The sequence below is a fragment of the Pelodiscus sinensis genome, chromosome 2, assembly GCF_049634645.1.
Source record: "Pelodiscus sinensis isolate JC-2024 chromosome 2, ASM4963464v1, whole genome shotgun sequence".
NCBI lineage: Eukaryota > Metazoa > Chordata > Testudines > Trionychidae > Pelodiscus > Pelodiscus sinensis.
The window spans coordinates 142,866,570-142,938,658 of record NC_134712.1 but is presented as its reverse complement, the minus strand read 5'-3'; the positions used below and the strand labels follow the sequence as shown (position 1 = coordinate 142,938,658).

The 72,089-nt window shown below is 41.4% G+C and overlaps 1 protein-coding gene across 2 annotated transcripts; it reads left to right on the top strand.

Annotated features, from left to right (window-relative positions):
- The first annotated feature begins 15,081 nt into the window (after positions 1-15,081).
- ANKS6 (ankyrin repeat and sterile alpha motif domain containing 6) lies at positions 15,082-61,673 on the top strand. 2 transcript variants are annotated; one of them, XM_075921528.1, is made up of 17 exons: positions 15,082-15,536; positions 17,364-17,863; positions 20,766-20,810; positions 24,778-24,982; positions 27,338-27,444; positions 29,656-29,804; positions 33,535-33,745; positions 35,687-35,733; positions 37,254-37,457; positions 38,237-38,402; positions 39,839-40,011; positions 41,235-41,424; positions 43,296-43,412; positions 49,995-50,062; positions 54,916-55,032; positions 56,612-56,708; positions 60,877-61,673. In XM_075921528.1, the coding sequence occupies exons 1-17, from the start codon at positions 15,187-15,189 to the stop codon at positions 60,924-60,926; spliced, it is 2,796 nt and encodes a 931-aa protein (XP_075777643.1). In that variant the 5' UTR covers positions 15,082-15,186; the 3' UTR covers positions 60,927-61,673. The 2 variants fall into 2 exon arrangements, with proteins under 2 accessions (XP_075777643.1, XP_075777642.1); XM_075921527.1 differs by having other exon boundaries at positions 15,085-15,536; positions 41,232-41,424.
- The last annotated feature ends 10,416 nt before the right edge of the window (positions 61,674-72,089 follow it).

Below are 72,089 nucleotides of genomic sequence, written 5' to 3'. Positions count from 1 at the left end.
TAGTGCACCAAAGTGGACTCTACCACCTGCACACAAAGGTGAAGGTTGTGTGACAGGGCTTCTGTGAGAAGATTGTCTCCCTCAGTGGCTAAGTACCTAGTCACTGAAACTAGTTTCCAGGTCCTAAGGAGGTCCTGGTAAAAGACTGGCAGCTCAAAGAAGTCCCATGGGAGATTTCTTAGGTGATGATAAAAGAGCCGCAAGTCATACTGAGGGTGTCACAAGGAGAAACATACCAATATATGCTATGCTCGACTACGTGCGATGTAAAGGAGTCTCTGAAGGCAGAGGGTGTGGACCTGGTTGCAGATGCATGCCAGAAGATATGCTTTTTAACCCCTCCTCCCCTTTTCACCAAGGTGTAGAACAGTGGTCCCCAACCTTTAGAGGTTCCCGGGCGTCTGAGGGCGGAGCCACTCACGCGCCGGGCGCTGGGGAGCCACGGGTCCAGGGGCACGCCGGGGCGGGGATGCCCTTGCACCCGGCGCTGGCATGTGCCCCAGGGCCGGGGCCGGCGCCACCGCCCGAGCCGCGCGCCTGGGGCCGTCGCCTCCAGTGTGCTGCGCGCCAGGGGCGGGGCCGGCCCAGGTTGTCGGCGGGCACGCACAAATGCCCCGGCGGGCGCCATAGCGCCCGCGGGCACCGTGTTGGGGATCACTGGTGTAGAATAAACAGAAGCCACAGTCAGTCTTCCAAAGGAGTTGGCTATAAGATTGAACAGCAGACCAGGTCTAATGGTTGTCAAGGGCATAGAGCTCTTCCTGCTCCTCCTGACATTCTCTGAAGAGAGATGGATCCCTGGGTTGAACAACTGGGTGCCGCATTCACCAAACCTTTCACTGCAGGTGCCCTATCACTGTATGCCTCCTCTAGCTGGACCCCGAAGTGTAGTCACTGCAGAAGAGCTGAGATATGTAGATGTCTTCCCCACATCCCACTCCCACTGAGCCAAAGGAAAAGTATGTCTGTGTCTTTGCATGGCCAGCCAAAACACCTGGAAGGACTTTGCAAAGCCAACATCCTCCAACAAGCTGTTACTGAAATTCCAGTAGGCTAGCTCCAGTCACTGAGGTGTCAATGGGGTCCATCATGGCCACAAGATAGTGATCCAAGAATGGGGCTGGCCTGAAGTTGGAGAAGTGGTCCTTCAGATTGTTAAATCAAGAGAGATAAATGCAGTCCATCTGTGAATGGCATGGCTGAGCTCCTTCACCCAGACATAAGTACTTTTAAATGCAGTCTGTAGCTAAGAGTATGGTACATGCTACCGCTACTGGTGTCTAGTGTAGATATAGCCCCTGGCTGGATGAGTTAGATGAAATGGTGATATAAAATTGTGTATCAGCACTTTAGAGAAAATACTGCAGCCCATATCTTCTTACTAACGCTGCCAACAGCCCCCCCTCTGTAAACATTGATGAAGAAAGGTAATAAGACAAACCCTATGTAACTTCACAAACAAGTCCCCTCACAGAGCAGGAACAGTTTCTGACCACTACAGTTCGAAAAAGCTCCACACGAAAGAAATGAAGTTCCTCTAAGGCACTCTGTGGCTCACAGCAGTTGAAGTCAACATCAGAGGTGAAAGCAAGTGGGTGCATCATTATGCACAGTGCCAGCAAGAGCTGGCTGAGCTGTGGCAAAAGCTTGCAGGGACTTGTGTTACAATAGGACAGTACCTATAAATAATTTTAAGTTACTTTCACCTCTGGTCAACATCTTGTAATTAACAGACAATTAATATCAGCATGGACACCTGATCATCATCCATTTTCAGAAATGGATCATTTACCATTGCAAACAGCGGTGTCACTTTTTGCACCCATGTCAGTACCCCATTTTACAATGACCTAGATTTCGCACTAGATACTGAGAGAATTGTCTCGCTTCAGCATTTGCAGTAATCATAACCAAAAATGGAAGCTAGGACATGGTGATAATTAGCTAGAATGTCTGTGTCAACTAAAACAAAATGCAGGACTATGTAGCACTTTAAAGACTAACAAGATGGTTTATTAGATGATGAGCTTTCATGGGCCAGACCCACTTTCTCAGATCAAAGAGTGGAAGAAAATTGTCACAACCATATATACCAAAGGATACAGTTAAAAAAATGATGAACACATATGACAAGAACAAATCAAATTTCAGAGCAGAGGGGGAATGCGGGCGGGGGGAAGGTAGATGTCTGTGAGTTAATGGTATTAGAGGTGATAATTGGGGAAGCTATCTTTGTAATGGGTGAGATAGCCAGAGTCTTTGTTGAGACTAAAGCGTAGAGTGTCAAATTTTAGCATGAATGACAGTTCAGAGGATTCCCTTTCAAGTGCAGATTTAAAAGGCTTTTGAAGCAGGATGCACGTGATTACGTCTTTGAGACAGTGTCCTTTCTGGTTGAAATGGCAAGAAACTGTTTTTTCTTTGTGATCCTGTCTAATATCTGTTTTGTGGGCATTGATCCTTTGGCAAAGTGTCTGAGATGTTTGTCCAATGTACAAAGCAGATGGACACTTTCAGCACATGATAGCATAAATTATATTTCTGGATGCGCAGGAATATGTGTTCTTAATCTTGTAACTCACTTGGTTAGGTCCAATGATGGTATCAGCAGAGTGAATATGTGGACAAAGCTGGCACCGAGGTTTGTTACAAGGGAAGGTACCAGGGTTGGTGTTAGTGTGGTATGTCCTGTGGTTGTTGGTAAGAATCATCTTGAGGTTAGGTGGTTGTCTATAGGAGACTATAGGTCTGTCTCCCAGAGCCTCTTGAAGTTTAGTATCCTGTTCCAGTATGGGCTGTAGTTTATTGATAATGTGTTGGACAAGAACACCACTTGTCATCACCGATAGCCCCCAACTTAAACCTGTCCAACACATTATCAATAAACTACAGCCCATACTGGAACAGGATACTAACCTTCAAGAGGTCTGGGAGACAGACCCATAATTCTGTTCTGAAATTTGATTTGTTCTTGTCATATGTGTTCATCATTTTTTAACTGTATCCTTTGGTATATATGGTTGTGTCAATTTTCTTCCACTATTTGATCTGAGGAAGTGGGTCTGGCCCACGAAAGCTCATCATCTAATAAACCATCTTGTTAGTCTTTAAAGTGCTACATAGTCCTGTATTTTGTTTCAGCTACAACAGACTAACACGGCTACATCTCTATCACTGTGTCAACTAAAGATTTCTTAAGCATGCCACACAGCTGTCTCTTCAGGCAAAGCAGACTATCTGCTCTCTTTGGAAGGAGGCATTAACAATCTCCACTAACATTGGGCTCTGCATTTCCCCATGGGCCAGCCAGGAAGGATATGGATCCCAAGCACAAGTTACTGTACACAGTTCTCTCAGTACCTCCAGAGAGAGACACTGGCCATAACTTAAGCAGAGAAGACTGACATTTGTCCCCTTGAGAATTTGCTGTACTCCCTCCCATGGAGGTTTATAGCCCTGACTAAGTCTTTGCAGCTATCTTATTTGTTCACTACAGAGCCACAGCTAAAGACATTAAAAAATCCTTACAATGCAATTGGTCAGTTTAGCTGAGAGACTTTTTCTACGGGCATTCTGTGTTTTCTCTCATTTCATTTATTACAATTAATCTGTAAGCCAAGGTGACCTATGAAATAAAGCCAGGAAGTTGGCATTTGGAGCCCATCAGGAGAAATGACCCCTTATCTTAAACAGAAGGATGCAAAAATAAGGCCATGGCAAGTGTTTAATTTACAGCATCCCAGCCCTAAAATTAAAATTAATTCTGAAGTGTGCAGCAGGACTGAGATAGTCTTGCTTACTGTAGAGACCATGAAATCCTGTGCTGCTTCAGAAGTTGTATTCGACCTGGTTGTTGAAGGCACTTTAATGTCACTATACATAGAACTATATCTTGGTTTGCTGTGTCTGGGTGACTGTGCTTGGAAAGACCTGGCTGAACTCAAGAAAGGTTTGTATTTTGGATTTAATGAGCAGGCAGGGTTTTAAGGGACTGGGGAGGAGGAGGGAGGGTGAAATAGATCAGATTGGAGTAAATGCTGAAGAAGCTGGGTTGAGGAGGTTACTGTGTGGGGGTGAGGGTTGAAGGAAGAGTCTTGGATTGAGATAATTGCACTAGGGGAAAAAGAGGCTTGATTGGACCATGGGGCTACGTCTACACTGATATGATCTTGCGCAAGAACTCTTTTGCGGCAGAGTTCTTGTGCAAAAACTCGTCCAAAAGAGTGTGTCTACACTGGCATGTGAGTTTGCGCAAGAGATGTGCTTTTGCGCAAGAGCATCCATGCCACTGTAGATGCTCTCTTGCACAAGAAAGCTCTGCTGGCCATTTTAACCATAGGGCTTTCTTGCACAAGAAATTCATGTTGCCTGTCTACACTGGCCTCTTGCGCAAGAACAATTGTGCAAGAAGGCTTATTCCTGAGCGGGAGCATCAGAGTTCTTGCACAAGAAGCCCTGATTTTATACATTAGAACGTCAGTACTTAGACAAGAACTCGCGGCCAGTGTAGACAGGCAGCAAGTTTTTGCTCAAAAGCAAATGCTTTTGCGCAAGATCGCGCCAATGTAGACACAGCCTAGTTGTATTGGGTTGGAGAAGAGGCTATGGACAATGATACTGAAATTGGAGAAATACGGTGAATGAGTGTAGAGATTGGGGTGAAAGTGGGAATATAGTGTAGTGGGGAACTATATTTGGTACTGACAAGAGCATGAAATTGGGGGTATCTGGCTTGTGTTAGAGAAGGAAGTGGCTGGATAGGGATATATATATATAGGGAAGAGAGAAGTTGTTTGTGGAATTACTGTTTTTGGGTGAGAAGGGAGAGTACTGAGATGGGGACTGTAACAAGAACTACTCAGAGGTAAGAAGACAAAGTTATGTTGTGGGAGTAGAAATAATAACTGGTGAGAAAGGGACTGCTATAGGCAGTATGTTTTTTTTTTTTGTCAACTCAGTGTCCTCCTCGCACATTTTCAAATTCTGGTCACCTTAGATATTCTGAATGATGGAAAATGTTCACAGTCAGATGAAAGCAATTTAAGAAAACCAAGGAGTAGTCCTGTGGCACTTTAGAGACACATATATAGAGAGAGAGAAAAAAAAGGGTAGTCTAGATTACATGCCTCTGGTGACAGATTGGGGAAAGGGACTGTAGAGTGGTGTGACTGGGGGGAGGGGACATGGGGGTCGACATCAAAGGCATTTGTCGACCTCCCAGGTATGCCTCCTGGGATCAGGATTGAGGGGGGTCATAAACTGAGTGTTTTCAGACATTCCTATTCTGAGTTGGAGGAGGCCCCCTGCTGCTAGCAGACGTAGCAGCTGCACTCTCCCCTGCCCTTAGGAGCTGCTCTGTGGCAGCCCACAGGGCATATTACAAACTGCTGACCATCATAATTGGCTGTTTTGCTGTTACTGAGCATACACAGTGGCATTTGCTGAAGACTTAAGCCTTACCTGGCTCTAAGAGTCTGCTTCCTGATGCTCACAGAGCTTAAAGGGGACAGAGGAGGGGCAAATTAGAAGGGAGACATGAGCAGAGTCTGTGTAAGGAGCCAAAACCAAAATAAATGGTGCAGGTGAAACAGCTGGGGGAAGGAGAAGGGCTAGGGCATAATAGGGGATGGGATTAGGAGCTGGGGTTGAGATAGTGGCAGAGGGAAGCCCTGAGATATGGTGGGGCTGGGTGGATGAAATTTACCCCAGATGAGGTAAGCCATCAGCAGTGCTTGCAAAAATTAATGTTTGTTGGGGTCTTTTCCAACCCCACGTTCACAGGATGGTTCAGCTCAGCACCAGCTTCCCAGAGCTGAACTCTTTATAGGCACAGTGTGTACCAAGGCCTAGTCAAAGGTTATTCATCCCTATCTGATGTGAGGTATTGAACTGCTGAAGGAAACTGGATTCAGTTAAAATACCGAACCCCTTTACAAAGTCAAATTGGGGCATTTATAACAATCCTTTATCAGTGTATCTGTTTGTATAAAGCCTCATAGCAGCACTTCACACATTTTTCTTAAGCTGTGATTTGATTGCTTAAATTGAACCACCTTTTTCTTGTAACCTACTGTAAATAAAGTGTCACATCTACATTTACTTCTTAAAATGTTGTTTGTATTACCCTTAGCACATCATAATTTACCTTTGTTAACATTGTGTAGATGGATATCTCTTGTGCTATTCAATTGGTATTGTTAATAGCAAATAATCACTGAAAATATAAATAATTGCTAGTAGCTTCAGCAATCACATTTCACAGTATTTCTAGAAAAGCATTTCTTGTTTGTATTGGGATATTAGTTTTCAATTCTAAATGTTTGTTCTTTTTTCATTTTTATGTACAAGTTTATTCTTTGGGATCATGTGACATCAAGGCAGACTGATTTCAGATTTGGTGTCAAAATTTTTAAAGTTTCCTTTTATCAATCACAGTTGCCTTTGTAAACAGTTATTTTACTTCTCTATGCAGCACCCTATTGCTTTTTCACATGCTAATACTTGTGTGTAGAACATGATTCCCCACATGCCAGAATTGTAAAGGTTGAAAGCTACATAATTGATTATGATAGTTTCAGTGATGTTCTGAATTCTGATAAGTTTACTGTTCTGTATTGCTAAAATCTGTACTGCTATGAATTATTCTGTTACTCTTTTGCATGTGTTGGGTGGAAGGCATAGTGCTGACCTCACCTAGTTTGCTTTTGGAGAAACTAAAGTGCCTTGTTTCCACTGAGTACTCAGGTTTAGCACCCTTTCTCCTGATACTTTATGTATAGAGGTAGGCGGATGGGCGACAGAGCATCTTTCTCGCTCCCCCCCCCCCTTCCCTTCTATTTACAGGCAGTCCCTGACTTACGCGGATCCGCACTTACGGACGGGGCTTTCTCGCCCCGGAGCTCGCAGGCAGCGATCCGCCACCTCGACCTCCGGGGCGAGAAAAGCTGCTCCTGGTGCCCCTGGTCTGCTGGAGACCGTCTCCAGCAGATCAGGGGCACCAGGAGCGAAGCCGCAGCAGCAGCGGCTTTGCTCCCCGTGTCCCTGGTCTGCTGGGGGGGGGGTGCGCAGCTAGTGTGCCCCCCCCAGCAGCCCAGGCTTTTGTTGTGGACCCTGGGGCAGAGCAGCTAGGGCGCTGCCGGTTGGTCCCGCAGCACCGCTCTTTGGCGCTACTGGACCAACCCGGCAGCACCCCAGCTGCTCTGCCCCAGGTCCTGATTCAGCCGCTGCGGGTCACTTTCAGAAGCGGCTGAATCAGGACGCCTGGGGCAGAGCAGCTGGGGTGCTGCTGGGTTGGTCCAGTAGCGCTGAGGAGCAGTGCTACTGGAGCAACCCAGCAGCACCCCAGCTGCTCTGCCCCAGGCGTCCCCAAGTCAGCCGCTGCTGAAACTGACCAGCGCTGACTACAGGAAGCCCGAGGCAGAGTTGCTCTGCCCCAGGCTTCCTGGAATCAGCCCCTGATCAGTTTCAGCAGCAGCTGACTTGGGGACGCCTGGGGTTCTTAAGTTAAATCTGTATGTAAGTCAGAACTGGTGGTCAGTTTCAGCAGCAGCTGAATCTGGACGCCAGTTCCGACTTACATACAGATTCAACTTAAGAACAAACCTACAGTCCCTATCTTGTACGTAACCCGGGGACTGCCTGTATTTCGAGTTTTCTTATCCTCTAGTTATAACTTTGGTCATCTGAAGAAGTGGGCTGTGCCCACGAAAGCTCATGATACCATCTACATGTTTTCTTAGTCTATAAAGTGCTACCAGGCCATTTGCTTGCTGTTTTTTTTCTGTAACAGACTATCTTGGCTACCCCCTGAAGCTCCTAATGCATGTTAGTTACCCAAGAGTGAAAACACATTTTCTTAGTACTGAGGACTATACTGGTAATTCAAATGTTAAATAAACCATTATTATTCAGAGCTTGACATCTCTGATACTAATTATGTAGCTCCTTCCCCAGCAGAGGTATTTGCATTTGAATATGTGCTACCCTCCACCCCATTTGTACGGATGTCATGGAAAACAAGTTAAAACATTTTAAACTAAATGAATTAACAGCTACTTCTTTCCCCTCAATTTCCCTTATTCCCTTCCCTTATTAAAGACTTGTTTAAATGATGTGACACTACAAATGTGAAGTTAATGCACATAATTTACTGTATCTTAAACCCGATTGCAAGAGTTATTCCCCAAAACTCTATCACCATCAGGCCTTTGACCTGGGTTGAACATTTTAAAAATGTTGTATAGTCCAGATATATCCAAAGAGGAAGAGTGACTTAGAGGAGCACTCATCTTTATTTGGAGTTTGCCCTTATAGAAAGGCCTTTGCAATATTTCACAAGTATCAATTTTGGCCTGACAAAATTTCAGTAAATAGTTTAACGTTAAAATTAAGGGTGATCTTGCCCCTTCTTTCTGACCTGTGCTAGTCAGGAGAATTGCTTTTCATGAGTAGGAGAAAGAAGGCCTGAGAGTGTTATGGTTGATTCTGCTGTGTGCAGAGGGTGTTGGCTTAGCTATAGAGTGATCTCCTTTATAAACAATGCATATACGGTTTATAATCCTGAAAATAACAGGCACAATGGTATTGCGCAAGAGGGGTTTTCTTGCACAAGAAGGGGCAGTGTAGACAGCTCCTTCTGGCACAAGAGCTTCTTCTGCAAAAATAGCGGCTCATTAGGTATGCAATGAGACTCAGCAATATTCCACGCTTAGCCTCATTTGCATATTTCTGCCTCAAGAAGCTGGGAGTGTAGACATAGCCCCAGTGATGAGGATTTCACAGTGTCCCTTGGAAGCCTATTCCATAGCTTAACTACCCTTATATATTTAACTTAAATCTCTTTTGCTACAGAATAAGCACATTACTTGTCCTATCTTGAGTGGACATGGAGAACAATTGTTTCACAGTCATGTATTTGAAAAAAGCCCTTATATTTGTATAGACTGTTAACATAACCCCCCTCAATCTCCTTTTCTCAAGATGCATAGATTTTTTAAAATTTTTCTTCATAGATCAGGTTCTCTAAATCTTATCAATTTTGTTGCTCCCCTTTGGCCTCTCTCCAATATGTCTACATCTTTCCTAAAGTGTGGTATGCAGAATTGGACACACTCCTCCAGTTGAGGCTTACCAGTGCCAAATAAAGTAGGACAATCACTCCCTGTGTCTTACATACAACACTACTGGTAATATCTCATGGCATATTAGCCTTTTTCACAGCCACATTACATTGTCAATTCATAATAAATGTAAGATCCTCTATAATTACGTCAACTATACATCCCGAATTTTCTGGGACAGTCCTAAATGTCCTGGTGCTCCCATCAAGTAGTGAAATGTCCTGGAAAGCCTGGCCGGACATTTTACTACTCCATGGAGACACCGGCTTGCAGGGAAGAAGCGTCCAAGAAATGGCTCCATGCCACTGCTCCTTGCGTGGTGCAGCAGCCTCTTCCCCCCCTTCCTCCTCACAACCCAATAGAGTGTGTAGGAAGCCGGATTCTGGTGGCACGCAGTTTCTAGGTACCACGCCACATGCTACCCCACCACTGTGCGCCACGTGGCTCCCTCCCACGCCCCGTGGGAGTACCACTTCCTTGTGGGGCCCCAGTCTGGCCATGCCACTGCCTTCTCCTCTAGGCCACTTGCTCTTTGTTACAGCGGCTGCTGCTGCTGGGGGGCTAGGTGGGTCCATGGCAAAATCTGGTGGAGCTGCTCCTAGACCTCCATGCCTGGGAGCTGCCACCTCAGCCCCGGCAGGGGCCGCAGACGTAGCCAGTTGGAAATGCCCCCCAATTGGTGTCTTGTTGGCTGAACATACCCCAGTGCTTTTCCCTTTCCCTTGACCCTAGCACTCTTCATTTTTTATTATTCTCGGTATGTCAAGCAATGCAATTTATGGTTAGGTTTGTTGTTACGTCAAGGCCATAAGGCCAGACTTTGCCTAGAAATCATATTGCTTAATGTATACTTATGAATATGCAATGTAGCTTATGAATATGCATAGAGTGAGTGTGAAGTGCGAATGAGGAATACCCAGTCAAAGAAAGTTTAGGATCTGTAACCTTTTAAGGCAAACAAAGACCCCTGCAAAGTGTATAAATCAACTAACGAGTGGCCAGGAAAATCTCTCTTCCTCTCGGACACGCTATAACAACACATCAGAAACCTGGGATCGGCCCAGAGAAAGTAAAGCCTCCTGCAGATCCGAAGGGATCTTCCAAGGAAACTCATGGCCAAGTCTCTGGGAAGCTGCTGCCTGGCCAGTACTCCAGTCATCTGTGAAATCAAAAATAATCTACACCACTCTTGAAGCCTGCCTCCAAACTGCCAGCATGAATGTGATGTGTATGTATGCTGCAAGGGGGTGCAAAGCCCCCTGCCATGATTCCACACCTCCAGCTTGCTCCTGCACCCTCCGTCCTGGTCAGAAACCCTACCCCCAGCCTGCTTCTGCACCCTATCTCCCACCCAGACCTCGCAATGTCTTCCCCTTCTGCACCCCATCTCCTGCCCAGATCCTGTACCTCATCTCTATCCCACACACTGGCAGCCCTGTCCCGCACATGGAACCCCTCATTTTTGTCCCCACCCCAGAACATAAGGGAGTCCATAAAAATAAATCTGGCCTGTGGGAAGCCCTGAACCTCAGTCTTCCCTGTGTATTCCCCTCACCTCGTGAGGTTGGAGTGCTGGAGGAGTGAGGTGTCACAGTTGGGGGCCACATCAGTGAGAAGTGGGGGGTTTTGGAGAAGTTTTTTTGCTTCTCACTTGTGTGGTTCCCAACTGATTTTTCTGTGGGTCAGTGGCTCCCTACCCCTGTCATAAATAAAGAAAACATTGAAACCTTTCATGTTGGACATAAATTAATATTTAACTTTATTTAAAATGAAGTTTGATAAATTAATATGAGAAAGTTAAAATGCTTAATATGTTTAATAATTTAAATTAAAACGTTCTCTCTAGCTGTAGCCCTAGCAAAATGGCACAAGCATAATTATGTAATGAACAATGAGTTTCCATTAGCAACTGGTGATCCACAGATTGAGCCAGGTGGTTCCTGGGCAAAAAAAGTTTGAGAGCCACTGAAACAGAGGAATCCCAGGCCTCTCCCCCGAGTTAATGCAATGCAAGTTGGGTTAATGCAATTGCAACATAGTTACATGGTGGTGGTGGTGGAGGGGTCCTATGGGGCCCAAACCCATCCCTATTAGTAGAGAAGAGTAGGGGGAGATTTTAGAGGGAGTCATATGACACGCTTTACTTCCGGTCATGTGTCTATCTTGACTCTGGGAGTACTATCTCCAAGGGTGGCCAATGGAGGTCAGGGGGATGGCTAACAGGGGTCAGGGAGCATTGCTAACATGTCCCCAATTTTGGTTCAGAAAATACGGTCACCATAGCCATAATGCCCAGATCTCTTTTCAGCAGTACTATCACTTAGCTTTCTTCCCTGCCTTCCATTTTGTAATTGTGCATTTGATTTTTCTTTCCTAAGTTTTTTGTGCTTGTCTTTGAATTTCATCTTGTTGAATTCAGACCAGTTCTCCAATTTGTTAAGGTCATTTTGAATTCTAATCCTGTCCTCCAAAGTGCTTGAACCCCTCCCAGGATAGTGTCGTCTACATATTTTATAATCATGTTCTCCACTCTTATTATCCAAGAAGTAATTACTAAAAATAATATAATAGTATTGGGCACAGCATTGATCTCTGTTGGACCCTTCTAGATATGCCCTCCCAGTTTGACAGTGAGCCATTCATAATTACTATTTAAGTATATTTTTTCAACCAGTTTTGCAGCCACTTTATAGTAGTTTCCTCCAGACCACATTTCCCTAGTTTGCTTATGTCAAGAAGGATTATGTCAAAATCCTTAATAAAATCAAAATATATCATATCTACTGCTTCACCCCTATCCACTAAACAAGTAACTCTGTCTAATTTAATTTCTTTGGCAACACTTGTTCTTGAGAAATCCTTGCTGGCTATTTCTTATAACCCACTTATCCTCTAGATGCTTACAAATTGATGATTTATTAATTTGTTCCAGTATCTTTCCAGGTTTGGAAGTCAGACTGATCCTCTTTGTGCGTTTTTATAGAAACTTAGGGCTAGATTCACAAAGATTTAGGTACCTATGTCCAATTTTAGATTCCTCTACAATTCCCAAAACTCCTGTTAAAACATTTAGGCACCTTAACTCATTCAGTGCCTGCATATTCAGGGTAAAGTTTCTTTAAGTGTCTAAATGTCTGCCTTTGAACATGCACTTTTACCTTACTTTAGGCATCTGGATGCTTATTTCCCACATAAGCTCCAAAACAAATCACAAACCAGGGAAGATAGGGAGGCTAATGCATATCTTGTGTATGGCGCCCGATTTGGCAGGCATGATCAGAGAGTGCCTACTGAAATGAGTCCCAGGGGAGACATGGGGGGTGAGGGGGATGAAGGGTCAGGTACCCCCCCAAATGTAGAGGGGGAAGAATAAGAGGCCAGCAGCCAGTGGGAAGAGTCATTGCCCCTGGGCCCATGTTTTGGCTGGGGCTGGATTCCTTTGCTTTCTGCAGCCAGTGAGTGCAGAGTACACCCCTTCTCCCTTCCCCCAAGCAATGTGGCCTGGGGGGATTAATGGGGGAGGGGGCAGATGCAGACTGCAGGATCAGGGGGCCCCTGCATTCAAGGGCAGTGGGAAGTGTAGCGATTTGGCCACAAACTACTGTGTTCCCTCCAGCTCCCAGCATTGCTCCGCCTTCTGCTGCTGGTGAATGCAGGGCGTCCCAACCTCTGCAGCATGCTCCAGGTCCCCGGATAATCCCTTGGGCTACATTGCTTGGGGAGGGGGTTCTGCACTCCCTGGCAGTGGGAATTGAGCAACCTGGCTAGGAATTGGCAGAGCTGAGCAGGCTGGGGCTAGGTCACTCAGCTTCCTGCTCCTAGTGGTGAGGGCTTGGGTGGAGTGGTGGCAGGGCATGAACTGACTGGGTTCTCTTCCCTGAGGATAACAGGTGGAACAGGGAGGAGACACCTGGGCAGTGATCACGTTACCTGTGCTTCCCCGCCTGTGTTCCTTAGCACCGCTGATCGATCCTATTCAAAATCTGGCTGAAGGGGGAGGACATGACACTACCCACCTCATAACTTTTATCCTAGTGGTTAGAATACTCATGCAGGATATGGGAAACCTGGGTTTGATTCCCCTGTGAGAGGGAGAAAAGATTTGAATAGATGTCTCCCATAACCCATGTGAGCACTCTGTCCACTGGGATAGTAGTTACAAGGCTGGGCCTTCTTCTTCCTCTGGCTGTTTTGTTGGCTATGCATCTGCCTATCTCAATCTCTCAAAGAACAGGTTAGGCACCTAAACCACCTGACTCACGACAGGGTATTCCAGGTGCTTACATGCAGACTGGATTCTGGCAGTGAACTCTATGATGGAGTTTGACTTAATCTCTGGTCAGCATCTCCCATTGGCTGGTTTAGCAAGCGCCCTACCTAGTATTTTGGCAGTTGTGAATCTGTCTGAGGTGCAGCTCTCTCCCTATTCATTGTATAGGGAGTTTAGGCTCCTTACTCAAGATTTGTGAAACACGTTGGTGTTCCTGTGACTTTCTTAGTGCCTAAAAACTAGATGTTGTGAGACAGTGTTGCTATGCCTTGATCACCTTTGTGACTCTAGCCACTTGGCCTTCCCCTTACTGCTAAAAATTATGGCTACGTCTACACTGGCCCCTTTTTCGGAAGGGGCATGCTAATTTTGAAAGTGGGAATAGGGTAGTAGGAATAAGAGATCCTCCGGAATAGGGCTTTATTCCGGAGGATCGGGCCAGTCTAGACGCTTTTTTTCCGGCTTTTCCCCAAGACGGAAAAAAAGCGTCAGACATGTTTATTTAAATCCGCGGGGGATATTTAAATCCCCCGCGGATTTCCCTATTCCCACTTTCAAAATTAGCATGCCCGTTCCGAAAAAGGGGCCAGTGTAGACGTAGCCTATGATTTTTGTTTGGCCTTGTTAACTTGGGGTAACTAAGATGTGGGAGACAAAAACACAGTGACAAGAAGGCACTTTATTTGAACAATGAGGGAAAAGCCTGAGGAAATATCTCTGGAATAAGATCTTGGGCACTCATCCACTCTGGAACAAGATCTTCCACTCATCTGCAGAAGTGGGTTGTGCCCACGAAAGCTCATGATACAATGTATATTTTTATTAGTCTCTGAGGTGGTACAGGACCACTCATTTTTAAGTTTTTTTTTAAGCTACAGATTAATACTGCTACCCCTCTTAGACTTTTGATCAATATGTGTAACTGGGGGTGGAGGGATAGGGTAGGAATGGAAGATATTCTGCGGATTGAGAAGAACGCATTGTAAACCGTATTTGAAATGCATTTTAAAGTGTTTAGAAAAACAAAAATGGTTTTACTCTAGAAACTAATCTACAATGCAAAGTGACTAAGCTCAGTAACATATTGTGTCAGTGCACCCCAGCCCAGCACGGCCAGGCCCTGCACTGGGAGCTGGGGGAAGGGGAGGGCAGACAAGGGGCTGGAACATATGACCTATGAGGAGAAGCTGAGGGAGTTAGAAATATTTAGTCTGCAGAAGAGAAGAGTGAGGGGGGATTTGATAGCAGCCTTCAACTTCCTGAAGGGGGGTTCCAAAGAGGATGGAGAAAGGCTGTTCTCAGTAATGACAGATGGCAGAACAAGGAGCAATGGTCTCAAGTTGCGGTGGGAGAGGTCCAGGTTGGATATTAGGAAAAACTATTTCACTAGGAGGGTGGTGAAGCACTGGACTGGGTTACCTAGGGAAGTAGTGGAGTCTCCACCCCTAGAGGTGTTTAAGTCTGGGCTTGACAAAGCCCTGGCTGGGTTGATTTAATTGGGATTGGTCCTGCCTTGGGCAGGGGGCTGGACTTGATGACCTCCTGAGGTCTCTTCCAGCTCTATGGTTCTATAAGCCATTGAGAGCCCTTCCCACATCAGTCACTGCAATTGCCCAGGCGTGTCTCCAGGACGGGGCCCGCGCGCGGGAAGGAACTGCTGGGGTGTAACATGAGACCGGCCGCCCTTCCGCGGGCGGAGCGCCGAGCTCTCTCTCCTTCCAGGGCAGCGAGGCCCATGCCGGGGGCGCAGGCAGGGGTCGGAGGCGGCGGCTGCGCGGGGCTCGCACGCCGCGGCCGATGGGGGAATGCGGGGTTCCCACCCAGGTCCAGCTCTTTCTCCGCGCCTGCGAGCAGGGGGACTACGAGAGCGCCCGGCGCCTCCTGGGGCTGCCCGGGGGCGGCGCGGAGGCGGCGGGCGGCTCCGCTTGCGGGGCGGAGGAGGCGGCGGCGGCGGAGCCCGGAGCCGGGGAAGCGGCAGCGCCTCCCCCTTCGGTGCCAGTGGATTGCACGGACGAGGCCGGCAACACCGGGCTGCAGTTCGCCTCGGCCGGGGGCCACGAGCAGCTGGTGCGGTTCCTGCTGCGCAAAGGGGCCTCGGTGCAGAGTCGGAACCACTACGGCTGGAGCCCGCTCATGCAGGCGGCCAGGTAGGGCCGGGCGCTGCCCGCATCCGCTCCCCGGCCGCCACTGAGCATGCTCCGGCTTGCAGCCGTGGCCCGGTGGGGCCTGCCCCCTCTCAGCAGGCTGGGGCGTGAGAGCTGGTAGGGCGCAGGGGTTCGGCAGTGGGCTGAGCAACGCCTCTTCCAGCAGCACCCCGGGCTGCTCGGGCGTGGCTTGGCTGTGAGGGTAACCACCCAGCCTGTTTCTTCATTTCAAGGGAGCGAGTTAGAAAACAAAGCAAAGCCCTGTGCCCTGCTGGAGAGCAGAGGAAACGTCGGCTGTGGCTGGCACAGAGCGGAGTTGTTTCTTCCTGAGCAGCATCATTTGTACACGGCTGCTAGACGAGTGTGCCTGTTCCTCCCTCCACATCCTCGTGGCTCTTGCTCATAAGAAACAAGCAGCCAGTTCCCTCCCCGAGTAGTCAAAGTATTACAGGTCCGGTCCTTTGGGAGAATCGTTGTGCACTCTGGACAGAGAAGGCGTTCTGGTTTTGATCATTCAAACTCTTGCTTTAAGCTATTTTAAAATACCAGTTTAAACAATCACATTGCTTGCAAGAAATGATTGTTTTGCTGGTGAGGAAAGGCATGTCAAATGTGAAATTGAACAAATGTTAGAATTTAATGTTAGTACATTTCCTTTTCCCATTGTCCTTTAGTTTAGAATTATGATAAATAGTGGGCAGGTCACCATAGCAATTTATAAATGTCATCAAATTACAACTAATACCACTGAATAACTGCACTATGTGGCTGTGTCTAGACTGGCAAGTTTTTCCGCAAAATCATCTGCTTTTGCGGAAAAACTTGCCAGCTGTCTACACTGGGCGCTTGAATTTCCGCAAAAGTACTGATGATCTCATGTAAGATTGTCAGCGCTTTTGCGGAAATACTATGCTGCTCCCGTTCGGGCAAAAGTCTTTTTCCGAAAGACTTTTGCGCAAAAGGGCCAGTGTAGACAGCAGAGATTTCTTTTCTGCAAAAAAGCCCCGATCGCGAAAATGGCGATCGGGGCTTTTTTGCAGAAAAACGCGTCTAGATTGGCCACAGACGCTTTTCTGCAAAAAGTGCTTTTGCGGAAAAGCGCCCTGCCAATCTAGACGCGCTTTTCCGAAAATGCTTTTAACGGAAAATTTTTCCATTAAAAGTATTTCCGGAAAATCATTCCAGTGTAGACGTAGCCTGTATGTATTTTTAAAAGCAGCATACAAATAAAAGCAACTATTGAGCATCATCTCCTATGGGAATAAAAGATGCCTAAAAGTTTATTTTATTTGTTACTGTTCCTTTGGTTAGGAAATCTTGACTGAGGAGGTCAGATGTTTGGTCTACTGAAATCATGAAAAAAGTCCTGTTTCAGTGGGCTTTCCCTAATTTCTCTAAACGTTTCACAGGACAAAATAGAAAACAGTTTATAACATTCAATAAATAGAATCAGATTTCATACACTTTATCAGTCATAGAGTTTACTATAGCATTTATCACAGCTGTCTATGGCCCCAACCCTGCACATGGGATTATTCACTTTTTAAATTATATGTATACTTAAATAACTTCTTGATCTAGGATATTTGGGTTTTGTCCAGATCCTTATAGTTCTGTTGATTCTTTTAAAACCTAATTTCAAAGGATGGGGGTTGGGCTGCAGTGATAGTCTTAAGTACACATGGTACATTTTCAATTGCCGTAGGTACAGTAGGGAAGTTGAGCATACCAAATAACTGTTGTAGCAAAATTTTCTCACATGCTGTCTGTAAAAGATATTTATTACAGAAAAACTGGTATCTCTTTTCAATTCTTTTGCTTTCTTTTAAGGTTTGGACATCTAACTGTGGCCCACATCTTGTTGGAGAATGGTGCTGATCTGAATGCACAGAATAAACTGGGAGCCAGTGTACTTACAATGGCTTCTAGAGGTGGCCATGTCAGTGTGGTGAAATTGTTGCTGGAATCTGGAGCTTTTGTTGATAATTATGACCATTTTAATACCAGTTTCGTTGAGAACAGCAAAGAGGAACTGCCAGATATAATACCACTAATAGCAGCTGCCCAACATGGACATGAAGCAGTGGTGCATTTACTACTGGACTGGGGAGCTGATTGTAATTACTCTTTGAAGACAGTGGGCTGGAGTCCTCTAATGCTGGCAGCAGTTAGTGGAAAGCTGAGTGTGGCACAACAGCTCGTGGACAAGGGAGCCAATCCTAATCATCTAAATGTGCTGCATAAAACATCTTTTGAAATCTCCATTGGCTTCAAACATAAAGACATGAAAGATTATCTGGAATCAGTAACAACTGTCAGACCCCAGACAGGTATGGGCTACTATTCTTTTGGCTTCTTTTCTGCAGGGTTTAGTTTAGACATTTTGGAGACATAAGAACCAAAAAAGTAGTTATTAATGTACATTTTATTCTGTGAGGCACAGAGCTAAGAACATAAGAATGGACATACTGGGTCAGTCCAAAAGTCTCTCTAGCCCTGGAGTGGAGGCGGTTCGCTAAGGTTAGCCCCTGACCAGCCACCAATGCTTTATTTACTCACACGTCTGCAGATATGGACATTTGCAGCTCCTTTTGGCCATGGATCACTATTCCTAGCCAATAGGTGCTGTGGGAAGCGGTGTGGACTGTTACATTGCTTCTTGTAGCTCTGCTTGTTTGGAAAAGGCGATCTATGGGCAGCGAAAGCCACAAACGGCTGTACCTTCGGACGTGCAGGTAAATAACCTTGTCTGGCCCACTAGCTGCTTATTGCCCATCCCGCTGTAGCACAATAGCATGTCCAATGCCAGTTGTCCCAGAGGGCTCGTCATCTAGATGTTTTTGGAGTGGATTTACTCACTTTTGGCAAACATGCCATGTGTCTGCAAGCAGGTTTCTTCTAAATAACATGGAGGTATGTTGCTATGTCCATAGTTTTAGGGCAACAAGACAGAATTTGACTTGAAAAATTAAAATGAAACATTTCATTGTTGAAGATGGGATGCTGTGTGCACTCTTTTAGGGGGAAAATAAAATGATTTTTTCAAAGGGGCAAAGACATTGACAAATTTGAGGCAATCCAGAGAAGACTCATGAGAATGATTCAAGTCTAGAAATCGTGCCTTCCAGTGACATACTAAAGGAGCTCAGTTTTATTAGTTTAACAAAGAAAAGGTTAAGAGATGACTTGATCAAAATTTAAATACATCCTGATAGGGACAAGAAATCTTACACTAGAGGTCTCTTCAGTTTAGTAGGCAAAGGCATGGTAATATTGGACTGGAATATCTAAAAGGAAATAAGACAGTTTTTAACAAAGCAAATAATTCATTTTGGAAAAGACTAATAAAGAATGTGTTAAATTCTTCATCAATTGAAGTCTTTAAAGCAAGATTGAATATTTTTCTAAAATATCTACTGTAGCTTATCCACAAATTCTGTCTGATTCAGGAATTACTGAGTGCAAGAAATTATGCTATCAAAATTTTTATATTGGCCAAGGAGGTGATTGATATAAGACAAGGACTTAATTTTTGCCATAAACTGGGATCTAGTTCTATACTCAGGCATAAAGGGCATTTCTCTCAAGAGTCAAGGCAGCAGATAGGGAGACTCACATTAATTCTGCAGCCCTTAGATGGGTATCTGCTAATATGCTGTAATCTGGCTGGCTGATGTACCAGGTGAGGGAAGGAGAACTCACCCCCTACATAACAGCAGACATCAAGTTTTCTTCTCTGGGTTTTTTTTAATCCACAAAATTAAGACAAAAACAAAACAACCCAAAATGGTCTGACTGCCTCTCAGGGACGTTGCCTTAACCTTTGTCTTCAGGGCTTCACAGTCCTTGTAGCACATTGTCCAGTGAGTCCCCAGCTAAGGTTTCCTCCCAGCCATCTGCTGTTCTTTGCAGATGACTTCCTATAGAGACTTTCACTCTACAGGTGCAAGGCGTCCCCTATTCCAGTTATTTTCTGACTCTGGGTTTGTCCTTTCTGTCTCTTTGCCTACAAGTTATCCTACAGAATTTCTTCTAATGCATGAGACTAGGATCAGGAATTCTCCTTCTTCCTTTGGATTCTCCTCTTAGCATTTGATTCTACTTAGTATTTTGGAATTACTTCCTGCAAAGTCCAGTTATGGACAGAAAACTGAGTAAAAATGACAACTTCTGACTTGGTAGTTCTGTCCACCATTTCTATATTTAGTTTAAAATACGTCATTACTTTTTACTCCTGTTAGTACTGAAATGCCCATAATGCTTTGGAAGATGAAGCTGGATTTATTTTCTGACTTGTATACATATAGCAGAATATATTACTTTTCCCCTTAATATGATACCAACAGTTCCTTGAAACTTCACAGAGATTTATGAAGATAATGTCAGTGCCCTAAAAAATCTAAAATTAGAATAATTTCATTTGCAGAATTATTATCCTCTGACTGTCCAATGCTTGGACTGTACAGCTGGGGATGGATCACCTGATAATTGCCTTGTTTATTCTTTGTGAAGCATCTCACCTGAAGCATTTGACCACTATCGCAAGTCAGGACACTAAGCCAAATGGATCATTGGTTTGACCCAGCGTGGCCCTTCTTATGTTCTTTTATCATTGATAAGTATGAATATGAAGGCCTTGGGAATGGAGGGGTCGGGGGTTAGAAAAATAATGTTTATGTGAACTGAGCAAATTTGGTGTGGAAATCTATGAGTAGAAATGAAAATGGAACCTCACAAAGCTATTCTTGAGTTATGCTTCAGAGTAGACATGTACTTTGGGGAGTTTTTGCCCCCAGTGCAGAAGTTCACATTTTATTCCTGAAATTCACACTAATGCTTTGAATCATATTGTAGGCCCCATGAAGTGAATGTCATCCTTTAGCAGAAATTTTACTCTTCCAGACATATTACTGTATATATTTAAAGAGTTATTTTCCTTAAACAGAATAGATGTTGGGTGGCAAATACCTCTAATAATTCTTTTTAAAGTCTGTGGTTTTGATCCTACACTGAGAATACTGCAGATGAGACTGTGCTCCCATAGGGCTCGTATTAATTTTTTGTGTGCCTTCTTCTTTACTGATCAAATAGAAGCCCAAATGTACATTCCGGAATAAGATAATTATATGTAGAATATATTTTTAGGGGTGTTTTTTTTTTGCTAAACTAATTGTAATGCAAATTTTTGCCTACACATCTCCAGTTTTAATACAGATATTTGTATTTTCTCAGATAACGACAAGAGGCAACCTGATGTCTTTCATGCTTTGAAAATGGGTAAGCATTAAAACAATTCTCCACCACATCTGTTTCTTGAGACTGCAGTGCAGACTTCCTTGCTAATATAGGAAATTGAGACCATGTGTATTGTAGTGTGTGTGTGTGTGTGTGTGTGTGTGTGTGTGTGTGTGTGTGTGTGTGTTCTTTCAGTGTGCTATCCCAGCTCTGTGGAGATAACTGAGACAGCAGATTTTGGTTGAACTGCTCAATAAATCCACAGACTCGGTATTCAGTTAAAGAACTTGGTCAGGCTTATTGTCGATGAAGCACCATGCTCTTGCCCCGGCTCAATGGTTACTATCATACAGACACATGTAAACTCATGACAATGGACTGGCTCAGTGAATAGTGGGACTTTCCATTCTTCTCTCAGCTAGACAAAGAGGCTGCCTCTGAGATACATCTTTATACACCAATGCAAACAAGTTACATTGGCGTAGCAGGGTGCCACTGCAACTCATTGCCTTATGTTCAGTCAAAACATTACTATCCATCACGTTGTCATCCATTTCAGATGAGTCAGCATGCCCCTTTATCTTTGGGGAATGTGCTGGCACTGAGGTGTTCTGGTACCACTCTTCTGGAATGTGTTTGTGTGTATGTTTTTTAGCCTAGTGCTACTTAGGAATGTGTGTTTCTGCAATATCAGCCCAGTTTTTGCCAGATTCTGTGAATTGGGCCAGCCTCTTGCTCACAACTTAACTTTGCCTTATATCAGAAAAGTGTTGTCTACCTTAGCTCAGGCTGCAGACCTCATACTAAGCCTCTGATACATGGGCATATGTTTCAGGACCTCTTCTTATTGCATAGGCTACTTTGTCCCTTCCTTACTATTTAGATAAAGAAAAGCTACTCCAGTGCTTAGAGAATCAAAGGACTCAAAATGAGAGGTTCTGACAAGTTATCAGAGACATTTACTGCCTATGATTTCTTTGACACACTGGGAGGACACCAAAATGAGAAATCCACTCTGACATTTTCAGGATTCAGTCACAAGCAAATACCAGGGTGGATGAGGTGACAGTCATTAAGAATTTTTCTTGCAATGTTACAGGAGCACAGTACTGTAACAAGAGCTGTGCCATGCTGATCCTGTCAGTTTTTTCAAAGTTTGTATATAGTCCCTCAGTTCTTGTCAGTAGACTAGATGATGTGTCACTAGATTAATCTACCTTTTGGCCTGACTGAGACTGATGACCAGGCTGTCAGAGGATGAGGGGGTGGGTGCTGATGTCACAACTGGTATTGACAATCAACTTCTCTAGATGACAAAACTGGAGTATCTTCCATGTCTCCGGGAGACTTCAGCAATTTCAGGGCATGACTATCAACATGGGCAAAGCTTTGAGTCTGGAGACTCCATCAATACATGAAGAGACTTAGGCATTTTTGGACTGACCATCTATATACCCCCTTCTCAGATACAAATCTTATCAAGAATTAGTGTACAGAGGAAGAACCCACCAGTGACTAGAAAGATAAGCAGACAAGAATTTAAAATTCAGTGTACACAGCAAATCATCTACCCAAACAAAGTCAAAACAGATAAATTACAATATTTCAGCATCATATTGATCAGCAGAAGTCAGCAGTCAATCATTCATGCACAATGATTCACCTAGTTTACATCATAATAACATGGCTAGCTGACACCATTTGCTCCATGCTATTTCACTTGGGCCCACCAACCTGGTTCACAAAATACTAATTAGTAAGTGATATAGCTATACTTCTCATTTCTCAATTCAAGTGCAGAAAAAATACACTTAAAGTCTTTGTAGTTAATCTATTTGACCTATAAGACGAGGGACATATCCAGATTAGATAGCATCACAAGCTGCTCTTCTAAAAAGTCACTGGTCTCTAAAGGTTTGGGGATTCGCAGGCTATCTGACATAGTAACGAAGATCTGAAGATCAGTCATCTTAAAACACCAATATTCAAATGGATAATGCCAGAGATGCAGCAGCACAAAATCTCTTATCCCTGCTGTCGGGGATCGTTTACCTTTCTTTTGCAGATCTGAGGTGGTTTGGTTTAGGTCATTCTGGACAACATATATGTAAGGTATAGTGCCTTCAAGCAAAGAGGAGCAGCAACAGGAGAGTATTTTGGCACTTAACAATGAAAAGGTTCTTGAAGGGTCTAGTTAATGTTTTTCTACCAAGGATCCAGTTACCATCTGGGATCTGCTGCTCACTAACCTATCTATAAAAGGAGGCTTCCTGATGATAGTGATGTGAGCAAGGAGAGTTAGTAAACTCTAAAGTCTTGTACCTCAACCTCCATTCCCCGTTTTTCACAAAACCCTCATTATTATACATACCCACTCCAGGACCTTCACAAGATAATTAACTTTGTACTGGTGTGTTTCGTACAAGCCTCATGCACATGATAAAGAAGTTAGGCTTTACGCTGTAGATTTTAAGAGAGCTTTGGGTACATCTAGACTACGTGTCTCTGGTGACAGAGGCATGTAGATTAGGCTACCCGACACAGTAAAATGAAGCGGCGATTTAAATAATCGCCGCTTCATTTAAATTTACATGGCTGCTGCGCTGAGCCGACAAACAGCTGATCCTGGGATGAGGCATACCTGGGTGGTCGACAAATACCTTTGATGTCGGCAGGGGAGTGTCCAGACTATTGCGCTGAGCCGGCAAAGAGCTGATCAGCTGTTTGTCGGCTCAGCGCGGCAGCCATGTAAATTTAAATGAAGCAGCGATTATTTAAATCGCCGCTTCATTTTACTGTGTCGGATAGCCTAATCTACATGCCTCTGTCGCCAGAGGCATGTAGTCTAGACGTACCCTTTAAGTTATTACACAGATAAATTTAGGATGTTTAGAAAATCACTTAGGTTTAGGGAGGGTTTTTTTACTGCATATGAGGAACATTGTAAGTGAAATATCATGGCTTCTCAATATCTGTCCAGATGGATTAGATTGTGCACAGGGACTTGTTTGCATTTTAGCTAGTGTTCTCAAGTTAGAGAGAATTTGGGATAAATCAGCAGGAAGTACCTTCTGTGGATGTCTTCATCACATTCAAACTGAGAACCACAGAGTTATGTGCACAAAATGCTTATACCTAGACTTCCCTCCAGATCTGATGCTAGGTTTGGGAGAGTGCTTTTATAATTTATTTTCAATTAAAAACTCTTCGGCCCACCATCTCTGGAGTTTGTATTGCTTGTTAAACTAGCAGTGCTGGAAATGGTTTGAAACTATCCTGAAAAAAGGGGAAATGATATTTGCCAATAACTGGAGTTCTTCACAGATGTCGCTTCCCTACATTCATGCAATCCATCCATCTTCCCATTTTCCCCTCAGAATCTTCTTAAATTTGTTCAGAACAGCAGAAGTAATAAGGCCCCAGTGGTTAACAATCATGAAAGTGAAACAGGATTTTGGATTGTTTTAAGTGCAAGTCAAAGTGCAACACTAACTACAGAGTCAGTACAAATGTCTCCATAATGGTTAATGTACACATTTTATACGACTGCTGTAGGGATTTATTGTTGGAATTATGAAATAGTGCTGTGGGGCATAATTATGGGATAATGCTGTAATGTATTCCAGGAGAAGACTGAATGAATTGCTTTGTGTAGATCCAATCTGCCAGTTTATGCAAAACAGGAAAGATGTATTGATCAGTTGAAGGAACAAATAGTACTACAAGTTCTTAGCTGTAACATTTAAACTTGAAATTTTGCAATTGTGTAGATGGAACTATAGTGTATAAGCAGTATATATATTTCTGTTGATATTGCCATTTCATTTAGTTTTCATCGTACAATATCACATTTTAAAGGCAATACATATTTTAATTATTTATTTTTCCTTTTAAATAAAGACATTTTTTGGTGTCAATGTTAGCACATTAAAATATATATTAAATTAGATGCTGAGAAATTGTTTATTCCTAATATACAATATTGTATTTTTTGTGATTTTCTTCATAGGAAATTTTCAGTTGGTTAAAGAGATTGCAGATGAACACCCAAATCAAGTTAATATTATTAATAGTGATGGTGCTTCTCCACTGATGATTGCAGCAGTAACTGGACAGTTAGCTGTTGTACAGCTGCTTGTTGAAAGAAATGCTGACATCGACAAACAAGATAATGTTCATGGCTGGACAGCCCTAATGCAGGCCACATATCATGGGTAAGAGATTTTTGGTAGGAGAGAATTTATTCTACTCCCTAGGTATGGGCACAAAAGTAATTAATTAGGGTATGTCTAGACTACATGCCTCTGCCGACAGAGACATGTAAACTAGGCTACCCGACATAATCAAAGAAGCCGGGATTTAAATATCCCCGGCTTCATTAAAATAAACATGGCCGCTGCGCTGTGCCGGCTAAGCTGATTGTTGACACAGCGCGGCAGTTAAGATGTGGATCGGTCGACAGGGGAAGCCTTTGTCGACCGCTCCCTTATGCCTTGTGAAACTCACTCCACTGTGAGTAGGATGTTGCTGAAAGTGGCACAGGCTGAAAGGTTGCCTTTCCAAAGTCCCTTTTGGGGCTGCAAATCTTTAGCCTTACAGAATCAGAATATCTTCCATATAGAGGTGCTCCCCACTAGGAATGTGAACAGGTAACTGGTTACCCAGTAAGCATCATCCTTAATGGATGATGCTTACCAGGCAATGGTTAACTGGTACCCGGAAGCAGTCCCTTGGGCTATGTCTAGACTGCAAGCCTCTTTCAAAAGAGGCTTTTTCGAAAGATACTTTTGAAAAAGCCTCTTTCGAAAGAGAGTGTCTAGACTGCACGCGGAACTTTCGAAAAAGCAAGCCGCTTTTTCGAAAGAAAGCAGCGAGTCTGGATGCTCTCTTTCTAAAAAGCCCTGTTTGCTTTCAAGAACGCCTTTTTTCGAAAGAGCACTTTTGAAAAAAGGCGTTCTTCCTCGTGCAATGAGGTTTACCGCCGTCGAAAGAAAAGCCGCGTTCTTTCGATTTAATTTCGAAAGAACACAGCTGCAGTCTAGACGCAGGTGAAGTTTTTTCGAAAAAAGGCTACTTTTTTCGAAAAAACCCCTGAGTCTGGACACAGCCTAAGTGGTGTCGGAAGCAGCAGCTCTGCGCAGGGGGCAGGAACCAGAGCCGTCAGCCCCACTGCCCATCCCCCCTTTAATTCGTTAACCGGTTAAACACTATGTCTATCTGGTTAACCAATTAAATGTGATTTTACATCCCTACTCCCCACCCTTCTCAGGAGCAATATCAGATGGTCCTGGGTGGAAAAGGTGAGGCACGGAGAAGAAACTGGCTGGACTGTGACTTCAGCAAGGCAGTAGGTAGAGGCTTGTGACCTAGGAAGTTAGGAAAAATGGAGGCTATGGTCCAGCAAGGGGAGAAAGGCAAAACTGGAGAAGCCTGAGTCCTGGGGTGGGGCAGAAGGAGGAGGCTCATTTTCATGGAGTAAGGGGAGCAGTGATGGGAGTTATAGCACATGAGTTATTGTGGTGAACAGAATTTGTTTCTCTCTCTCTCTCTCTCTCTCTATGTGTGTATGTGTATATATATACACACACACACAGAGAGAGAGACCCAATTTGTTTAGCTGGTTGATTTTATTGGTAGATCAGAAGTTTCTGTGTGTGTTGGAATGTCAGAAATAGTGTTGTCAGTTAGAGAAGGTAGCATACGATTGCTAGCTCCAACCCCAAAACTTAATTTGGCATCCATCTCCCACTATTTTTAGACATTTATTTTTAGACATTTAAATTTCAATTTAAAGGGTGATGCCATCCTGCTGACAGAGCATTCTGTGCAATTCTCCTACATCTTTGGTACCTGTTCACTCATCCCTTGAGTCTAAAAAACTCAAAATCCTTGATCTTTAAGGCATGCTGTTTTTGTTCACTCGGGCTGATATTAGCTGATTGTGAATGGGTGGTTGTTTTTGTGGGGAGCTGAGTTTTGTTGGGGAAATCTTTGTGTTTGTTGCTATTTTAGTTTTGATGCTGTTTTTAAATTTTAAGGCACCTGGAGTGACTGTTAGGTGTCTTTTTTTGTACATTTAAAAATGTCTAAATAAATAATATTTTGAACAAACATTATCTCTCCAATCATCTCAGTTTATTAAATGCACTCCCTTAAATTACCAGCTAAATAAAAAAAAGTGCAACAGAAACACAATAGTAATAGTGCATGAGGATGTGTGGTTGATTTATTTAGTGAAATTTATCTCTGTTTTGGTAAAGTCCATATATCTGCTTTTTTCCCCCTTTAGCATGTGTATGCAGGAATAACCTTTGATTATGAAAGGGTGTTCTGCTTTGAGCAGATGACCAGCATAAGAACTATAAATCTCTTAAGACCCTAAAATATGTCTCAATATGGCCTTCTGCACTTAGTTTATATTCTTCCATAGAGAGAAAACAGATTTTCAGAAAGAATTCTGGGTGCCTTTGGATACATTCTAGTTCAGGAAAAAGAGCATGGCATAAGAGTGAAGAGACTGAACATTAGTACATTGTCACATATTTGACCAGGTTTCTTTTTCCTTACAGAAATAAAGAAGTTGTTAAGTATCTGTTGAGTCGAGGAGCTGATGTCAATCTACGTGCCAAAAATGGGTACACAGCCTTTGACCTGATAATGCTACTGAATGATCCAGGTATGCTGTGTTATAAAGCCCAAAGGAAATGCTTCAACAACAGTGCAATGCAACAAGAAAAACATCCCTTCTCATCTCAACATTTGAGTTGTAGAATATAATTTCCCATGAGTTCCATGTGACAGGGAGATTATTTTCTGGAAACAGTATATTTATTGGATTAATTGGTTAGATAGAAGTGTATAGAAATATATGGGTTATAGCTTGTTCTTTTAGGATCTGTTTATTCCTACGGCCTGATTTTTCAAGTGTGGTGTCCAAAGGTTATTTTTGTGTCACCGGTGTCATTGTATTGCAGTGGCCCAAAGACAGTCCTATTACATAGCTAAAAATATAGAGGAAAAATAAAGCATAATTGTAAAAGTGAAAGCTTCCACTTGCAACGAGTTTCTTAGTAACCAACAGTAAAGGGACAGGAAAGAGTGTGTGCCATCATCTGGGAAGTGGTCTCCCCTTAGACCATCCTGTCCTCTTCTGGTACAGCATGTACAATAATCTGGGATGAGATGTTCAAAGATACCTAAAGAGAGTTAGCAAAACCAGTCCCATTGAAATTCTAGCTCCCTTAGCTGTTGCTAATGCCTGTGGGTCTTTTCTTTCTGAGATGTTACTGCTCGGAAACCCAGTGTGTGACTCTGCAGTGCACTAGTTTACTGTGCAGTAACATTCAATATGGACATTGCTATAGTGCAAAAAAGGTCCACAGGGTGCTTTGCCATACTGCAGTTTGAAGCAGCTGGCTATACCATAACACAGACAAACCCTTAGACGTTTTTGCAAATCTAACCTTTCTGAATTTAATTAAAAACTTGGTTAAAATTCTGATCCCAGTGAAGTTAATACTAAAACCCCTAGACTACGTCTAGGCAGCAAGCCTCTTTCGAAAGAGGCTTTTTCGAAAGATTCTTTCGAAAAAGCCTCTTTCGAAAAATAGCGTCTAGACTGCAACCAGTACTTTCGAAAAAGCAAGCCGCAAGGCAGTCTGGATGCTCTCTTTCGAAAAAGCAGAGTTTGCATTCAAGAGCGCCTTTTTTCGAAAGAGCACTTTCAAAAAAAGGCGTTCTTCCTTGTGAAATGAGGAGTACCGCCGTTGAAAGAAAAGCTGCGTTCTTTTGATTTAATTTTGAAACAACGCGGCTGTAGTCTAGATGCAGGTGAAGTTTTTTTGAAAAAAGGCTACTTTTTTAAAAAAAACCCTGCAGTTTAGACACAGCCCTATTGTCTTCAGTGCTATCAAGGACCCACGCTTTCAGAACACTTATTGCCAGTACAATATATTACTTTACTAACGTATGTCGTCTTTGGTTTGTTTTCCTCTGTTTTTTCCCTTTCATTCACTCAGCTTTAGTTTTTTTTTTTCTGTTTGTGCCTTGGTGTACTCTCCATAGTTTCCCTTAATTTAATTTTTACACAGTAAAAATGACTTTTAAAATGGATCATTTACATTTTCTTTAGGTCCATTATTGTCATTTATTCATCTCTCCAGATACATTTTTTTTTGAGTTTGCATTTTTTCTGTTCAGGATTCTCTCGTTTCCCTCATTTGGCCATTCCTTTCTCATCCTTATGTTAATTCTTTCTTCCCCCTTTTTTTCTGTTTTTTTCCTCCTTTATTTCTTTCCAATCTATGCAGGCTCCTTGTTGTTTAATCTGACTATTGCTCTTCCCTCTGGAATTTGTCTTCGAACTTCCTCTCTCCAGCCTATGAACAAAGAAAGAGAAAAGGATATCCTTTCTCTCTGCTCTCTTCTTCTGTCCCAGGTGAGAAAAGGGAAGTTCTCCATGTTTCTTTTAGCAAGTTGCTATCAGGTTCATTTGTGAAAGTGCTGTAGAATCTGCCTGAATGGAGCTCCCTTCTTACTGTTAATACTCTTCAGTCTACTTCTAGAGAGTCATGCACTCCAAAGCGCTTCTATAGAACGGGTGGTACAAGCACCATTGCGTAAGTCAGCAGCTCACAGAGCGCAGAACTAACATTCGGCATTTGGGCTCAGTCTAGGAGAAGTTTCACCAGGACAAGAATAGAGAGGGAGGGCACAAAAGGGAGCCATTGGCACCAGAATTGCAGATGTATGTCTTTGGTGCTGTTGCCTGACACCCTTGTAGGAAGCATAGGGGAAGCTTCAGCACATCATTCTTGCTTATATAGTTGAGATGAAGTGACATTTACAAGTAAAACAAAACAAAACAAAAAACTATTTTTTTTTCCAGACACAGAACTTGTACGGCAACTAGCATCAGCCTGCATGCAAGTAGACAAAGACAAGGGTAAGCAGAACAACAAATCACCTTTGCCCAGTTCTAGAAGTAGGCAGTCTTTAAATACCTTGATGTTGCCAGATGACAAGGGAGGATTAAAGGTAAACAAATTTCATATGTACTCTCTCTCTGATGATTTGTGAATAAATAACAAATATACAATTTACCCTAATGTTGGAGTGGGGAAAGGCAGCACATGGAAGTGTTTGCAACCTTATGCCATAACTAACATAATTGCATTCTGCAAGCCAAGCATACATTAGTCCACTTTGGTTTTCTAAGACATGGATAGTAGTAGATTTTTTTGGCTGCTGTAGTGGTGGTAAGGGGAATGGGTAGAACCATTTCTTTAATTTCAGAGGAAAGTCGACATAAGTACCCTTACAAAGAACCTTATTCCAGAGTAGGAAAAGTCATTGTGTGGTTAATTAAAGCTGTAACTGAGTTTCCATTTTAATCCTGATTTTAGCTTTCCTTTTGAAAAAAGTTTTATTTACCTAAAATTGGTTAGGTTACATCTGCAGCCAAGTTAGAATTTTTCTACAGCATTCAAAGTGAATGAGATATGAGGTTTAATTAGTTTTGTGGGCAGAAGAGGGGGATGTAGGTTGCTCTTACGTTGACAGTAAGATCAATTTCCTTCACTGCAGAGTTCACAGCTCCAGCTCTGCCCCCATCTTTTCCCTCCAAAAAAGGGGGCTGAGACAGGGGCGCTGGTGTAGCATTAGGGAGCACTAGAGCACAGAGCTCCTTTCTCTGCAATAGAGGGAACTGCTCTAAGTGTCAGTGCAGAGCATTCTGACTGATTACAAAGCTCAGGACTCATTTGAGGAAGTGAGCGCCTGCCTTGAAAAAAGGGGGGCAGGAGTGTAGTTCATCTGTGAAGGTGGTGTCAGATCTACATTTTGTTCTCTTTCTGTGGTCTCCTCTGCTGCATCAAGGACAAGACGATGGGAGCATTATTTCAGATAGCCCCAGTATACTGTGCCCTTCCCATGCAGTGCTGTTTTTCTTCTGCCAGTAACTTCATGTGGGTCACCAGCTGGGGAAACCTGTTAAAGGAGCTGAACTGGCGCTACAAAACAACAGGTAGTTATAGAGGCAAATTGTCCATTTGCTGGACAGCTGAAGTTGCTGCACAAGGAATACAGTAATTCCTCATTTAACATGTGCCCGCTTAACACGTTTTCGCAATAGCACGATTTTTTTGGGGGGGGGGAACGTTTTTTGAATTACACGACCGTCCCCGGAATAACACAATTTCCCCAGCTGGTCCGTTGCCGGCGGATGCACGGGGCCTTGCTGTTCCCTGCTGACTCCCCTTCGCCGGATGCCTTGTCCCCTGTCCTCCAGCCCTGCTTGCAGGCCAGCGGCTGGGTTTCCCCCTCTGGCCCATTGCCGGCTGCTGCACGGGGCTTCCCCACCTCCCTGCAAAATGGCGGAGGGTTGCTCGCCGTGCCGTTCCCTCGTCGCTGGATGCAGTGCAGGTCCCGGCAGACCCGTCACAGGGGCATATTCCCAACCCAGTCTCCCTTCCCTCTCCTCTCCTTCCCTTCCCCAGAGCCAAACACCTCCCCTCCCTGCTGTAACCCAGTCCCCTTTCTCCCCCAACCTTATGTTCTGGTCCTAACAGACACCACCGCTTGAAACTCAACCCCCACCTTTTCCATTATTTTCAATGGGAAAATTGACCCCTCATAACACGTTTTCACTTAACACGATCATTTTCTGTAACATATCTATAGTGTTAAATGAGGAATTACTGTGTTGCTATCAGCTCCAAATATCTGGGATCAGGCAGAGCAGGTCTGAACATTGCACTCCTTACAGACCTTCAGCTCCTAACACCTCCCTCTCTCTGTGCTACCCACGCTCCCTCTTCTGCTCTAAAGGGGCAGGAAGAGGAAGAAAGCAGGTGGCAGCTGCTTCTTCATCAAGAGCAGAGGTCATCAGCATCTATGTAATGGAGTCTCTGCCCTCAAAATTGCATTCCATGTGGGTATCAGAGTAGACACTCGAGGATGAAGAGAATAACCAGGATTTTTTTAGTCGGACCCAGGATTTCAATATGGTTGCAAAGAAGGCAGCTGAGCTGGTTGCTAAAAGGAGGAATCTCGGGGCGAAGGTCCCTCTCCATCAGAAATGCAGCTTTCTGTAGCTTTCTATTGTAAAATGTACTGGCGAGGGCTAAGTTTTGTAGGCTGGGGAAATATAGATTCCATCACCAGTTCCTGCAACTTTTGGGAAGCACAGTTGTTTGCATAGCTCAGTATTTCTACCATACTAATTTCCTTTGCTGAAGAAGCATAAAGAATTTTAAAAAAATAGGCTTTACATATGCCAGTTTCATCAACCTTGTGTTCTAATATAAAACCTTAACAATGATCTGTGGATTGTTAAAGTAAAATAACTTTACACACATATTGATGTTATGACAGTAAGATATGCTAGTTTTTTGATACATGAGAACATGAAGGTAGAGTATGAAGTTGTGGGCTGGTTGGAAGATTAAGTGCTTAGTACTATAGTTTTAACTCCCTCTCCCGCAAAAACTATCCAAGTAAATGCATGTGCTTTGCTTTCATATACAATGTGGTTATCATAGGAAAAACATGATAAGCTATATATTAGGTGCAAAAATCGAGAAGAGGTAAATCTCATGCATTCAAAATCAGTTTGACAATGAATTTCTTGTGGTAGAAAAATTGGTGAGAGAGGAACAAAGATTTTAAAATGGAGCTTGAAAATTCATTAATTCATGTAAATGTATTCTACTTCAGTGTACCTTGATATATATTGTATTTTGTAATATATTAAATTAGTTTTACCTTTAACTGATTAAAATCACTCTGACTGATATGTTCATGTTAACATAAACCTATATTTTAATATATGCATATAATCTATCTATATTTATATCAATCTATACTCATACATCAAAGCTGCAATTCAGTCTAGGGCAGAGTGGAAGTGAGGGCTCTATACCTCCATGTCTCTGTATGTCTGTGTTCTCATTCGGCCATCTTGCAGTGAATTAACTACCATATTTTATGTAACAAATTCCCATAGAGTTTTAAAGCTATATCTGAGTAACCTATTATGAAACTGTAGTACCCAAAATAATTAATAGATAAAATCCACCACTACACAATTTATCCTATGTCCTCTCCTCCCCCAGAGATGTCTTGCATTCCCGACAAGGGTATATGTATTACAATTTAGAACCCCTGGTCTAGGATATTGGGTGCCATTTGTAAACCGCTCTAATGTGAACTCTTAGGCTGTGTCTACACTGGGCCACTTATTCCGGAAAATCAGCCGCTTTTCCAGAATAAGCTGCGAGCTGTCTACACTGGTCCTTGAATTTCCGGAAAAGCAACGACGCGCTACTGTACAAAATCAGCCGCTATTCCGGAAAAACTATTCTCCTCCCGCTCGGGCATAAGTCCTTATTCCGGAACACTGTTCCGGAAAAGGACCAGTGTAGAAGCCCAGTAGTCTTTTCCGGAAAAAAGCCCCGATCGCGAAAATGGTGATCGGGGCTCTTTTCTGGAAAAGCGCCTCTACATTGGCCACAGATGCTTTTCCGGAAAAAGGGCTTTTCCGGAAAAGCAGCCTGCCAATGTAGATGCTCCTTTTCCGGAAAAACTGAAAACGGAATAGTATTCCGTTTTAAGCAGTTCCGGAAATTCATGCCAGTGTAGACACAGCCTTATAGTTTATCATGAATACTCCTTGATGGAATTCTAGCTTTGTGCAAAGCTGAATTAATGTAACTTTTCTTTTACTCATATGTTAGTACAAAGTTCTCCTGTCTCTTCATCCCCCTAGTCATGGTGGAATAGGATGTCCAATAGATTCCGCAAGCTGAAGTTGACTCATACGTTGCGTCATGGATTTTCCACCAGTCAGTCTGTGCCTTTTACTGATGAGCCCGAATCATCACTGAATTCCACAATAAAAGCCACTTCACAACCAGATGTGAGCAACTCTGGAAACTGTGATGTTGCAGCAGCTTGGACCACAAGTATCAAAGCTAGTGGTAAAGTCAGAATTGCTTATATGATATCTGGGAAGTGTTCTGTCATCTGGTAGTTTAGGTTGTACCAAATTTAATGTAATGCATTTGCTATACATGAAAACCTGTAATAAAAATGTAATATATGGAAAGAAATGGACAGAGAGTTATTTTATCAGACTTGTACTGTTTTTGGTTAATGATTGCTGCTGAATAATTCAGCACCACCTACGAAGGAAACTGATTAATATCATGTCATGCCATAGGTGTGTGCTAGCAAAGACCCTTGAAGTGAGCAATAGATTCATATTAAAGAGACAAGGTGAGTGAGATAATATCTTTCATTGGATTAACTTCAATGGGTGAGAGAGACAAGCTTTTGAGCTACACAGAGATCTTCTTCAGGTCTGGGAAAGACACTAAGAGTATCACAACTAAGGCTATGTCTACACTGGGAAGGTTTGGTGACAAACGTGTGGTTGACTTGCAAAAATCTCCCCAAGTGAAAACTGGTCAAATCAGTTTTTCTGCCTCCCATTGTTGACATTTCATGGCCACATTGCTAGCACCATGTCAATAGATAGAGCAAAGCAATGTGGATAAACATCACACAGTTCAGTGCTGTGGGACAGTGGAGTTTATTCCTGTGCTTCTTGGGATTGCTTCTGCGTTTTCCCACAGCATTCTCAGCTGCTGGGAGCAGCATCATGAGTAGCTCTGTGATTTTTCCATGCTGAGGAATGTCAAATAGTCTCTCCAGCCCTCCCTCTGCAGCAGTAGCAGTCTGCTTGCTGCTGTGTTTCTAGTAGAGCAGAAAAGAAACATTCCAATCATATACTCTTTGTTTATTCCCCAAATGGAGCAGCTCACTCAGCTGTCAGATACTTCCCAGAGCTTTGAAAGGGGAAAGGTACGTGCCTGCAAGGCAGCAGAGATCATGAAACACTGGGCACAGCTATCGGGTCAGCCATTATGGAATACTGGAGGAAGCCAGTTCTCTCCACAAAACAAACAGAGTTCACACTGGTTTTTGTCAGCAATAAAGGGAGAAGAAAAGACAAAGTCTCTCTCTGGGCTGGGAGTTTTTTGTTGCCAAAATCAGGTGTTTTTCTTGACAAAAGTGACATTATAGTGTAAACACTCTCACTGTTTTGTCCCCAAAAGGTAGTTTTTGGCAACAAAATATGACAGTGTAGACAAGGCCTAGCTACAAGATCAAACAGCTAGTTTAGCACAGTGGTTCTAAACCTGAGGTATGTGTACTTCTGAGATTATAAAGTGGTCTTCCAGGGGGTTCATCAACTCATATATATATTTGCGTAGTTTTACAGTAGTGTGCATACAAAGCACTAATGAAATCATTGCAGACTAAAATTTCAGATAGACAATGACTTGTTTATATTACTCAATATACTATACTCTGAAATGTAAGTACAATATTTATATCTATTGATATATTTTATAATTATGCAGTAAAAATGAGAAAGTAAGTGTTTTTTCAATAATAATGTGCTATGACAATTTTGTATTTTTTATGTCTGATTATATAAATAAGCAAGTAGTTTTTAGTTGAGGTGAAGCTTGCAGGTATGCAAGGCAAGTCAGATTCCTGAAAGGAGCACAGCAGTCTGGTAATGTTGAGTAGTTAGCACATATTCTAAGGAACAGCAGTGGCCCATTAACACCCCTGTAGTCATAGAACAGAAAGGGGGTTAGTGGGTTTAAGTCCTGCTTTTTATGATGCAAAATATAAAAACAATGATGGCCCAAATTGTTGTTACAGGGAAAGTCAATGAAGTTGCATGAAGGATAAACTAATGTCATAGTATTTACTGGGGGTGACTGTTGTGGCATATAACATATTTATTAAAACTCGGCTACCCCTCTGAAACCTTTTAACATTTATCAACGTTATCCTAAGGAAATAAGCATTTGAAGTTTTGAAATATCATTTATATTTTTCAGGTATATGCACAAGAGCAGGAAAGGATGATGAATTATTGACAACCATGGTAAGTTACAGTGCTGTCAATTTGCTCAACACTGAATAATACCCTAGTGCAGCTCCCATTCAATCATATTTACAATCCAAATTAAACATTCAGTACAGTTCACTCATATCATCATACAAATGATACAGTGGTCATCATTAGTAAAATAAATAGCATTTGCTGATGACCACTAGATTGTTGTATCCAAGGTGCTGTAACTTTTCTCGTTAGTTATAACAGGAAATAACTCCAATATAGCAGTTAGTGTGGATTGGTAACTCTTGGTAAATATTGACTTTTATAGCAAATACTGTCAATTTATAGCAAATACTTCTTATGATCAACAATAACTTAAAAAGAGATCACTTGAATAGTTGCTTTACTGTTGAAGAGCCATATGAAATATTTTGTTGTAAGCAAGAATTTGAATGTGGTAAGAGATGTCTTGGCACAGAGATGTAGAGGATGTAATTCAGACTTATTTCATAACCATTTACGTGACTAAATATGCTCTGTTAGATAAAAAAATAAGCTAGTAAAATTCACAATGAACAGAGCTTCTCTTGGTGCTTACATTTTCAGCAATATTTGAGCTATCTCAAAACCTCCACTTTTCAGCATCATACATATTTCTCCTCTCCTTTGTTCTAGTCTGGCTTCAGATTCTGCCACAACCTACAGTTGTAACTGCATTCTCTTCAGTTGATAACCTCTTTGTGCCCAATTGTAAAAGGTTAAAATACCTATGCTGATTTCATTAGATCTTAAAGAGCCATTTATTTCATAAGAAAAACAATTATTGACTGAGGGAACTGGGGTAGAGAAGGACTTCAGTTTTTCTTCTTCTTCTTTTCCAGGAGATCCCAAAGGGACACAGTATGCAATTGTTCACTCCTTCCCAGGGGTCTCATCTGGGAACCCACAGAGTTTTTATTCTATTCAGAAGCAACTAAATTAACACTCCTGTTGACCTCATTGAGAGCCGGGATTAGGCCCAAAGAAAGGAAGAAAATAGATATATTTGACAGGGCAACTTTCACCACTTAAGGGAGACAAGTGTCAGGGAGGTAGCCGTGTTAGTCTGTATCTGCAAAAATAATGAGGACTCCTGTGGTAACTTAAAGACTAGCAGATTTATTTGGGCATAAGCTTTCTTGGGTAAAAACCACTTTGTCAAACGCATGCAAAAGCTTATGCCCAAATAAGTCTGTTTGGGTATAAATCTGTTAGTTTTTAAGGTGCCACAGAACTCCTCATTGTTTTCTTAAGAGTGCCAAGATACACATATGCAAGGTTTATGGTCACCACATCATTTCCGCTGCTTCTACCTATTGTTCTGAATTATATACGTTCAGAGATGTTTATGTCTTGACAAAATTGTTTTTTGCTTATTTAAAAATCTTTATACTCCCCCACCATTCTTTTATTTTGATATATTAAAAGTCTTCCATTCTCTACATAGCTTCATTTCCTCTTTCAAATGCATATATTTGGAGTCAAATATATCTTTCTAAATAGAGGTCATTTTTTTTTCTTCTCAGTTAAGAAGTGGTGCTCCATTTACTAGACTACCTAGTGATAAACTGAAGGCAGTTATTCCTCCTTTCTTACCTCCTTCAAGTTTTGAGCTGTGGAATTCTGACCGAACACGAATGAACAAAGATGGCAAGACTGAACAGATGAGGACTGCCTTGCCACAGCGAGGGATCAAACATGATTTTAACAGCAGTGCAAACTCTGACGTAGTAAGTGAATGCATTGTACAACAAATATTGTCCGTTGTTCTCTCCAGGAAATTTGGTTGATAAGACACAATAGGTTGATAGCTGTCTGTCAGATTTATGGTCCTCTTGGATTTTTGCAAGGTGTAGCCATGAGTACATCTTGTAGAATCATATATTTTCCACTGTAAGGTTTTTTTTAATTTAAATGTCCAAATCTTTAGACTGATTTGCCCCTCTAAACTTCGCTTCTCAGGAAAAATACCCTTCTTTAAGAAGAGAAACGTAAGGAAAGTAAGAGCTTGCATGCCACACTTTTTTTTTTTTTTTTTTTTTTTACACAATAAGCTCCTAAGCACTGAGATGGATGTCTTACAAACTGCTGCGGAGTTCATAGATTCCAAATGATATGGTTTAGTCCCCAAAGTAAGCTCGTGCGTATCAGAATAGGGGCTACTTGAGTTGGAAGTAAGTTCAGGAAGGAAGGAAGGGGAAAAGAACTGAACTGAAAGAAGCAAATCAGTTACTTAAAAGTATGAAGTTTTGGAGAACTAAGCATATGTTGTGATCTTGAGACTTCATATTGCTTGTGTTCTAATGATGGCATTTTTAGACAAAAACCAAAAGAAGAGGACTATTTTTAAATTACTACTTTATTCCTACTTGAATTATGATTTTGTAATGTCCAAGAGAATAATCATTTTCACTTTTTATCTCCATTTTGATCCTCAGAGAAAGTCACTGACTTTTATGGCAAGTACAATTGTGTTTAAAGCATTATCTGCTATTTCTTGCTCTTTTAGACATCTGTTACCAAAGGTACTAGGCTGGTCAAATTGCCAGGCTTTGCAAGAAGACCTGCTTCTCCCTCAAATTCAAATAACTTCAATCACTCACCGCATTCTTCTGGTGGATCTAACAACATAGCTGGAATCAACAGACTTGGTGGAGAACTCCATAATAGATCAGGTTTATATTTTTTATTTCAGATATAAAAAATCACTAAGACATATTCAGCAAGGTAATCTGAGTTCATAGGTAAGGTAGAAGTTATACTAGTGCCTGCAAAATTCCCATTACCGTGGTTGAACAGGAACCACAGACAGTCACAATGAGAGACTAAGGGCCCTATCGTACATTTGGAACCAAAGCTGACCTATAGCTGAGCAACCTCAGTGACTTTAATTGGGGTATATCCATACAGTTAAAATTACAGAGTAGGTATGTTGTCCTAAAGGACAAGTTTTTATCTTAATATTTTTTCATGCACATTAGTCTTTTTTTCATTTATCGCTTATTTTTTTGGCTGAAAAGTTTTGATGTTTTAATTAAAAGAAACAAAAATCAAACTACAAACATGCATGCTATCCAGATCCAAGCAAGACATTCCAGGCATAAAACCTATCGAGAATTCTTGCCTGCTGTATTCCATTTTTGCATATATTATGATAGAGACTTTCATAAATATTTTTGAAAAATATTTATTTTGTAAGTACGGGTTAAATGTGCGGAGGTACATACATATTTCATAAATAAATTGTGGTAAATTTAACATGCAAAAAATGTTAGGGCTGTCAAGCGATTAAAAATCAATCACCATTGTGTGATTAAAATTAATCATGATTAATTGCACTTTTAAAAAATAATAAAATACCCTTTATTTAAATATTTTGGATGTCGTCTACATTTCAAAGTATATTGATTTCAGTTATAACACACAATGTAAAGTGTATAGTGCTCACTTTGTTTATTTTTGTTAGAAATATTTACACTGTAAAAAATAAAAGAAATTGTATTTTTCAGCTTACCGAATACAAGTACTGTAGTGCAATATCTTTATTATGAAAATTTGAACTTAAAAATGTAGAATTATGTCCAAAAAATCCTGCATTCAGAAATAAAATAGTGTAAAACTTAAGAGCTTACGAGTCCACTGAGTACTACTTCTTGTTCACTAAGACAAACAAGTTTGTTTATATTTGCAGGAAATAATGTTGCCTGCTTCTTGTTTACAGTATCACCTGAAAGTGAAAACAGGCATTTGTGTGGCCGTGTTGTAGACAGAATTACAAAAATATTTATGTGCCATATGTGCTAAAGATTCATACGTCCCTCATGCTTCAACCACCATTCTAGAGAACATATGTCTATGTTGATGATGGGTTCTAAAGCAGTGCAGGCCAATGCATATTCATTTTCATTATCTGGAGCCCGGCAGCAGCCTCAGCCTGCAGACTCCCCAAGCTCGAACCCTCCCCCCCTGTAGACAGGGACTGCTGCCGGAGCAACCTCTGTCTGCGGAGGCAGCTGTGCCAGGTTAATCTATTGTTTTAACATTCTATCAATTTATTTAATATGTTGCTTGTTTAGATCTAACTTTTTTAACATTTATGGTTCCTCCTCAGGTGGCAGTGCAGATAGTGTTTTGTCTCAAATTGCAGCCCAAAGGAAAAAAGCAGCAGGTTTACCTGAACAGAAACCCAGCCAGCATTGTAGTTCAGTCCACACAGTTGCTTCATCTACTCTTCCTGAACTGCAGCAGCATGTACAGATAGCTAGCAATGGACATATAGCAAAGGTATATGTGCACCTGAGTTTAATTTTCCTATTGCCAAAATAGCTAATACTCAACAAAATCAGGTAATGAAACATACCTAAGTCATGCATGGTAGGTAACACAGTTACACAACATAGAAGTGATTAAAATGTATGAATGTCTGATACACTGGTAGGAACATATCAGCTCCCAAAAACTTTCTCTTAGTAACAAATCTGTGCATGGCCAGGCAAGAACAAAGTGAAGTTTTGTTTTTATTTATTTTCTGCTTGGTTTATTTTAAATAAATGTAAACACGGTCTAGACTTTAATAGATTTCCTGAAAATAATTCTTTCAAACTAACATGTGACTGCTTAGTGAGCAAAGCCACCTGAATCTGACACTGCTGAGTAGCTAATTCTTTGGAACAAAATTTTAAAGTTTTCATAATCAGATGTGAAGATGCGTGGAAGGGGGTTAGGAGGCAGCATTTTCATGGAAATTTAAAGATATATAAATAGCAGTGCTGATGTCCTTTCTCTTTAAGAAAGTCAATTACATGAGATGGGTTATGCAGCTGTAATGAAATGAATTTCTAAGAATTCAGGCTCCAGTTTGGCAAAATATGTGAGCATATGCTTAACTTCAAATTTGAAGCCAGTGGGATTTAGGAACATATGTGAGTGCTCTCCTGAACTGGATCCAGAGGTACAAAGCTGGTATAATATGCAAGAGATAATCCAAACATTTCTTTCTGGAGAAGCAGAATTATATAACTTTCAGCTTTAGCTTCATAAAGAAATTGATTTGTAAGCACTTAAGCCAGGTCTAAACTGCAGGGGAAGGGCCTAAATTATGGTTTTAAATCCGTAGTGTTTTAGTTAAATTTGTGAATGAAAAACTTGTATCCAAAGTTAAGATAATAATAATATCCTCTATCAACAATTATTGGAATGAACATTTGCATCCATTTTTGTTTGGAGTGTGTGGGGGGGTGGGGCTGAGAGTGGGTGTGGGGGTGGGTGGATGGTGGTGGATTATTGCTTTATTCCAGACCTGAGTGATTAACAAATATCCTTTCCTTTTGAGGTGAGATTTTCAGTTGGTATGAACCAGCATTGCTCAGTTGGCTTCCATGGGATATAATTACAACCTTAAGGATTTGTTTAACTGCTTTACTGAAATGGGGTCTTATTTATAATGATTAATGGTATGGTAGTTTTTGTGAATAAAAACATTTCTCTGTTTTTGTTAACTATAGCAGAAACTAGATATGAACAAAAGACCTCCATCTGGGACCTCATCTACATCTAAGAGCACATCGCCAACTCTCACACCATCCCCATCTCCATCCCCATCCCCTAAGGTTCACAATGCAGAGTCCTCTCTCTCTTCCTCTCACAGACCAGCCAAGAGCAATGGTGGCTCTAGCAGTGGCACTATTACTGAGGAAGGTGAGTGGATCATCACAGTCAAGAAAACAAAGTGTTAGAAGCCCTGATGATACTGGTTTTGTGCACAAGAGAAAAACAAGAAGGCTTGTGTCTTTTCTGGAAATTTAAAAATATTCTAACAGATGGAGATTGGGAGCTCCTTAACTCTTCAGCGAGTCCAGCCCCCAAAGTCTTGGAGTGCCATTCATATAGAGGGGTTTCTTCTGGGCTCATTGGTTAACATGCATGGTTACATGCAGGTTAGTATGCAGCTGGGAGGGGGTCAGGTATGCACAAGGAGCATGCTTAAAAGCTGTCTCCCCACGTGCACCAGCTCCAGGAAGGTGCCTGCTCGTGAAATTTTCAGTGGTTACATGATTACTTAATTAAATGCATTTTAACATTCCCGAATCCAAACTGCTTCTCCTACAAAATCCTGGAGCTGTGTCACAATCCTGGACTTGATGTTTCTGTGCTACAGAAACACAAGTTCAATGCAGTTCTACTCTGAACTTGAGAATTAAGGCCCTATGGCTACATCAGTGGTGCTGTGGCACTGTAAGCTTCCTCCTCCAGTGGCATAGATCAATGGTTCAGTTCCCAACCTTTTGTATACCATGGACTGGCAAACCCATTCATACACTTTTGGTGGACTGGCAACATTTTATCTACATATATGTAAATTTATTATGTAAATAATGAATATGCAAAGAAGATGTTACTCGTCTGCCAAAAGCCCTGGCCCCCAGAACTGCCATGAACAGCTGGCTTCAGCTTTGGCTTGTGGTAGGTGCTTGCCACAGCTGAAGCCAGCTGTTTACAGTGGCTCTGGGAGGCGGGGCTGGGTTATACCCTGGCCCCGTGAGCCCCCCAGTGCTAGCCTAATCCCTAGAGCCTCCCACCCCTCCACTACCCCCACCAGTGCCAGCCACTAACCACAGAGTCCTCTGCACCCAACCCCCCAGTGCCAGCCTACCACCCTCAGAGCCCCTAAGACCGGCCCCCCATCCCAAATGCCTCCGTGTCAGCCCCCCGCCCCTTAGAGCCCACCACCACCAGATCCCTCACTGCCAGCCTCCTGTTTCCAGAGCTCCACTGCACCCAATCCCCCCAGGGTCCCTCCCGAGTGCCAGCCTCCAGTCCCCAATATTATCCCATCCCCAGAGCCCCCCAGGGCCAGCCCTGCTCCTGTGGCCCCATCCCCAGAGCCCCCCAGTGCCAACTCATTACCTTGGTCCCCCCAGTGCCCCCCAGTGTCATCCCTCTGCCTCTTAGAGCCCCCAACCCACAAAGCCCCCCAGCACTAGTCCCGCCCCCGGAACCTCCAGTGCCTGCCCTGCCCTGCCCCACTCACCTAGCCCTGCTCTGCCTTCTAGCCGCCAGCTGAGTGCTGCTGCCCACGTTACGGCTGCTCTAAGGCTGCTATGTCAGGCTCCGTGCAGCCCTCCCGCTGTGCAGTGAACTGCTCTCCCACGTTCGGGAGTAGACCCCACCCCTGCCTGGTGCTGATTTGTTGAGAGGCGGCACAGGACATGCCTCTCCCAACAGCTGTAGCGGAAGGAGAGGTGCTGGGTGGCATATCCCAGCTCCCAGAGCCGCCACAGCCCAACAGCCAGTGGTTTGCGAACCAGCTGTTGGGAATGGCTGGCATAACTGTTCAGAGACCCTCTGGGAGTGCTAGAGCCACAGTGCAGCACATATGCAACACTAGTGGCACAATCACTCAGAAGCTCCTTAGTAAGCAAAATTAATAAAAGTCCAAGGGCTTGTCACAGTATTTAAGGTTTTCTTTATTTCACAGAAAAGGACATTAGGCGGCTGATTTGCACATATTCTTATGATATAGTTACAGTGAGCACAGTACTTAAGAGATTTGTGTGGTTTCTTTTTAGGCAACCACTTGGCGGATCACCAAAAATTTGTCCATAGTTTGAGAACATCTGATATAGAAAACCATGAAAGAAGAAACCATGTCAGAGTAAAAGGCATTTGTGACAACTTGGAGAAAGGTAAGCTCTCTCGTGCAGAATGTCGTTGCTGGGGGCTTTTTCTACTATGGGCAGCATTGTAGAAGTGCTAGTAGATAGATCCCTCTGAACCCTCTTGCTCTCCAGTGACATAATTTATATAATTATATATTAGTATCAACCAAAAAGGTCCTGATGAAAAAGGGCTAGAAAGCCATGAAACCCAGATATTTCAGTATTTATCACCTATTACACTGAGATTGTGTAGAGAAGTGAGCCAACTAGCTAAGACATTGAGAGGAAAAAAAAGGGATATGAGATACAATGGGGTTTCATAATTAACCTTATCTTCTCCCGTAAGCATAAAACCTTTAGGGGTTTTTTTAGCCACTGTGTAAGGATTTACAATCGGAACCTTTGCTTTTAAAGATCTAAAGGATGTTTTCTAAACTAGACTTGACCCTGGAGATCAGCGTAAATTATAGAACAAACATTTGTAGCCAGGATTAAAGGTGTGGACCTCTGGTAGAACACAGGATATAGAACTTCCCCAAAATAATCCTTAGAGCAAGGGTGCAGCCCCCAGCTGCCTGGATCTGGCCCTTGAGGCTCAGGGCTCCTCCCCTGACTAAGGGCTATGATGTGCAAGGAGGCCACATCAGTGTTTGGGGTTTTTTTACTTTTCGCTTGTGTGTGGCCCCTGACTGATTTTTTCAGTGGGTCTGCAGCCTCCTGACCCCAAAAAAGGTTCCTCACCCCTTCTCTAGAGCATAGAAAAATGTTCAGTGATGGTGAATCTACTGTGGCCCTTAGTAAAATGTTCTGGTGGTTAATTACAGTCACCATAAAAATGTACACTTATTACCAGTCTGAATTACTCTAGCTTCCAGCCATTGGATCATATTATACTTTTGTATGCTATGCTGAAGAACTCATTATTAAATATTTGTTCCCATGTAGGTACATTGAGTCTGTAATCAAATGACTGCTTATCCTTGCTTTTTTAAGCTATGTAGGTTGAGTTTATTTATTTATTTATTTAAATATTTTACCCCGCCTTTCTATTTAAAATATTCAAGGCGGCTTACAAGAACAAACAAACAAAAAATACAAATATATATAAAAATTTAAAATATGATAATTTAAAATATAAGACCTCAGAGGGACATAACCAGCTAAAAACATATAGAGAAAAGGAACACACACATACAGACTCAAACATTAATAAAAGCATGAGTAAAAAGGGTGGTTTTAGCCTGACGCCGGAACAACGCTAGCATCGGTGCCATAGGAGTTCTTTGAGATATAGCTATAAGGCAGGTTTTCTAATCCTTTAATCATTCTTGTGACTCTCTTCTCTGAACCCTCTCCAGTTTATCATCATCTTTGGAATGTGAGCAGCAGGACTGGACACACATTCCAGCAGTGGTCACACCACAGTCACCTACAGAAGTAAAATAACATCTTTATTCATACTTGAGATGCCCATTAATGCTGTTCCAGATCTCATTAACTATTTGGGCCACATTGATATATTGGGAGCTCATGCTCAGTTGATTACTCATTATGACCTCTAAATCTTTTTCAGTCACTGCTTCCCAGTATAGAATCCCCCATCTTCTAAGTATGGCCTACATTCTTTGTTCCTAGATGAATGTATTTACTTTTGGCTGGATTAAAGTGAATATTGTTTCCTTGTGTCGAGTTTATCAAGTGACCCGTCATCTTAATTATTTACCATTCCCCCAATTTTTTTTGTCATTTTCAAACTTTATCAGTGATGATTTTATGTTTTCTTCAAGATCATTGATAAAAATGTTAAATATCATAGGGCCAAGAACTCATCTCTGCATAACTCCACTAGAATACATCCATTTGATTTTTCTGTGTTTACAGCTAATTTTGAGAACAACTAGTTAGTTTTTAAACCATTTAATGTGTACCTTGTTAATTTTATATAATTCCATTTTTTCCACCAGATTGTTGCTTGATACTAATGCAAATGCCATTCTGAAGTCTAATTATATTATGTCATCATTATTTCTTTTATCAACCACTCTTGTAATCTCATCACAAAAAGGTATCAAGTTATTTTGACAGGAACTATTTTCTGAAAAGCCATTTGGATTTGCATTAATGATGTTAGCCTCCTTTAATTCGTTATTGAGTCCCATATCAGTTGCTCCTGCCTGGAATTAATACCAGGCTTACAAACCTATAATTACCCAGGAAATCCTATGTATCCACTTTAAAAATGTGCACATTAGCTTTCTTCCAGTCTTCTAGAACATCCCCAGTGCTCCAAAAATTATTGAAATTTATTGAAAATCAATGTTTATTGTCCAACAAAATCCTGAGTCCAGTCTTTTAAAACTCTTATGCAATTATCTGGACCTGCTAATTTTAAAATGTCTGATTTCAGTAGCTTTTGTTTAATATCCTCCAGAGATATTAGTGTAACGGAAAGAGTGTTATCATTACCATGTCTTCTATTTTTCCCCAAACACAGAACATGAATATTTACTGAAGATGTTTGACTTTTCTGCATTATTATTGATAATTCTACCATTTCCAGCTTGTAATTGACCAATTGACCATTATTGGGATTCTTTTTGTTTTACAAGCTGCTTCTCATTCTTCTTAATTCTGCTGGCCATAGAATTCTTCTCCTTTTGTTTCTTTGCTTTTCTTGTCAATGTCCTACAGTTCCTAACTTCTGATTTATATTCATTACCCTCAGCTTGTTCCCCCTTTCAAGTCTTTTTTGGTGTTCTTGTATTAATGGGGACAATAAAAAGAAAGTTAAGTGTGAGAAGAAAATAAAGAGAGAAACTTTTGTGAGAGGATTGCAAGTGTCATTATTTAAAGGAATAGGATCTCCAAAGAAAATGATTTTACAGTAATATTGTTTTCATTGTGCAATTCCATCATTTATATTTTTGCAATTTTCAATTTGATTGCCTATTTTTACTTGGCTTCTCAAATTAAATTGTATTTTTTTGTAGAATGGCAGAAAGAAAGCATAGGTCAGGGGCGAGACAAGTCTACAGAAACATCTAAGATAATATGTCCAGTCTAATATCAGGAGAGGTGACTGTTTGTAAAACTTTGCTGATGTAGTTTAAATGTTTAACTGATTGTGATAAAATTTCAAAAGTGTGTTTGACAAAGATTGTTAACTATCAAAGGCTCCAAGTTTTAATTCCTTTGGCTCTTGCAAGGGAAACCCAAACCCATAATTTGAGACTCAGTAATCAGATTCTGTCATGTACTAAGGTCTTTGTCATGCAGGAGAAAGGAAAAGGCTGTAAGGAAGCCACTTACGGCTTCTGTATTTTTAATCTGCCCCAGCCCTAGACTAATGGAGCAGTTGCAAGCTATGATGGACACAAATTGTACAAAACAGCTCAGACACAGCAAAGAGATCAGAACTTGAGCAAGGAGTCTAGCCCCAAATATTTAAAAGCAGATCAGAATAAGATTAGTGCATGGAAAACAGCATTTTATGTAACAAAGCTGCATCTTATGAGAATCAGAAATATGTTTATCTTGACTCTGAAGCTCTGTTTTTAATTTTCAAAGTGCCCTAAAAGAATTTCAAGGAAGGGTCAATCATTTGGAATGACTAATGATTCATTTTTCCAAAAATACATACTTACTGTTTACCTAAGAAGAACAAGCCCTTAAGCATTCAAGTTATTGGAGGTTTGAAATTTATTCTTGATAAATGGAATTATACCATTAGAGTATATCTCACTTGCAGCTCCACGAGAGAGATTTATTTATTTTTCTCAGGTCCAGCTAAGATATAATTAATTATATTTTTCTGAAGCTATTATAATATGTTTTCTGTTTTCTTCGTGACTTTTTGGCTATAATATGGTAGGCTGTTTCTTATGCCATCTTTTAAAACTGAGACATAAAATAAGGCACAGAAGATCTAAGGAAAGTAAGAAAGTTCTTTGATGCTAAGGGAAGCTTGAGGATATTCTGTAGCAGGGATGGGTAATAAGGAGCTCATGGACTGGATGTGGTTCACCAAGGTTAGCCCCTGATGGCCTCCAGATGCTTTATTTACCTGAGTGCCCATCACTCCTGCTTGCTTTGGTTCACCTTTGCTGGCCAAAGGGAGCTGCAGTAAACGGTGACTTGCCCATGCCGCTTCCTACAGCTCCCATTGGCTGAGAACAGCAATCCATGGCCAGTGGGAGGAGCGAGCAGTTGAACCTGTGACTGCTCAGGTAAATAAAGTGTCTGGTGGCCTGCCAAGGACTAAGCCTTGCAAACCAAGTCCAGTCCATGGGCCGCTTATTACCCACCTCTGTTCTAGAGCTTATTCAGTAGCTCACTTGACTGGGAGGCAGAAGATGTGAAGTCAAATAGCTCATCTGAATCAGGCAGAGAGAAGATTTGAATCATATTTCCGAGACCTTAAAGGAGAGTGCCTTACTGATCATGCTGTAGAATCACTGAGTCTCTGACTCTGACCCAGTAAATAATTGTGTCTTTATACAAAGTGGAACAACTTCAGAAAGAGCGCTTGAGAGCTATCTAGCCCAGAAGAGCCTGTAACCTGGTGGTTAAGTCACTTATCTAGGAGGAGGAGGGAACTCTAAGTTCAGAAGTGCCTTTTGCAGAGTGGGGATTCTAATGTGAATTTCCCACATCCCAGGCAAGTTCTTTAACCATAGCGCTAAAGCTTATGGTGGACCATCAGACACACACATGCACAGTTTTCTGAAGCTGACCAGATCTTTTGTGAGCAGTAGTGAATATTCAAGTACATAAGAGCCATCATTCTAGGCCAGAGCAGTGCTCCATCTTGCCTACTATCCTTCTGACAGTGGCTAGTATTAGGGTTGTAGAAGAGTAGTTGAATAGTCGATTACCTGAGAAGCCTAGGGTCAGTGTAATCCTTAAGTCAGTTACATAACAGAGATTGTGAGTCTACAGATGTATAAAAACTTTCTAGAATCAATCTAAAAAGTTATAGTCCAATAGGCAGTCCGGGTATAGGGTCGGTTGAAGTCTTTCTATGCATTTGCCAGGTTATTCCAAAACAGTATTTGAAAGATCTCTACCTTATGAATTAGATTTTCCCTGTTCAAAATGTAAGCAGACTGCAGATGGCAGGATCGGGCCCGGGGCTTTCATCTATAGATCCTTAGGAAGTTGACAAGCCTTTTGTCACAGCAGGGCCCCTCCCCTACCCAGGAAGAATAGACCTTCTTGCCTTGAGGCTAATCTTCTCTTTCCTGTGTAAACACAGGTAAACTCATCACATACATTCACATGAGCCAGTTAGTTGGTATTTAATTAGAATAGAGATAATTAAGTTGAAGACAATAGAGGTATTAATTTCACACAGCATCTTACATTTTTTGATTTCCAGATTAACTGAACCATCCTTATGTATATTATAAAGCAGTTCCTTATCCATATTATAAAGCAGTTAAGCCATGAAAAGGCATTAGCATTTATAAAATGATCTGATTATGTTGTTAAACTTCTGACAAAAATAGATAAATACAGACAAATACACTTAGCATCTATCCTTGATTTCTGTTACTACAAACAAATGGGTTAATGAGTGCTGGTCTAGAGCATCTCTTTGAAGTTCTCATATTAGTAGAATGTCTTGATAACATTTCAGAGCCTCTTGTTAAGTTGTTATGGGTCATACCTAAGTTGACTAGTCTGTCATTGTCACCAGAGTGCACTCCAGAATTCCCAAAGGTGAAGGAATAAACATCATTTAAACTAACCTCAGACATGGCTGGAGAAATGTAAAAGTGAAACAGAAAGATTACATTTATTTCTCCTGCCCTACAAGATATGCATGCAAGTCAATACACTATCATATTCTCCCTTACAGTTAAAGGTTATATCACAGATTATATCCCAGTCTAAGATCATACTCCAATCTCACTCTGTGTACAAACTAGCGTTGTGAATCATCATTAACTTACTGATTAGATTGCATAGATGGAGTACCTTAATAAAAAAGAGACCATTCTAAAGGATAGTTTTCAGTATGTTGAACTTAAGAATAAATATAGCATTAAATAAAAGTGGTTTCCTGGATCAGGATGTGGTGAGAGGAAAAAGAAAAGCAGGGCCACAAAGGTCTCTTTTGTACCCCTTCACCCTGCCACCTCCAGCCAGTATGAGCATTCTGTATTTTGTGCTTTGAATGAACCATCCCTCCCTGTTCTATGACTGGCCAATGAGGGAAATGAATGATAGGGATAAATAGCTGAACTTCCAGAAGGGTTATTGGAACCTAAGTTGAGAGAGACCGAGAAATCCTAATCACCTAGGCCTTGGAGCTTACTTCCAATTTCTATAATTAAATAATTGAATGTAAAGCATAGTTAAAAGTACAACTAGATGTTTAACACATATAATGTTGCATAGTTGGTTAGGGGATGCGATGTGTTTTCTCCTACAGTATATGTATAAAATAAAGACAGTTTTGTTTTGAAATTTTATATAAGTTGGTTTCTCGAATGTTTGATTTAATTATCTGTATATTGTCATTAGCTAAAATTAAATTTTTTCCTCGTAGGTTACCAGAATTGAATTGTTTTAAACGTTGTTGTTTTTTCTTTTCTGTTATTAAAGATGAGCTGACTAGTATCCTTAAAAAATTGTCACTTGAGAAATATCAGCCTATTTTTGAAGAACAGGAGGTAAGTTGTTTTTTAAAAAAACTTGTGTTTCAGTATTTTATTTCAATTTTTTAGCATGTATCATATCTTTATCTGTATGAAACCTGTATTTTATTATCCAAATGAAATTGGGGCTCTGAGTTCATTACAGCTGTGCAGTTTCCAGTACAATTTACTCTACTGCAGAATTGTAATCTCAAATCTTAATTTTCATTGGGAAAAAAAAAGACATGGATTCTTGCTAATATATCTGGTTGCAGCAATAATCAGAAAAATGTGAACCAAACATTAACAGATACAATGATGAGTCTGCATAATAAGGGAGACCGAATGAAACAGCAAATCTGAGGTGTGTGAGCTGCTTCCTTTATCTCAGTTAGATCTCCCTAAATTCTGCCAGTCTGTGGCATGTGCCATTTTTCCTGAATGCCATAAAATTCAACATGTTTGTCATGGAATGTACAAAAAACAGCTGAACTTCCAGAAAGGTTATTGGAACCTAAGTTAAAAGAGACAGAGATACCCTAATCACCCAGGCCTTGGAGCTTACTTCCAATTTCTATAATTAAATAATTGCATGTAAAGCATAGTTAAAGGTACGACTAGATGTCTAACACATACAATTTTGCATAGCAGGTCATGGGAGTGAGATGTGTTTTCTCCTACAGTATATGTATAAAATAAAGACAATTTTGTTTTGCAATGTTATATAAGTGGGTTTCTGGAATGATGAACAAACTAAATGTCCAACTTTTTTTTTTTTCCCTGCCCTGCTGGTACCTGACAGTAATTCTCTCTTCCTATATATCTGTGCACGCAATGGTGTTAATTGGACTACTTTCTGTACTTTTCTACACTGTTTCATGAAGCCAAAGCTGGAATCCAGTTTACAACCGAAGTGGGTGGAGCCAGTAGTGTGGAGAGGATAGTGCTTGGCCCCAGGATCAGGGCCGGGGACAGGACACTGCGGCCAGATAGGGGCTGGGCCCCAATTGGGGCCTTGTTGTCAGGCTTCATTTTTAAATAAAGTAAAATATTATGTCCAGCACAAAAAAGTTTCAGCATTATCTTTATTAATGGCTGGGGTGGGGAACCATTTTTTCTGATCCACAGAAAAATCAGTTGGGGACCACAGAAGTGAGAAGGGAAAAAAAAGCCTTTCCTAAACCTTCCAACCCTCAGTGATGTGGCCTCCAACTGAAACACCACACTTCCCTGGTGCTTCAGCCTCGGCAGGGTGGGGTGGGGCGGGAAGCCTGAAGTTCAAGGCTTCAGGCCAGATTAACACTTCTGCGATTCCAGGGTTAGTGGATTTTGTGGGCCCCCCGCAGCCTCTGGAGTGGGACCAAAAATGAGGGGTTCAGTATATGGGACAGGGCTGCCAGTGAGTGGGATAGGGATGGGAGTGCAGAATCTGGGCAGGAGATGGGTGCAGAAGGGGCAGAGAGTGCAGGGTCTGGGTGGAAGGTAGGGGCAAGATGTCTGGCCGGGGGAAGTGGGCTGGAATGGGCTGGGGGCAGGATGTCTGGCCAGGGCAAGGGGGCAAGAGTGGGTTGGAGTGACAGGTTGTGTCTGGCTGGGGGGTTGAGTGAGGGGATGGGGGGTCGGGTCTGGGCATGAGGGAGTGGGAGGTACTTACTTGTCTTTGAGCCCCATGCTGATCCCAGGCTCGGCTTCCCACTGCTCCCATTAGCGAGAATTTGGCCAATGGGAGCACAGGGAAAGGCTCCAGATAGCACACTCGCGCACTGCTGTTCCCCCAGCCTGGGAGGGGGAGCGTCTCTTCCCTGCACAGCGAGGCTCGGGCTTTCTCTCTCCTCCAGCTGACCCTGGCAGCAGAAAGCCAGGGCTAGTGCTCCAACCTTCTTACTTGACTAGGCTACAGTGCCAGGCAAAGGGGGCCCGGACCGTTCAGGTCAGTGCTGCTGGGCATCTCCTCGCCTGCCTTACAGAAGTGACACTCGCTGCTGCAGCCCTGTGTGTGGCTGGTGGGGGCAGGAGGAAGGCAGTCTCAGGCTGGGCTTGGGTCTCACTGAAGCAGCTTGGCGCTGGGCTGAGGGTGCAGCCACTTGAGGCATAGCGGAGGATGGGGTGGCGGGCGGCCAGGAACGCGGGACGCCTTGCCCTGCACCTACCACTGCTCCTGGGCCTACTGGCCCAGCAGCCCATGGGTGCCAAGAACAACAGTGGCATAAGCAAGCAGCCCTAGAGCAAGTCGTTCCATCCCCGAACAGTGTTCGGGCCAGGAGACCCATGGGAGGGCCGAGCCTGTGGGACACCAGAGTGATGTGATGACATCACTCTGTCATCCCACAGGAAAAGCTTTTTTATAGAGAGAGAGAGAGAGAGAGATTACCTCACCTGTCTTCTCTCTCCAATATCCTGGGAACAACTTAACTCTAATACCACTGCAACCAAAATTTTATTGTGTCAGCCGTGGGTGTTCAGCTATGTGCACCCTAAAAATAAGTTATTGTGAGAAATGCAAAAAAATACTGTACATACATTTCTCTCCAAGGCCATAATTCTATAAATTTCATTTACAGATTGCACTTCCATATGCATTTAAGTTTGCACACATGAATAGGCCCACTGAAAGGGACTATTCATGTGCATAAAGGCAATAATGTATTTTCAGGGTCAGTGCCCAAAAATGTAAGTAAATTTTTTGGGCATTATATTTTGCAGAGAGAGTCTGGAGTTAAAGAAAGAAAACAGATAGGTATGAGAGAACTATGTGGCATTTGGGGTTTGTGGAATGTCATTTTCTGTCTTTTAAACCTGTTTTTTTCTCCTAGGGAAATTATTGTGTTTGGTTTATCCAATTATTTAATGAAAACGAAAGCTGTGCTCTGCAAATCTGAGAATGAAGCGATAAATAGGAAAAACAGCACCAGTGCTTCAAAAATTCATAGAAGAAAGAGTATTAATTATAAAATATGCATATGCTGTTTATGTGGAGGTCATATCAATGTGAAAAATGGAAAACACTCATTCTTTCACATGCTTATGAATGCATCAGTTAACTGTATTCCATTTCTCTGGAGCTTTTGCTGACAATTCCATACTCCTTAGCAACGCTAAAGAGCTTCTCTTTTTCTTAAGTCTCCTCCAAGAGAATTATTTCCTTGTACCCCAATGTCTCAAAGTCTATGTCTACACTGCGGAGCTTTTCCAGGATACCAAAAATATCCTGGAAGCACTCTGCCGTGTCCAAAGAACACTTCTGCTTTATTGGAACAGTTTCCAAAAAAGCAGATATGTTCTTTCAGCATTTCTGTATTCCTCATTTTATGAGGAATAAGGGATGTTCTGAAAGAGGAGGTTTTTCTGACATTCGGCCCCGTATAGATGGGCCAAATGTTGAAAAAACCTCTCCTGGAAAAAAAAGTGGAAAAAGATATACAAATTGCGCTTCACAATTTTTCCAAAAAAAAACCCTGCAGTGTAGGCATAGCCAAAATGTGTAGTTGTCCCCAAAATTACCTACTTCAAAAACTGGGATTGGCAAAATTTAATCATGGGCCACTAGCAGCTTTTGGATATATAAAAATGGCATAATTTTGAAATCCAGCATTTCATCAACAAAGAGGACTGGAAATGAGAATTTTGCCAGTGGGACCTATGAGGGGCCGATATAATGGATTTTTAAGTTGTGTTGCTTTTGTGGTTAGTTTTTCTATTTTAGTTCATTTTAGGAAGTATTTGTTACCTTTAGTGTTTTTCTTTTTGAATCCTGGACAGTTTGATACATGATTACCAAGACGCATGTCTTTATGTGTTGAAGGATGCAAGACGTAGTCCCAATTAAAACACAGTACAAATTCCTAAAATATGTTTTTCTGTAATACGTATGTATAGACTACATGATGGTAACATATAGTCTAAATGTTAGTAGCATCTCACTGTTGTAGTAGCATCTTACTGTAAAAATGAGATTGATAGGTGAGAGAGTGATTGAGAGAGATAAGGAGATGATGTCACCAGATATGATCTCCTACAGGACACAATGTGGTATCTGATGTGATGTTTTGTCCTAAACCATTCCCCTAATCTGGGGTCTAACCCAGTACCTTCTGTTGTACGATACTTAATTGGAAGGCCTGCCATAGGAAGGGAGCAAAACTACCAGTGAAACCAGGCTTTGGTTTATGGCCTAGAATTGATAAATCAGTGACTAATTAATGGTGCCACCTCAAGAAATTATGACACAAAATAGATAAAAGCAAGAAGGCAACTAAAATATAAAAAGAGAAGTGTTTTAAGGTAAATGCATAAAGACCTCTGAAGGAAAAATAGACGTTTGTAAATGTAATTGTTAAATACGAAAGCCCCCCTATATTTTCCCCCCTTTGATCTGTGGCTTCAAAGAGTAGAACAGGCTTTAACAATAACTATAATATCCTCGTGAGTCTGGTAGGTCATGTGTTCTGCACGCCCTACCCTTAAAAAGCAGGTTTAATTCAATTTACTCAATGGCACCCAAGGTAGCAGGGCAAAGCCAAGATGAAAGTTGTGAGATCCTGGATACCAGACCTATATTCAGGCCACTAAATTATCTGATTCATTTACACAGACCTATCTAGAGATTAATATTATCATGGTCAGTAGAATGAGGAAAAGAAAACTGTTAAACAGTGTTAACAGGGATGAGTTTTGCCTTGACACATCTTTTAGCTGCTTTTTTTTTTTTTTTTTTTTTTTTTTGTACAGGCAACTTAACATAGAGTATAAGAGGTGCTAGCAGACTAGGGAAATCAATAGCTTGTATAGAGAAGCTTATATGTTTCCAGCCTCCATATAGATATATGGATATATTTGAGCAAGAACCAATCTAAACAGTAAATGTATACTTATGTATCTTTTTTTTAAAGGTGGATATGGAGGCCTTCCTCACACTTACTGATGGTGATTTAAAAGAGCTGGGTATTAAGACTGATGGATCTAGGCAGCAAATTCTGGCAGCTATTTCTGAATTGAATGCAGGAAAGGTATGGTTTGAAATAAGGAAAATGATAAACTAGTTTTTCAGATTTCCTTTTATTTCAGATTCAAACAATAGATACTGAAAACAATACAGTTTTATAAACAAGATATTTAATGCAAATTATTGGAGATAAACAATACTATCTTTCTTTGGGCTGCCTCCATTAATTTCTTCCATGTTCAGTAACTAGACAGTTATTCACTATTTGTAATCATTAATTTATACTAATAAAAAGTAACTAGTAGTGACTTAAGTATTAATCATATTATAGATCTTTGGCTTTCAACATTTATGATGTTAAGAAAAAGATATGATTTATCCTTATGTAGACTAAAGCTGTGCCTATTAGCTCTTTGGTCTTTCACCTATCATTTTTCTCAGGAATCAGTTTCGTTGTCTTCTCATTTGATATTTACAGTTAGATGGAAATAAGGAGAAAGGCAGAGAAATGAGAATACTTTGCAATGGATTTCTTTAGTCACAGAAAGCTGGTGCATCTCTGCAACTAACTCTTATGGCTTTTCTCAAGTCTTTCAGATCCAATTTCTATTCTGTCTTGGATCTTTTATACCGGTTTAGGCATATAGGACACAAGATGTTTAATCATGTCTCACTCATTATGAAAGCACCATTTGTAGTTCTTTTATAAGAGTGTTCATTGGCTGTATACACCTTATGTAAATACTTACTGTGCCAGTAGATGGTTTTCCACAATATGTAGCCTAGTTTGTTGGTTTTTCATGATAATAAAATTTGTTGTTACATACTGTACATTATTTTCTTTGTGAAGGTCTTACATCAGCTCTTACTAGGTTCTGTATTTCAGGCTGAATTGTGTCTTGCCCTTAAAGTGAGGACATAGCATCATTGTTATATGTTAAGAATATAGCATGTCCTGTCTAAAGTTACAACACTTTTTTTTTTTTTTTGGATACAGAATGGATTTTCTGAGAATTCACAAGTAAATCTATAAAGTTTTGGAATGATCTTTCCAGTTCATATATTTCTACAACTTCTTAAAAAGAGCAAATTCTGGAGAAAATCTGTCGGTTTTAGCCCTTTTTGAAAAGCAGTTACAAACCTCCCAGCTTTCTCTGAATGTCCTTCACTATGCATAAGAGACATTTATTGTATCTGTTAGAATCAGAGATTAGAGGAATAAATGCCATTTTTTAAAAAATCTGAGCTGTTAGGTAGGGATGTTAAATGGAGTTTAATCAGCTAATTGATTAGTCAGTAGAATTTTCATTGACTAGTTGATAAGGCTGGAGGAGAACTGCAGAGCTGTAGAGGGGTTAGCTCCCAGATCCAGGAGCTAACCCTGCTGCGACTCTGCCTTTTAAATGTATTAAGAGCTGTTAGGCTCTTAATACATTTAAAAGACTGAAGAGCAGGGGGGAGTACCAAGCTCTATGTTTGCAGGGCATAATTTTTGTTATGTTAAACTCATTACACTTTCAATATGATTTCCAGGATAGACACACACATTTTCATATTTGTTTTTAACCCTTAGAAAATGCATTATTGAATGAGAAATTTAAGAATGCCTTTTTTTTGTTTGTTTAAATCGATTTCTTTTACAGGGACGAGAGAGACAGATTTTACAGGAAACCATACACAATTTCCATTCTTCCTTTGAGAGCAGTGTTAGTAATACAAGATCTCCTGGCATTTCTCAGTGTAAGTGTTATTCATATGTTGTCAGATCTACTTCATCCAATTATTCTTAAATCAGGGTAAAGCACAGACTGTGCAAACACGATAGTTAATAATGTGTTTGTTTAAAGATTCCTGCATTTCTGTCACTTTCCGATCTTAGTGGAGATTTCAAAGTAAAAAGACAGAGAATTTGTAAGATTTTTGCATAGGGAGAGTATTTATGAGTTTCTAACACATTAATATGTGTTTGTTTAATTTCAAACTTTAAAAATTGATTATGTATTGCATATTACAATGGGGAATATTTTACATATGAAGTAGATCTCAATCACAGAATGAGATAGCTAGGCTTGTTCCTTGTCTATCCTTAGAATCAGACTAATTTCTTGCCTGTTATGGTCACCAAGTAGGCTAGTTAGTGGAGTCATGGCTACTGGACATATGCTGCATTTTTGCAGTACATGGACATCAATGCTGAGACCTACCTATTACATTCTGGATGGAAAGAAGAGTGGATCATTTGGACATTGCAGCTATGTCTACACTACCTTTTTTTTCCCCCTTAGGAGAAGATATGCAAATCGTGCTCTCCTTTTTGCAGAAGAGGTTTTGCCGCTAAAAAGCCCCGTGTAGACGGGGTCATTTGTTGGAAAAAAAAAACCCTTTTTCGCAAGATCCCTTATTCCTCAAAAAATTAGGTTTACAGGATTTTGCAAAAAAGGTCTTTTTTCTGACAAATGGCCCCGTCTACATGGGGCTTTTTAGTGGCAAAACCTCTTGTACAAAAAGGATCCGCAGAAGATATGCAAATGAGAGCATGATTTGCATATCTTCTGCTGAAAAATAATGGCTGTGTAGACATAGCCCAAGAGTCAATGTCTCCAAGCCCCACAGAGACTCTGTTTTCAGTACACTGAATTCATGGTTACGGAAACTTTTGGAAGACTAACAATTACTTCACTTCAATTCAAGGTTAACTGGCCTTACTCATTTGGGGGTGTTTATGATGTTATAGCAGCTCTCTCATTCTTCTATGACTACAGTCTGAAAATGCCAGAGATTTTAGGGGAGATTTCAGGTGGAGAGCTGTTCCAAGCTGTAGATTCACAAATGTAGGGAAGGGAATCAATTATTGATTATATGGCTAATTGAATGCAACACAAAACAGATTTGGGGAGGCAAGGCAGGTTGTTCCACCTGTTGCTGTTTAATGGGTTTTTGGAAATATAAACTCAATTGCTGACTGATTGTGTCCTCAGCCACCCTGTGCAATACTTCCAGCTAAGGTTACGGCTTCTGGCTAATATATGTGACATTCACTACAAGAACCTTTGGAAAAGTTGATGTGTATATTATGTTTTTGACAGCCAACCTGATTCATAATAATGTTTATTGTTGAAAGAAAGATTTTTATGTGCTTCAGTTATGTCATCTCTCTATGAAAACATTGCGTCCTGGAACCTAGCTCACCACACCACACCACACCACACCACACCACAGAGAAACATACATTAACTTACACCTTTACCTTTAAAATTCAGAACATAGGACCAACCTATGGAGGCCCAAGTAAGAAGATGCTCTGAGGGGGCAATAGAATAATTTGTCTCTATTAACACTCTAACTTCACTGTAGCACCCCAAAATCTAAGTATCAGAAGGCCTGGCTCCCCTAACAGGCAAAGGATATAAGGCTAAATAAAGTCATTTAACTACTAAAGCAGATATCAAAGATTAGATTTGCCATATGAATTCCCAGAACCGAGGGCTGATTTATTCTCCCAGATTTCTGCAATCAAAGAGGAAATGAGGATTGAATTTCTAGGCTGGATGTTGCGTTGGGAGAAATAACAGAGAAAAGAGAAAACTGCTTCTTCATTGTGTAAATTTGCTGGACCCAAAAGAGAGAGAAAGTTCCATGAGAGTTAAAGAAGCATCTGAAAAAGTTGAGGAAGGAAATCTTATTCTCTTTTTACAAACCTGGATGAATTACTTGTTAAAATTCATGTCTGTGAAAGAGATGAAAGTAGAGTACCCCACTGTGGGCTGGTAACTGATCCAGACATTTCATTATGAACTTTTGCCATTACCAAAAAAGAGTTTATTGTGAAAAAAGGCTAGAGAGCACTCAGAGTCTTTACTCCAACTCCACAATCTTCAGTATCTCCTAGATCTTCTGCTCTAACATTTAAAAAGAGAAGGGAATTGAGTAAAATTAAAGCAGCAATTTCCTTGCAGCCTCTAGCATTAGATTTTCACAGTGAGAGTCTCTAAGGAAGGGAAAACCACACTCCGGATATAGATCCAAAGCTCTATCATGCAGAAAAAGTCTCTGGGAGCAACTGTTGAAGAGCTGGTGAAAAAATAATGGCAGACATTGAAACTAAAGTAAAGGTGAGTGAGAGAAGGAAAGAAGGCCCTTCTCTAATAGAAGTGGAGTCAAGGGACTTAGATACCCGAAGAATAATTGAAGATCGACTAAAAAAGATTTAAATGAAAGGTTGAACATTCACTATGATTATGGTGAAAAGGAAAGATTGTGAAGTTCAGTTTAATTGTGGTAACCAATTAGCAGTAACTGTTTCCCCCCCGCCCTCTTTCTTTGGCTAGGACTAAAATGCAAGGGTAAGTTGGAAAAATAAATGCAATTTGCAGTACGTAAATTTCATATCTTTTACTGTTGAAAGAAGCTTTTCCAAAATTTGGCGCATCTATATGGCACCGAATTTCGGAAAAAAGTGCTCTTTAGTCACATCCCTTATTCCTTGTAAAACGAGGTTTACAGGAATGGCGAAAGAGTGTGTTCGGTTTTTTTATAAATTTTTCCCAAAAAGCAGACGTGTTCCTTGAGCGCAGTGCAGTCTAGACGTAGCCTCTCTCTCACAGTAAACTAAAGCTTTTAAGAGACCAGAGTGTTAAATAGAATTTTGTTAGAGAGGAAGAAGGGAAAGAGAGACTCCCCGCCTTAGCGATGGCAAAGATTGGAGAAAATAGTGTGTGTGTGGAGGGATCTTTAGGAAGTTTGTGTAACTTGTTTTGTAATTCAGAAGGATAGGCTTTCCTCCTCGGGGTACGTAATGAGATCTTGTTGGTGAAGAATTTAACTCACTTGGATTTCAAGGGACAAGCAGGACATCTATTCATAGAGGCGATGTCTAGTTGACACGCCTTTTTTGAAAGTATCTTCTAGACAACAAGAAGATTTTTTGAAAAAGCAGCTCGCTTTTTCGAAAGAGAGTCTAGGCACTCTCTTTTGAAAAAGCCCTGTTTTCATGCAAGAGTGCCTTTTTTTAAAGATGACTTTCGAAAAAAGGCGTTATTCCTTGAAGGGTGTGCCTAGACTGCAGGGCTTTTTTTCGAAAAAACTGTACCTGCGTCTAGACTACCGCTGCGTTCTGTCGACAGTAAATCGAAAGGATGCGGTGGTTTTGTCAATGGCAGTAAACCTCATTTTACAAGGAATAACACCTTTTTTCAAAAGTCATCTTTCGAAAAAAGTCGCTATTGCATGAAAACGGATTTTTCGAAAGTGAGCGTTTAGTCTTTCTTTTGAAAATGCGAATCACTTTTTTGAAAAATCTTGTTGTCTAGATGCTCTTTTTCGAAAGAGGCGTGTAGTCTGGACATAGCCGTAGAATGAAGTAAATCTTTTGATTTACTGTCGACAGAATGCAGCGGTAGTCTAGAGGCAGGCACAGTTTTTTTCGAAAAAAAGGCCACTTAAAAAAACCCCAAACTTGTAGTCTAGACACAGCCAGCGAGAGGATAGGGGGTTGGTGTTTAGCAAAGAATGTAATTCATTGGGGGCTGATTTATATGTTATTTTGACTTTTCATGTTAGGATTCAAAATTAGAAATATTTATGGCATTTATCCAGAGGAGAGAACTGGGGAGAAAGTGAGGGGCTTGATAGAAAAGGGAAACAGCTCTGAAAGCTTACAAGCAGAAATCATGCCATAGTCAAGTACAGTTACAGGGTCTTTTCTCCTTCCTCTTGATATCGAGTCATAGGATCAAGTTGACCACTAATGGAATCAGGTGCAGTAACACTGAAGTCAGGAATTTTGTGCCTGTTTGCATAAATGATGAATGTGGTCCATTTTGTTTAAAATATTGCTCTGACTGTTAGTGAAGCCTGTGGTGGGCACTACCAAAACCATATAATACATTATATTTCTCTTTCTTTGTAGCACCTGGATACTGGATAAAAGCACAGGAATCTGCACCTACCAGGAAGTAGCCCCTGGATAAAGATGTTTTAAAGCCGGGGGCATGGAAGATTGAGCTTAAGTGCAGAGAAGAAAATTTATAAAACTAGGTGCTAACCACAGTGTCTCAGTACAAAGTGTGCAGGAGTTGCTTCAGTAACATCTTTATGGCACCAGTCAAGCAAAGTATCCCTTTAACTTTTAGAATTAATACTTCTTCTGACTTTAAGGGGACAAGTCAGAGTTAGAGTTAAGCACATGGTTAAGTGCTTTGCTGGTTTAGGGTCTGTAGGAGCAAGGCAAGATTTAATAATGACATAAGATGATATGTAGGTCATCTTCAGAAGTACCGTTTTGAAGAGCTCACTCACAGAAGTCTTGAGAAGACACAATCAAGCACCACAGGAATGCAGGAAGCAAAAAAAAAAAAAGCCAAAAAGTAAATGTGGAACTCTCTAAATCGACAAGTCACTACAGAATGTTACGTCTCTACAAGGGTTGGAGGCCAAGTTATAAGATTGACTAGTTTTGTGAAAGGGCATAGAAAGGAAGAATATTGATGCATATATAGCTAACTAAAACATATTTGATTTAATCAATACTAAAAGGAGTAGGACAACAATAAATACAGGTATGCTGATAAAATATATTATATTGTAAATATAAAAATATCACTAGGAAAATTCATAATCTGTCACCAATATTTACCCAGAATTAATGTAAAAATGAGACTTTTTAAATTGGTGATGTTTTGTTTGTCATTAAAATAATCGAACGGACATTTGTAGTATCTGCTTTTGATTAACAGACATCCCAACAGGTTACAAAACAATTTCAATATGTATATTTCAATTGCTTTTATAACAATGAATGCTGAAAGGATTAGCACTAGAATTATGCATGGAGCTGGTTTTCAGTGTTGAGCAAAAGTGTGTTTTTAAACAATTAATACAAGCCATCATAAATTACTCAAGTTAGTTTTCTCCTTTCTTAAATCTGCAAGTGACAGATGTTCACGCTCATATTGAATCTAGCCAATGGTGCAGTTTTGAAGGTACAAATATAGCTAAGTTCCAACAGAACTTGCTCAAAGCATTAATTCATAAGACAGAGCTTTAACTAGTTCTTTGCTTACATAAAGAGGGCATAGAATCCTTATTGGTTTGCTGAAAACTGGTATTTTAGTGTAGTGTAAGTGCCACAGATTAGTACTCCTAGATACTTTGGTTACTGATGCCTGGCTCTGGGGTCCCAGTGGGGATCTTTTTAAACTGCTCTGCCCGTAGGTGGAGGCTGGGTATAGTATGTGAAGGGCATTGAAATTATTGCTGGTGAAAAGCATGTTTGAGAATAGTTGCAGGAAGGGAGAGGGGATACACACAGGGCCCTGTAAAGATCAGGGTGGCTGTGCCCTACCTTCTCTGCTACCCACGTATTTCACTTCTACCAGACTCTGGCAGGTTTGACAGCATCTTTGGTAATTGCTCTTCACATCAGGTTATATGACCTGATGTTCCAAGTGCGGGAAGAGGTAGCCAGCAAATTTGTATGCTATAGTTAGTCATCCTCTAGGAATTTTATAGGGACTACCACTAGGGTTGTTAAATATCGACTAATTGAATAGTTGTTGCGTTTTGTATCGACTATTTTTTTTGTCGATAGGCTGCCTCCACCTTTGAAGGTGTTGCTACACTATAAAGACAAAAGTGCCATGTGGAGCCTGGGGTCAACTGGCTGCGACGAGCCTGGCGGCAGGCTCCTTGCAGTGTTTCAAAGCAGCAGCGCTGCGTGGAGTCTGGGGTCAGCAGGGGAGTCCCCAGCTGATCCTTGGTTCCATGCTGCACTGCTGCTTTGAAATGCTGCGTGCAGCCTTGGGACACCCCAGCTGGCCCCAGGCTGCATGTGGTGTTTCAAAATAGCAGCACCGCATGGAGCCCAGGGTCTGGCCCAGGCTCCAAGTGGCGCTGCTGCTTTGAAGTACCCTCTCTTACTCTCTCTTCTTCCCCCCACTTGCTGCTTCTTTCTGATGGAGGCAGCAAGGAGGGGGAAAAGTGATTAGTTGACTAATTGACTAGTCCTTCACATCCCTAACTACCACTTCAGTTCACATAGGTCACAAAACAGTCATCATCTAATAAAGACTCTCATTATTGATCTGTCCTGGATTTGACCAATCGTTCAGAAAGACGTGTATCATTCTCTTCCATGACTCTGGTTCTCCTTTCTATCCTGTTTATGGGAAGGATTTTGTAAACTCGGCTTGTGTTATTCCCCTGGTAGAAATGAAGCTGTCAGAGTTTCGTAAGTAAAAAAAATAAAAAATAAAAAATATTTTTTGCTTTCACTCTAGAATTATGGGTTCAGCTAAGCTCTAGCTTCTAACTCTTGGCAGTGCCGTAACAGCAAGTAGCAGGAGTGTAATGTTACTTTATAATATGATTTTATAAAAGTGCTTGAAATTTTGTTTTCTTTTTCTTTATTTCTACCATTAATCAAGGCCACATTTTAAACAGAGATGCCTCATTATTTGGAAGTGAGTCAGAAAGATGTCTGTAGTTCTTTATGTTCAGCAAATGTCTTTGACATGATATAGATTCTCAGGGGACCAACTCCAGTTTCCAGAGTGAAAAGGAAACATAAAGACTTTTACAAACTGAGATATTTTTATTGGTATCACCCCTGTTTAGAAGCTGTCTGGCCAAGTTTGCCTCAAACTAACATTCCAAAATCTACTACTGTTAGATTTTTGTTTTATTTTGAAGTCCTCTTGGCAGTACAACATACATTTACAGAGAACAGGCTTTGTCCATTAAACCGGCAACCTGTGGAAATGTTTAAAGCTCATTTGTAACGGTTTACTTCTATAGTTTCTCAGAAGATTTTATCACTGGAAAAAAACGCTAAAGAAGTTTTCTTCTTAAAAGACCACAACAGCAATTTCCAAGTACTTTTCATTTGTAGCATCTGTACATGACAGATAACGTAGTCAGCCTTTTGCTCCTCAAGCCACGGAAGCAGCATGCTTTTGGGTGATGTGATATACTCTAGAGATATCCTAGACAAGTAGGCTAAGTCTAGACTGGCATGATTTTCTGCAAATGCTTTTAACGGAAAAGTTTTTCTGTTAAAGGCATTTGCGGAAAAGAGCGTCTAGATTGGCACGGGAGAGAGGGGAAAAAACCCAAATGTGTGATGATCCCTACTGAATAAAGAGAGAGAAGCAGGGGACAGATTCAGAGAAAGGACAAAGGGGAATGGCCAATACAAACATAGATAGTATTGATTATCATACCTATCCCTTAAAAAAGGGATAGAGAATAAGATAGGGAATATCTTATTGCCTCTATATAAAACCATGGTATGTCCACATCTTGAATACTGTGTACTGATGTGATCACCTCATCTCAAAAAGGTATAGTGGCATTGGAAAAGGTTCAGAAAATGGCATAAAATGATTAAGGGTTTGGCATGGGTCCCATAGGAAGACAGATTAAAAAGACTGAGACTTTTCTGCTTGGAAAAGAGGACACTAAAGGGGGATATGATAGAGGTTTATAAAATCATAACTGGTGTGGAAAAAGTGAATAAGAAAAAGTTATTGACTTGTTCCCATAATGTAAGAACTAGGAGTCACCAAATGAAATTAATAGACAGCAGGTTTAAAACAAGCAAAAGGAAGTTTTTCTTTACTCTGTGTACAGTCAACCTGTGGAACTCCTTGCCAGAGGATATTGTAAAGATCAGGACTTTAACAGGGTTAAAAAAAGAACAAGACAAATTCATGGAGCTTAGGTCTATCAGTGGCTATTAATGGCTTGTCAGAGGCTGGGATTGGGTGATGGGAGAAGGATTACTTGATGATTACCTGTTCTTTTTACTCCCTCTGAGGCATCTGGCATTGGCCACTGTTGGAAGACAGGATACTAGACTAGATGAACCTTGGATCTGACCCAGCATGGCCGTTCTTATTGTTCTTGTGTACTACTGGTTTTCTCACTTTTGGGGGATATGTTAGTGATGAAGGGTTAATACAAATCAAATATCTCTTTGTACCCTGCTGTAACCATGTGATAAAGCAAAGAGCCAAATATGTATGACTATAAATTCAGCGTAACTCTACTAAAGCCAATAAAGATCCCCTACTAAGGATATATGTGGATGTAACTGAGATTAGAATCTAGCCCAAGTTAGTTTTGATCCTTCCTGGGAGTACTCAGGGCTTACTGTCATCTGCCCGTGCTTGCCATAGGTCATCTCCTTAACGGCACTGGCTAATTATAATGCATGCACTCCCCTCCAGGCCTCACAGACCCTAATGTTATTTTAGAGTTTGGCGATTGGCACACCTTAGCCCTCAAGCCCTCTGACCTCTTCCTGGATTACCCAGGCTCTGGACATGCCTAGATTTGCAGGTTCCAAAAGTACCTACCAATTGTACCTCAAATTACCACTCTGCTTAATTCACAGCACTTAGATTTGTTCACACTGAAATAAAATATACATTTATTTAACAAAAAGCCAATTAGCCCGTCATAAGATGGGATTTTCAGGTCTCTCTTCCACGTCAGTCTTCTTTCCTGAGCCTCTGGTCTCTTGCTCTCTCTCTCTCTTCTCCTCCTCCTACTGCCTCCCCCCCCTCAGCTCTTCTCCCCCTCCTGCCTCTTTCTTTCTTTCTTTCTTTCTTTCTTTCTTTCTTTCTTTCTTTCTTTCTTTCTTTCTTTCTTTTCTCCTCCCCCTCCTGCCTCTCACTTGGGGGACCGTGGAGCCCAAAAGGCTGTTTGGGCGCCGCACTCCCCGTGCTGCAAGGGGAGCCCAGAGCCCAAACAGTCACTTGCTCCACTAGCTCACATGTGGCGGCCTGGCTGAGTGGCACAGAAGTCAGCCAAGCGCCATAGCAGGAGGCGAAGGGGGGCGGTGACATTCACAGCCAGGAGACGGGGCCGGGAGCCGCTGTCACGCCGCATGTCACTGCCCCGCCCCCCCGTCGCCTCCTGTCATGGCACTCAGCTGACTTCTGCGCCACTCAGCCGGGCCGCCATGAGGGAGCCCAAACAGCCGCTTGCTCCCCCGTGGCGGCCTGGCTGAGCAGCGCAGAAGTCAGCCGAGTGTCACGGCGGGAGGCGAAGAGTGGCGGGGCTGTGACGTACACGGCCAGGCCCCGCCCCCTGGCCATTTATGTCACCGCTCCACCCCCCCTTCACCTCCCACTGTGACGCTCGGCTGACTTCTGCACCGCTCAGCCAGGCCACCGTGGGGGAGTAAGTGACACAAGCGGCCGTTTGGGCCCCGCGCTCCCCATGAAGCACGGGCCACCCAGAGGGAACAGCCAGCATTTCAGGCAACAACACTGCCCAGAGGGAACAGCCAGCATTTCAGCGTTGCAGACTCTCAGACATTGGGCTACTATATATATGACTAGCCAATTAGCCCGTCATAAGACGGGATTTTCAGGTCTCTTCTCCATGTTAGACTTCTCTCCTGAGCCTCCGGTTCATGATCAGGGGGCGGGACCTGGAGCCGCTGTCATGCCGCACATCACTGCCCCACCCCCCTTCCCTTCCCGACATTGCGCTTGGCTGGCTTCTGTGCCACTCAGCCAGGCTGCCAGAGAGGAGCAAGCAGCCATTTGGTCCCCACGCTCCCCATGCAGCATGGGCTGCCCACAGGGAACAGCCAGCATTTCAGGGAACAGCACCGCCCAGAGGAAACAGCCAGCATTTCAGCGTTACAGACTCTCAGACACTGAGCTACTATATATATGATGAATGGAGAGTCAGGTAAAAGTATTGGAAACAAAAGGTTATATAAAAAATGAAGTCATAACATGCATTCTAGAACCTAGACTAAGATATTCTTGTCTTGTAGAACATTATAGAATATTGCTCACCCAAAGTCCTTGTAGCATTTCATGGCCATGCTGGCCTTGGTCCTCCTTTCATGAAAGACACATGCTGCCAGCTTGCCTCCCAGGCAAAGGGTATGTGTGTTTCTTTGATCTGAAGGTATACCAGTCTGATTCTTTGTCTTTATTCAGAAACAGAACAATCTTGTTGGTTTGTTTCGTCTTGTAGATTTCCTTTCTTAGTCCTGGTCTATACTAGGGCATTCTTTCAAACTAACGCCCCTTATTTAAAAATAATAAGTGGAACGTCCATGCTACCAAGCCCATGATTTCAAAATAACGGGCTGGTTATTTCAAAATCCATACTCCTGCTTTCCTCAGGGCATAACACTTACTTTGAAACAGTTATTTTATGTTGAAGTAATTACTCCCTAATGCTTCCTGGCGCTCTAAGTTAAAGTAGCATGTCCACAATAAAGGAGCCTCTCTTGGACTAATTTTGAGGCTTCCCTGTAGTGTGGTCATGCTATTTCGATGTTATTATTTTGGGAGTTATGAAATCGGTTTTAGTTATTTCAAAATCGTTTCCTTGTGTAGCCATGCCCTTATAGGCTTCACAATCCTCATTTAGCAGTATGTAAATAGGCATACATAGCATCATACCTAAATGGTGAGACAGGGATAAGAGTGTCTGCTACCTTCTAAATGTTCCTTTCAGAAAGGAGGTGTGGCTCTTTGCAATGAATATGATGACAAGTGGGCTACTGGCCCTCAGTAATGATCTCACATGCCACCTTTCAGTGAACTATTAAACATATATCTGACTCAGGGTATCCCTGTAAAACCCTATGAATTCCCATGCCCCCCAGGAGATCACAGTAGTTCCCCTGCTAGTTCAAAAGTAAGGCATTTTGGCCAAAAATGGCTAGTTAGTTTCATTTTTTTGGAGTGCTTATCTTGAGACACCTTAAAAAGACCATGATCTTCAGATGCTAGGTACTCAGCACTTCTTGAAAATCAGGTCTCCTAAAGACATCTAAAATCAATACTCATTTTTTCTATATCTTTGCCTTTGGCTATAGGGAAGATGAAGACTCTTGTATTAAACAGTAAGGAGATGGAGAACATGCCTTCGGTCTCCCTTTAGGTGTTTTCTTAATTTGTTGGGAGCTTAGGTGACTTCCCCCCCAACCTTGCTTAAAATCAAAGAAAATTCTGCCACTTTGTAGACATTAATCTGACAAAGAAAGTATTATAAATGTTAACGGTTGCCCTGTGTTATATTGCTTCTCTAACTTCTAGTGGATCAGATTAGCATGAAGACAGTGTGAATGAGATGATGATCACAAAAGTGGCTTATGTAGAGAACCTTTTTAGTTCTATGTTTTTAGACAAAATAATCCAATTTTGACGTTATTCAATGTGAAGTTGGAATTTATACTACAGATTTTTATTTTATTCTGACGACTCCCTTGACCAGTTTCTTTTATCTGGCAGGGTGTCATTTATTAGAACTAAATCTTTTACTTGGCAAATGTAACCCTTGTTTTTATTATAATATAGCCACACATATATCATGATTTTGTTTTTGTTCACTACTGAAATTGTTCTGTGGATCATTTTTAGGGTGCATCTACACAGCAGGGCTTAACTCAAAATAAGTTAATTTGTGTAGCTTATTTAGAAATTGGGAGCATCTATATTGTACTTATTTTGAAATAGAGCATTCTTCCTTCGACTTCCCTTACTCATACAGTGAGGGTTACAGGAGTTGGAGGAAGAAGTCCTCCAGCTTGACAGTATTTTGACATTATTTCAAAATAACTACCTGCTGTGTAAACACGGACTAAGTTATTTCAAAATAACACTAGTTATTTTGAAATAATGTTGCTGGGTAGACGTACCCTTGTGGAAACAGATTTAAGAGTCTAGATTGTTTGGTTACATGTTGTAGTTTCATTTCCCTGACTGAAGGGCCTAAGCTATATAAGCAAAAAGCACACCTGAAGGAATCACTAAGGTTTGATTATCAGAAAGATCCATGAGAGGACCTTCCCTCTTATCCCTTGACTGCCTACATTACTAAATATATGGAATGCCCCCAAGAACCACCAGGGTATATTAGACTACACAAAAGTTCTCAAGTAGTTTAGACACTTATTATATGAAATCAGAGTACAGTGAATAAGCTTTGCTATATCATATGTCAGCATGCCATATGTGAATTTGAGATGAATATGGAAACTTCCACTCCTCTCTCTCTCCCCCGCTTCATAGTGGACATGGTAAGTAAAATGGGAGAAAAGTAGTATGTGCTTTTTCTAACATTTAGGTGTACTAGAGTTTACTTGACTGCCCATCCAAATCTATCAGTGCTTGGAGCCTCAGATTTCAGTTGGAAAGGATTTCAAGGTGTCAGCCTCCCCACAACAAAGTCCAAACAGGGTAACAGAAATAAACGTGATTGTAAAGTGCCAATTGTATTACATTTTCCAATGATAAATAAACATAATAATAGCTTAGTTTCTACTAAACAACATGGGTATTTCATAAGTCATTTATCTCACCAGGTGTGGGTAGAAGAATATGTACCAGGCCACAGCTACTGCATGAGCCTCCAGGGATAAGCTGGGGGATGAATATGGGATGGGAAAATAGTGGGCCCTAAGTTCCATTCCTGGCTCTGCTGATGACGTGCTGTATGGCTGTGGCTGGTCTCTTTCATCTCTCTGCATCAGTTTTCTTGTCTATAATACAAGCTTTGTAGTGAAGTGGTCATGATAGGGTTAAATTGGTTAACCAGAGCATGATGAGGTGAGGTCATTCTCTAACCCTAACCCTTCCATTTTAGTTAAGTAGGAGTCTTCTCCCCCCCCCACACACACACACTCTGTTGAGCTGCAATTAAATAAAGCAACAAGTTCCCAGTCTGCAGTCCTATGAGTAGGTTTATTTTTGTAGCACTGAGCGGTTTCCTTACAAAAAAAGATTAATAACACTTAACCCAGTCTCTGTATCAAAGGCTCCAGAGTAGGTTACTATTATCCTGGTCTGCCATCAAGGCCTGTAATCCCATCTTCTCTTCTTAATCTTTTTATCTGCAGATTTGGAAGGAGAGGAACCAATGTCTTGACTCTATAAGTGACATCCGGTGTGACATTCAGAAACATGCTGGTGACCAGGTAAGGTTACAGTGATCAGCTCCCTTTCTAACAGATTCTACGGATGATGCAGTATAGTTATCATTGCCACCACCTGAATCCTACATTGAAAAAAACTGCCATTGAAAATAGTCCAACCCTTTTGTATCAATTTCAAAACCCATCCATCTAACTTTTGATAGAAAATGGGACTTGAGCCAATACTCTGTTATCTTCATATATATAGTTATAGGCCACCAAAATCCACAGCTACCACACATCCAGGTGATCCCCCTCGAAGGAAGTCTCCTTTGTCTTCATATGTCTAGCCTAGTGACTCAGGGTAGGTAGAATCATGATCAACTGTTCCACCAGCACTGTGTCTGCACTAATCCAGAAGTGGAAAGATAAGCCTTCTCTTAGGCCAGGTGGAGCAAGATATAATTACATAATGCTGCTCTGTGCTCTTAAATAGTTAGCCTGTTTCAGTCAGGAGCTAGCTACATTTCAGTAAAGGGCAAAGTAAATTGCAAGCCAATATTGATTTATAAAATACTGTAGGATTTGCCTGGATGACAGGTGCTATGCAGAAACCATTGTCATAATTTTAAATGGCGCACTAAAGAAATAGTTTAACAGTTTAGATTTAGTTTCCAGAAGTTTGAATCTTGTTTGATCTTTTGATACCCTTAGCATGGGTCCCTCATACTTTGTGACAACAACCTGAATTATTCATGCTTATTGACAATCAGAGGAATTAACATTCTCTCAGCAAAACCAAGCAGATTCTCTGTGTAGTTCATGATAATAATGATCAAAGATGAAGTGAGATTACCAGTAATACTTTAGGTACTTATAGGAGCTTAAAGATTCATACCCATGCCTTCCCTCTCCCGACAAACATACGTTTTCCCAATTCTTATGAGAAATGTGTTAAAGAATAAGATCAACCAGCAGGGGGCACTCTGAACTAAACTTTGGAACTGTGGAAGTCTCTTGTATGCAAATAGTTCTTTCAGTGACATCTTCAACTCAATCAGAAAGCAACCTAAATAATAAATAAAAATTGTATCCAGTTTGTTGGTTTGCTTAGAAGGAAAGGATGTCAATCTCCAGTATAAGTATGACATTAACTAGCAGTAGCAGCAGCAGTCTCCTTTGTTTATTGTAAGAATATTTTAAAGGATTGCTTTTTTACAGTTTGACCCGTTGACAAGTTGTCTTACTCATTCACTTGCTTGCACACTGCATTTCTGGAAAGAATTTACAATTACATAGGCCCGGATCCGGTAAACCATTTACCTATATACTTAACTTTCGGCATGTAAATAGTGCCATTGAGTTTAATGACACCACTCGTGTTTGAAGTTTAAACACACTGATTTTGCAGGACTGTGCTCATGGTAAATAGCACAGGTTTCTAAAGGCTCTTTTAACTAGTTACCCCAAAATGAGGGGTAATACAGACTTAAGTTATGTTGCTGCTTGTGACATCTATGTGCACCGTATGAGGTACAGTGCACACATTCATTGCATGTTGTCATCCCTGCAAGCCAGCAATATAGTCTCACTGCAGTGAACCGGGGAATTAGAGAGAGAGAATTCATGTTTTGTTTTACTATTTTTGGGTATGGAAAATGTAGTAGAAAGATTATTTTCATTTAAAAGGAGAGATCCTGAAAATCAACATAATCAAAAAGCTACCCAGCCTGTTAGTAATTTTCAGAATGATGTGGACAAGATATTTGCATTGACATAACTACTTCAGCTACACTCTTGTTTGGCTATTTTGCAAGTAGTGCTTTTATTTAACTCAGTTAGGGTATTTAACTCAGTTAGGGTACTAGCTGACAGCTATCTGAGCAACTAGATGAGCTTACATAACACTTTTAAATGTCTACACTTCCTTCTATATGGGTGCAGCTATACCCAGACGTTATTGGGAAGTGACTGATAATCGAATGTTAACTACATTTTAAACTTTAAAATTTGAGATTGGTATGGCGCATTCCCTACTCTGCTCTTTTTGATAGATAGTTACTTAAGTAGGTAAGGACAAATTAAATGAATTTGTACACTCCTTGGATTTGGTCCATCTGGATGTCTGGAAATCAAAGGTTCTAATCCCTGCAGGGTCAACTCATGTCTTCACTTTTCTAGGGTAGAAAAATTAAGTCCCTTGCAACTACTGTGGTTTTTGACTGTAAGCTTTT

Bases quoted from the DNA above. Each gene is read 5' to 3' on its own strand.
- ANKS6 (XM_075921527.1), top strand. From the start codon at position 15,187: ATGGGGGAATGCGGGGTTCCCACCCAGGTCCAGCTCTTTCTCCGCGCC. The intron at 35,734-37,253 runs GTAAGTTACAGT...TTTTCTTCTCAG, and splicing joins ATGAATTATTGACAACCATG to TTAAGAAGTGGTGCTCCATT. The intron at 41,425-43,295 runs GTGAGTGGATCA...GTTTCTTTTTAG, and splicing joins TGGCACTATTACTGAGGAAG to GCAACCACTTGGCGGATCAC.